A 59,477-nucleotide genomic window follows, 5' to 3' on the forward strand; every position below is an offset into this window, starting at 1 on the left:
AATTGCCAGTGTTCTGGGAATTTATAGTAAGAACAACAACAACAATGGTTGATGGTGGTTTTGTTGTTGCCGTACCACTGAATTTAACAAACATTCATTATTGTTGCTATCAATGATCGATTCTAATAATAATGACTGATTATTACGATAAGCTGACAATGCATGTCAGTAATGCTTCTCATGTTAGTGCCTTATCCTTTTCCATGTGAAAAAAGAAACCTATCTCTTGCCAAAGCACCATTTAGCCACTGAGACTGTCATCAGTTTGTTTTCCTCTTTCTGTCAGGTCAGCAAGACCAGTGCTATCAATACGCTGCTAAAAAGCATACCGAGTTCCAGGGAAATAAAGATGACTAAATGTGCTTCTTACACACGCAGAGAAATGCCACATTGTGCAAGACTAATGAGGTGTGGTGGGGCGGGGAGACCCAGACTGCCTCCTCCTGCAAGGGCCCCATGGCGCATATAAATCCCAGAACGTGCAGGGAGCGGGCAGATACAAAGAGAAGATCTGCAAAGATGAGAGGACAGACAAGAAGCTCTGCCAGTGCTGGGCTGCTTTTGCTGTTGGTCCTGATGGGTGAGTTCCTGGGCACGGCCTCTTGCATGCGCAGCCGAGAGTTGGGTGAGAACGGAATGATGCACACAGATGGGCACATAGGCAGGCTTGATGGCGTGGGCGGGATGGGGTGGAAGGATAAGTGCCTCCGAGGACGGGAGGGATAAAAGGGGCAGCAGGGCACCACAGGGAAGGATGCTCAGCCCGGGAACCCAAACCAGGATGCAAACCAGCTGGCTGAAAGTGGGCAGTAGTCCCAGAAATAGCTGCTCCCACAATAAACCCTTAAGCACTTTCAGTGTCACGAGACGTCCTGTTGTTTTTGCTGCAAGCCTGGCAAGAGAAGAGAAGAGCTGCCCTCCTGGAAATAGGCAGGCAGATGATGGGCAAGATATAGGCAGGATGGATGGATGGATGGGCGGGTAAGCGGATACAATACCTAAGGTGGCTGGCAAGAGACATTTGGCCCACGCTGGCTGGAGCTGACGAGAACTGGAGCACAATGCCTTGAGGGCTACAGATTTGCTAACCATACTTCAGATCAGGAGGGGAGAGACTTAGACGGGGGGGAATGCGGCCCTCCAGACCTCTCCATGTGGCCCTTGGGCCACCTCTTGGCTGGCTACACCTCTCCCCAGCCCTGCGGTGTGCCTTCCTTAAATGATTTTTGCTTGGGTAGAGGATGGACCCTACTGTACAAAAGTAATCGCCTGCCTGCGGCCCTTGGAAGGCTGCCAGCGAGGGAATGTGGCCCTTGGGCTGGAAATGATTCCCTCACCGCTGCTGTCGATCAATCTGCTGCTAATGGCACAAGGCGTGGAGAGGAGTTATTTTTACGGAAAAATAATAATAATTGGCAACTCTGCAGAGGTTTTGAGGAAGGAAAGACTTCCTCCATTCACTGTGTTGCAACATAAGTGGGGCAATGGTAGCGGTGATGGTGGTTGTGGTGGTTGTGGTGGTGAGGATCTTTCCCCTCCTCTGATACGTAGATGAACTTAAGGCAAAGGGCTCAGGAAGACAAAGATTGGGGGTTGGTGGAAGGTTGCATTGCATTTTCCCTTCCCCTTATTGTGACTGATCTCCTGCTCCTTGTCACAGCTGTGCAGCAGCTTTATATTGCTTGCCTTTCCGCCAAAGTGCTGGCATCTAAGCAACTGGTGGCAATATTTACAACAAGCCACTAGTCAGAGCTGCTTTGCCTGAAATGAAGCGATTTGGCCAATAAAGCTTTTTCTAGCATGGAGGCACAGTGATTGGGGGGGGGGACTGCAGTTTTCAATTTGGGCAGGGACTGCTGCCCTAGTTCCAGACATTAGGGGTGAGATGCCACTGAAAGTGACAGAAGTTTAAAGCAACTAAGCATATTTTTAAGGTAAAGGGACCCCTGACCATTAGGTCCAGTTGCGGACAACTCTGGGGTTGCGGCGCTCATCTCACTTTATTGGCCAAGAGAGCCAGCATACAGCTTCCAGGTCATGTGGCCAGCATGACTAAGCTGCTTCTGACGAACCAGAGCAGCGCACGGAAACGCCGTTTACCTTCCCACTGTAGCGGTACCTATTTATCTACTTGCACTTTGATGTGCTTTCGAACTACTAGGTTGGCAGGAGCTGGGACTGAACAATGGGAGCTCACCCCATCACGGGGATTCGAACCGCCGACCTTCTGATCGGCAAGCCCTAGGCTCTGTGGTTTAACCCACAGCGCCACCCACATCCCTAGCATCTTTTTAGTTATTGCTTATTGCTGTGAACCACCCTGAGATCTTTGGATGCAGGGCAGGATACCAATTAAATAAAAATAAAAGAATTGTAAGCTTTCATGAGCTAGGCCTGACTTCAACAGAGGCATGAACTGTAATCCTCAGCGAAAAACAAAATATGTCAGAGTCTGTTAGATAGCTGAGGACCATGAAAATTGATACACATAAGGGCGTAAAACATGGGGGTGCAGAAACAGGAGTTGAATGGCAATGGAGTGCAAAAAAGGACACAGCCTGTGAAATATGTCAGCTAGAGCTAAAATGTACATGAAATAAGCACAGCTATCCTTCTTAAGAGTTGTAACTGGTGACAACACTGCCATCTTTGCATTACTAAGCAATTTAACATCTGTAGTAGGACAGGGAACTATTGCCTCTACTGAGGCACAAATAGGATCGAACTTGTGGATAAATTGCAATTCAGCAGTTTCCTGCTGGAGTTTCCCCTTTGAAGCTCCTTTGGTCAAGGATGGCCATTCGGTTACTACTACTACTACTACTACTACCACTACTATTATATTTATACCCTGCCCATCTGGCTGGGTTTCCCCAGCCACTCTGGGCAACTTCCAACAAAAGATTAAAATCACGACCAACTTCTCACATTGATCTCAGTGGGATCTCAGTGTGACTAAGGACTAGTTGAAACAAAAATAAAAATAAAAATCCTTCCAGTAGCACCTTAAAGGGACCCCTGACCATTAGGTCCAGTTGTGACCGACTCTAGGGTTGCACACTCATCTCGCATTATTGGCCGAGGGAGCCGGCGTATAGCTTCCAGGTCATGTGGCCAGCATGACAAAGCCGCTTCCGACAAACCAGAGCAGCTCACACAAAAACGCCGTTTACCTTCCCGCTGTAGCGGTTCCTATTTATCTACTTGCATTTTGACGTGCTTTCGAACTGCTAGGTTGGCAGGAGCTGGGACCAAGCAACGGGAGCTCACCCCGTCACAGGGATTCGAACTGCTGACCTTCTGATCAGCAAGCCCTAGGCTCAGTGGTTTAACCCACAGCGCCACCTGGGTCCCAGTTTGTCATAGGTTGGTCTCTAAGGTGCTACTGGAAGGAATTTTTTATTTTTTTTATTTTTTATTTTTATTTTTTGTTTCGACTACGTCAGACCAACACGGCTACCTACCTGTAACTAAGGACTAGTTCATTAGTTGGATCGTTGGGTATATAGGAAGACAAGATAGAATCTCCCACCCCACCTCATTTTGGCCTGGCAATTGCAGACGATGAACCTGCATCCTTTCTAGCCGTTGTCGGAGGGCCACAGGTTTTTCATTCCTGGCTATTGATACTGTTGGGGTGGCCGCACTATGCCTTTAAAAGCTGCGTCATGGGCATGTTCAACATCTCCCTGCACAGAGAGATGCTGTGTTGGGGAAGTTCGTTCCCTCTTGAATGTTGCCCTGCCTTGGAGACATTAAAACCACAGAACCCATGCCGGGAAAAACAAGATCTCAAGCTCATCCAGGTCAGTTGATGCAAGGCTGGTCATCCAGGCTCCTCTTTCTCTGCATGAGGTTTTCCTTTACCCCGCAAAGCCCCCAGAAGCTATTTGTTGGAAAATGTCTGAAGATGAGAACAAACCCAAGTAGATAACATTTGTGCCAAAATAATGTGGTCAACCCAGTTTTTTTTAAAGAGAGTCCAGCCTTTCTCCCTGGGAAAGGTCAGGTAACCAAGAAGGATCTCAAACACACACAGAGAGAGAGACACACACAGTTTGCTAGCTGTATAACCTGTTTTTAAATTCCAGAGGTCAAACCTGCAGCTAAGAGTAAAAAGGACCATCCCTGAACACTTCCATATCATCATTCTCCACCCAAATCTGGTATCAGACTAAAAGGGCTTTCTGTATTTTAATATTTCAGCTCCAAAGTCAAAGGTTGCTTTGCACAGAGAGCAGGGACATTGTTGGGGATTAACCGCCCAGGAGGGCTGAGCCCCAGGTCTTTTGCCCTGGCCCCCAGATCCGCTGTGCACCATACATTTAAAGTGCATTACTTCCCCCCCCCCCAAAAAAAGAGTCCTGGGAACGGTATTTTGTTCAGGGTCCTGGGAGTTACAGCTCTATGGGGATAAACTACAATTCCCACGATTCTTTTGTGGGCATGCTTTAGATGTATGGTGTGTGTGCATAGAGAAATCGTTCCTTGATCCCCTTGATTTCTGTGGTGGATCAAAGTGTTCCTCTGAAGTCACTGGGCTCTTGTAGCAATCCCAGTTCCCAAGAACAGAATGACAACTGAGGCGGGGCTAAAGGCGCCAACAGTCTGGCCTCTTGTGCAAAAGCTAATTATGATAAGCTGGTACATTATAAATAGCTGTGTTCCAAATTGTTGTGATAAGGAACAGGGCGGCTTCCTTCCTTTCTTTCCTTGTCCCTTCCCTCCTTCATTCCAAGGAAATGCTTGGCACACAGCTGTACAAAACAATTCGGCAGAGGAGAAGCGTTGTTTACCTCACTCTTGGGCGGTCCCCCCTGGCCTGCTCAGATCCAGTTCAGTTCATCCCTTGCCAGCAAAATTTAAATAAAATTGAGAAACATTCGCACAAAATTGGCATTCATCGTTATTTGCTTGTGCATCTTCCCATTAATCAACCATTGATCCCACACTTGTCAGTGCATTTTCCCATCACTGTTGTGTGTGTTGTTGTTTTTAAGTGTGTCATAGAGATAGGTTAAGTCAGGCTTCCTCAACCCTCGGCCCTCCAGATGTTTTTGGCCTACGACTCCCATGATCCCTAGCTAGCAGGACCAGTGGTCAGGGATGCTGGGAATTGCAGTCTCAAAACATCTGGAGGGCCGAGGTTGAGGAAGCCTGGGCTAAGTCAAGGGAGACCTTTCACTTCTGGAATCGTCAAACCTAAAGCTCCAGGATGCACTTGATTCCCTCCTGCAAAATAGTGGCAGTCTGGAGGGAGCGAAAAAAGGTGCCACTTGAAGTTCTAGATAGGGGAAATAGTTAAAAAATAAATAAATAAATCCAAACGCCCTGCAAAGGGAAATCAAGCATAGCAGGGTGTGCGGTAGGCTAGATGGAACCTGCCTCCCTCAGCATAGCTGTCAAATTTTCCCTTTTCTTGCGAGGAAGCCTATTCAGCATAAGGGAAATTCTCTTTAAAAAGGGGGAGAACTTGACAGCTATGTCCCTCAGTCGCTAGATTTTAACCAGCATGGAGGGTTTTGCTTTAAAAACAAAGGCATATGGGAAAGTATTTTAAAATACGCCTGACCCCAGCTCCTCACAAGCAAAGATCAATCCACTGTACCATATCAGATCTCGTTTAACTACATGCGTCAACCAGCCTGGGTTAAAAAACCAGGAAGTGGTCCTAATCTTGGTGAAGGATGTTGACCTTGTGTTATGTGGCAAACTATACAAACAAACACTGCCCATTCAAATTTGGAGGGAGATTGCCGTTTCCTCTTTCCTGGGGGAAATTTTCAACCAGGCACAGTGTTGCTCCAGGAAACTGACCCTGGGCGATAGGCGCTGGCTGAGTCACTGCTTGCTAGAGAGCTTTGCTTTCTCTTATGAGAGTGCATCTGACTCATGAAGGGCCAGGAGACAGTGCACTGGGAATGAGATAAAGACTGTCATATAATCCCATCAACCACGGTCTCCTGGATCTTCAGCAGCTTTGGACTGCATGGACTGTCACTCATTTCTAGGACTGTTCCCACCATTGACGTAGCAAAGCGTTAAAAGGAAGCTGTGGTGGAAACCCTCATGCAGGTCCTACCAGGCCTGGAAGAATTTATAAGCAGGGATGGGGAGCCTGTGGCCCTCCAGGTGTGTGGCTGGACTCCCAGGTCCCATCAGCCACAGCCAGCATGGCCAATGGTCAGAGATGGAGGGAGCTGGAGTCCTGCAATACCCGAAGAGTCACAAGTTCCTTGAGAGCTTCAGCCTGGCTAGGTGGGCCCATGTGCAGAAAGAAGCTCAGTAGTGGCTGAGATGTTAAGGGAGCAGGGTGGCAAAACAATGGATGGAGACAAATGTTGCTAAGCATTTGTGGCTGTTAGAGGCCAGTTATGCTTTGTGCTAAAAGGGGGGGGGGAAACCAATTTGTATTGAATTTGCATGTGGTAATTTGTATGCACGTTTAGAAATAATTACTCGTTGCATCTTGGTGATAGATACGTCTTGTGTGCTTGCTCAGCCTGGTGACCAGGTGTTCTTAACTGTTGATGGGCAACTTCAAGGCTCCTGATCTCCCTTTTGATGGTTCCTTGTCTTTAAAGCAGACTTGGACTGGACAGCCCTCAATCAGAGGGCACCTTCCAAGAGGGGATAGTCCTCTGGTAGCCCTTCCAGACAGAAAACTGTACTTTGTAAAGAGGGGTGCATACCTCTTAATTAACATGCATGCCACTAAAGAGGGCAGCTGAAGGATCGGAAAGCCAAAGCGAAGAGTCAGTACCTCCATGGATGTTTCAGGAAAGGTCGGGAAGTCCCCTCTTGCGGAATCAGTCTTGTGAAATTGCAGCCCATCTGCTAACATTGCAAGATACTGGAAACGGACAGTTGCAAAAATGTGTAGCCCTTCTGACGGCTGGCTAACAGATGAGTGGACCTTGTGGCTTATCAGCATTCATGTTGCCTTGATGGCCGTTGGAATAAACTCACTCACTCAGCTGCCAGTAAGTGATCAAATGGGCATAGCTAAGTGGACTGAGGTTTGGTGTTTTTAGTCTGCTGTCCTATTCCCAAGGTGATCTGGTGCTTCTGCAGTCTGTGTCTCTCCACGCCAGCCTTCACTGACCTGGTACCCTCCCAGAGTTTTGGATTACAACTCCCATATTCCTCATCAGCTGTGCTAGCTGGTTCTGGTGGGAATTGCAAACTGAAACATCTGGAAATCACCAAATTTGCGAAGGCTGCTCTGCATTCTCGCTGGCTTTGCGTAATGGACACTGATGAACCGGAGGGGGGAAACATTAAAAAAAACTCAACCATTTTTCTATTTCCACCAGGTCTTCAGCAAGGATCATCTGCCCAAGGTATGTGCCCTGAACTTGGAGCTTTTCCTTATTCCGTTCTGTTCTTTTTTATTTTATTTCTTTTAAAATCCTCCTTAGTGAAACATCGTAGCCTGGATAATATTACTGTTGGTTGGCCCTGTTAAAAATGTGTTTTTTAGAGTCTCAGAAGAAAGGAAAGTCAACAGCTGGTTGCCCCAAGGAGCTTACAATCAGCAGCTCTGGAGAGATGAAACTTGTTGTTCTTATCTGGCAATTTGATTACATAATGGGCTGAAAATATCTTAAATGATTCACAAGAGATGAATCTAAGCAAAGGGAGTCACATTTATGTGTGACTTCATAACCAGTCAGGATGTTGACTAAGGGGGTTAGGACAGTCCTTGTTGGTTAGACCAATGGCTTTGTGAAAAAGATGGATAACTGATGCACAAAAGGGCAAATCTGGCATGCAAACTTGTACCACTTTCAGTTAGCAGATTCTCCAAAAGAACCCTAGGAACTGTTGTTTGGGAAGTGGGGGGAGGGCTGATTCTTCGTCATGGAATCTTCACATTAACATCATTCCTATGGCTATGAGATCCTCTTAAAACTGCTATTCTAAACGCTCTTACTAAGGAGCGAACTTCACTTAATGCAGTGGGACTTACCTCTGGCTAATTCATGCATAGGGTTGCATTGTGAGTCTGTAGCTATAGATCTGCTGTCACGACAGGTATTTCTATAGGGTGTGTGTGAGTCACTTTGCTCTCTGCTTTTCCCCCCAGCACTAAACTGTGGCATTCAAAGGCCCGTTATCCGGATAGCAGGTGGACTGAATGCCCAGCGTGGCGAGTGGCCGTGGCAAGTCAGCCTCCAGTACCGTGGAGAGCACTTTTGCGGCGGAAGCCTCATTAATGAGAGATGGGTCCTGACTGCTGCCCACTGCTTCTTTGAGTAAGTCAAGATGGAATGCCCCCTCTTGGTACCCTCAGGAATTGCATCCTAAAAGGCACCCAGCATCTTCTCTGAAGATGCATTTTCACTCTTCTGTCTCCCATTGGAGGAGTCTGTAATCACCTGCAATTTTTCCAAGTACAGTCGCACCTTGGTTGTCGCACGGAATCTGTTCCGGAAGTCTGTCTGACTTCCGAAAACTTTCGACAACCAAGGCATGGCTTCCAATTGGCTGCAGGAGCTTCTTGTGCTCCACTGGAAGCTACAGAAGCTGCGTCAGACTTTCAGGTTCCAAAGAACATTGGCAAACTGGAACACTCACTTCCGGGTTTGTGGCGTTTGGGAGCCAAAACGTTTGAGTCGCCAGGCGTACGGGATCCAAGGTTGTTAGAAAACAAACAAAACAAAAATGTTTTGATTGAATAAAAAAGTGCCTCTATTGAAACACCCTGCAGAATTCTTTTTTTAAAAAAAAACACCCACAGTTTTAGCCTATTAAACAAACTGATTGACAAAACACGGCAACCCTAATATTTATAGATCTGTCTTCATTATCAGTGCTTTCTGTGATTTTAAGCTACCGTATCCAAAGCGAGGTTTTTGCTACATACAAACACATTTAAGGCGATTGGAGGATGGGTGGTGGCTAACAGATTGAGGTTGAATCCTGACAAGACAGAAGTAATGTTTTTTGGGGACAGGGGGCGTGGGGGCGTGGGGGACTTCCTGGTCCTGAATGGGATAACTGTGCCCTTGAAGGACCAGGTGCGCAGCCTGGGAGTCATTTTGGACACATGGAGGCACAGGTTAATTCTGTGTCCAGGGCAGCTGTCTACCAGCTCCATCTGGTATGCAGGCTGAGACCCTACCTGCCCGCAGACTATCTCACCAGAGTGGTGCATGCTCTAGTTACCTCCCGCTTGGACTACTGCAATGTGCTCTACGTGGGGCTATCTTTGAAGGTGACCCGGAAACTGCAATTAATCCAGATGCGGCAGCTAGACTGGTGACTGGGGTAAAATACCAACAAAAAGGAGGCAACACGTCGACCAATTCCACGGGCGAAATATATCTGTTTTTTTCTTTGCAAAATATAACAACATGCGAGACAGTGATCCAAGGTAATCCTCCTGTTTCGGTTTGGTCTTCTTCAGTTTTTTAACTTAGCGTTTGTAAGCGATCTGCAGAACAGGGGTCATACACATATGTAACCCCTGCTTCCGCAGTTTTTAATCTGTGATACTTTAATGTATTTTGGTATTTGTTGGAAGCCGCCCAGAGTGGCGGGGAAAACCCAGCCAGGTGGGCGGGGTATGTATGTATGTATAAATAAAAAAATAAATAAATAAGAAAAATAAAGTTATATCCCCACAACAGGGATAGGAAGCTGAAACAGAGAGAGGGGGATTGCTGAGGCTACCTTATTAAGGAAAGTAAGAAGCAGGGCTTTTTTTCCAGCCGGAGCTCAGTTCCAGCACACCTCAGGTGGGCACCATTGCCATTATAAGAGAACTAAGGAGGTGTTTGTGGTGAGTTCCAGCACCTCTCCCAAAGGTTTCAGCCAGGGAATCTTTTCCAGACATTACCTGGAAATGGCGAGGATTAAACCTGAGCCCTTTTGCATGCAGCCCCTGTGTTCTGCCTCTGAGCCATGGCACTTCCCTTATTGACTTGCAGCTGAGGTGAGGTTTAAACCTCTGCTGGAGCTTCCAAGTTACAACACACGGCAGAAGTTGAGACGAAAAGAGACTGGCGGGTAGGAAGGGGGTCATCGCATCAGCTCGTGAACAAAGCAGGTGAGGGGCCCATGCACCCCTTCTGCAGATTCAAGAGTCTGCTGCAATAGATTCTCAAACACGGTCCTTTCTCTTCTCCTCCAGGCTGGGAATCAAAATCTGCGCATCCGACTGGAAAGTGGTGCTGGGCCGTGTGAGACTGGCAGGCAGGTCTCAAAGGGGGCTGGTGCGCAACGTTTCTGACATCATCCCTCACAAGGACTACGTCAATTTCGACCAAGGCGACGACATCGCGCTGGTGCGTCTCAGCGAGCCTGTGAGCTATGGCCGGGACATCGCTCCCATCTGCCTGCCTTATGCCAACCACCGCTTTGCCTTTGGGACGCAGTGCTGGCTGAGCGGCTGGGGAGAAATTGCCAGTAATGGTGAGTGAGGAACGGGGAGGTCAGAGGGGGAGGAACATGTGGGTCTTGCTTGAGCTATGGGTGCAGAAGGTTCCAGGTTCGGCCCCTGCCCCCTGCCAGCTCTGCTTAAAAGGATCAGGCAGCAGGTAGGCCTGGGAGAAAGAGTTCGATTCAGCTCACATGTGAGGCCCAGTCTATCAAATCCACACTTTCCGAAACAGTACGGGAACCGAAACTGCAGCCATCTTTTGAAACGTGTGCTTATCCAGACTTTGCAATGTGGTTGTGCAACCATGGAACCTTTACCGAAATGCGTGTGTTCGGGGGGAAAGTGTGCGATAAAACAGAGATATATTGGTGAAAAGAACATGCAAAAGTGCATGACGTTAGGAGAAATTGCTTGCAAAATATTAGACAAAACTGCATGCAAAAATGTGTGTGTTAAGATAAATTCACACTGAGATGCTGAAGAGTTTTCGGGAGAATTTTTAAAAGGGAAAAATCCACAAATTGCTGCAGAAAAGTAGCAAAGTGAATTTAAGTCTGTGGAAATAAGAAGCTGAGAGAAAGGAGAAATGACAGATTCTTCCATCCCTAGACTGCCTGGTGATGGAAATGGGCCCATGCTGAGAGCCACTACCAGTCAGAGGAGGCAATACTAGCCTAGGTGGACTAAGGGTTCTACATAGGGCAGGGAATTTTTTTACATTCATAATTCAGGTGCTGGCTTCACCTGGCCTTACGGGAAGGGCCATAGTTCAGCAGCAGAGTATCTGCTTCACATGCAAACGGTCCTAAGGTTCAATCTATGACATCTCCCAGTAGGGCTGGGAATGTCCCCTGGGAGAAACCCTGGACAGCTGCTGCCAGTCAGCGTGGACAATACTGAGACAGATGGACCCGTGGTCTGCCTCAGTATAAGATCATCAGATCTTTGGCAGTGTGTGTGTGATTAGGGGCCAACCAACATGATCAGGGCTTGCTCCAAGCATCTTCTGCCCAGCTGCCTGGGACCAGCTAATAATATTCTAACTGCGCCCCTTGCTCCCCTCCAGTCACCCTGCCAAAACCCATGAACCTCCAGGAGATGACCGTAGACCTGCTGACCAGTGACACCTGCAACTGCATCTACAGCAACCTACGCAACAGGAGGATCGTCAGCCCAGCTCGGCCTGGCATGGTCTGTGCCATGACTCCTGACCGCAAGAGGGGTCCTTGCAAGGTCAGCAAAAGATGAGTGAAACTGTCAAAGGAAGGATGTGGGTGGACCTGTGCTTCCCAACAAGATAGGCCCTGCCTTGCCAGATCAGGCCTAAATGCTTTGTGTTTAAAGCAAGTTCATAGCCCTTACAGACATGCCAATAGGAGCACATGTGAACAATGCCTGGCAAGACATCAGAAGCCACCTGGCAGCTCAGCAAGGCTTCCAATAGCGAAGGGGTGCGGCTGCTACAGGGCATGGTCTAAGTCTCCACCATCACATTGGCTAGCATAGATAAAACACAGAACCATCAAGAGAATGGGCGCAACAGCACATCCCCATGCATTTATATGCAGAAACAAGTATTATTTCAGGGGCGGGGAACCTGTGGCTCTCCATAAGGGTCACTGGGCTCCAACTCTGATAATCCTTGGCCCATTGGCCATGCTGGTTGTTGCTGATCCAACAATGTCTGGAGGGCAGCAGGTTGGCACATCTGATTTAGTGGGCCTTACGCCCAGGATGGCATGTTTAGGGTTTGCAGCCTACACTTGGTAAATGTACTGTATACTGTTTGAAAGATTTGGTTTTCTTGGCGTAGGAATAGATCTCCAGCCCATGGTTCTAACTCAGGTTAGATTCAAGTCAAGAATGCAAAGAATCTTCTTAAATCTAAAAAGTTTGGGCACTTTCTCCCTGACACGTACAATATCATTATGCATTCCCCATTTTCCCAAGTATGATTGTGCCAGAGTTAGAGCGACCAGTTTTAGATTGCAATCCTCCACCCCATATATCTGTGAGTAAATGTCATGGAATTGAGCAGGACTTATACCTGAGTGGGGCTGGAGGCAATGCTAGTCTTACTTAGAGTAGACCATTGAAATGAATGAACACAATGACCATGGGTCCATTTGCTTCAATGGGTCTACTCTGTTTAGCATTGGATACAACTCTATTTTTCCCTTTTGAAGGCAGAGCAGTGAAGACTGGTGATTGTCTTCGCCATGTCCAGCTAATTGACAAATTTTATTATTGATTGATTGATTGAATTTATATACCCGGAGGTCTCAGGGCGGTTCACAGAAAAGATCACACAAGAGAAGGCAAAAGAGATGCTTTTGAAAGGCGGCAGAGGTGGCACCTCACACCAGGTCCCAACTATCAGGAGCCCAACTCTATCCATTAGTTGCTACTGGCAAAAAATCAGCCAACCACCCTGGGCCATGGGCGTAGGCAGGGGGGCAGGAGGGGGCAATTGCCCCCCCCTAGAAGCAGGGCCACTGGCCAGCCTGCCCCACTGCCCGCCCGGTGCCGTCTCCCTTCTCCCTGGCTGGCTGTGGGGCGGGCGGCGGGAAAGCACCAGAGCCGCGCAAAGCGTTTGGCTGGCTTTCCCTCCCTCCGCCCCACAGCCAGCAAGGGAGAAGGGAGACGTCCCTTCTAGCCGGCTGGCTGTGGGGCGGGCGGAGGGAAAGCCAGGCAACCGCTTTGCGCGGCTCTGGGGCTTTCCCTCCACCTGCCCCAGCGATTGCAGAGGGGGAGGAGGGGATCGGAGCAGCCCGATTTCGGGCTGATCCTGGCTCCCCCTCTTCCCTTCCGATCGTGGAGGGGGAGGAGGGAGTCGGAGCAGCCCGATTTCGGGCTGATCCTGGCTCCCCCTCGTCCCTTCCTATCGCGGAGGGGGAGGAGGGAGTCGGAGCAGCCCGATTTCGGGCTGATCCTGGCTCCCCCTCGTCCCTTCCGATCGCGGAGGGGGAGGAGGGAGTCGGAGCAGCCCGATTTCGGGCTGATCCTGGCTCCCCCTCGTCCCTTCCGATCGTGGAGGGGGAGGAGGGAGTCGGAGCAGCCCGATTTCGGGCTGCTCCGATGTGGCCCCGCCCCGCCCCTTGGCCCCCCCCCTTGCTCCCCGCCCCTTGCCCCCCCCTGATTTTCATCCTGGCTACGCCCCTGCCCTGGGCCATTCAGTAGTGAAACCAGCAGCCAGCATAGCAACAAAACATTATGCACACCTATGTTACAAAGCTCCTCTTTCCACCCCAGGGCGATTCAGGTGGCCCTCTGGTCTGCATGGAGGATGGCTATTGGTTCCAGGCAGGGATCTTGAGTTTCTCTATGGGCTGCAAACAGTTCTTTGGCCCCACCATCCTGACCGACACCGCTTTCTACGCCGACTGGATCAAGCAGTATGTCGAAAACGCCACCTTCGCCAAGCAGCCCGAACCCCGGCCCAATACCACCGACAAGTACATGTGCACAGGTATGGGTCTTTGCCTAGGATTGCTGCAAAAATATGGCTTCACAGCATGGGTTGGGGAGTCTGTGGCCCTTCAGGTATCGCTGGGACTCCAATTCCCACCAGCCCAAGCCAGCGTGGCTCCTGGTCAGGGATGATGGGAGCTGTAGCCTAGCAACATCTGAAAGGGCTACAGCAGGGCTTCCCAAACTTGGGTCTCCAGCTGTTTTTGTACCACAACTCCCATCATGCCCAGCTAGCAGGACCGGTGGCCGGGGATGATGGGAATTGTTGCCCAAAAACAGCTAGAGACCCAAGTTTGGGAAACCCTTGTTTTCAACCCTAACCTACCCATATCAAGCTTTCAGCCCAAACCGTTTCTCCTGGGGTTCTGATTTAAGACAGGCATGGTTGAGGAAAGACCAGGCCTCTTGAAACCATCATTGCCACTCCAGTGCTCAGGAAGAGTAATTGCAAGCCTATTTTTGTGACAGGCCACACTCATCTTTAGCCATTCCACCACTAACAGCATCAACGGCCACAGCCTTGCTGCCTGTTCTCAGGGACTGAGCCCGGGGCACCCACTCCAACATGAGAGCTAAGTGGGGAAAGAAGCGAATGCGCAGGCTGAAGTGCAAAAGGAGAAAGATGAGGCAGAGGTCCAAGTAGATGTCTCAAAGTGCTACTGAAGCTGCAGAACCAGAGCATGGAAGGGTGGAGCTTGAAAAGCTGATTTCCAGATAACACCTTCTACTTGCTGCTGCTAGAAGACTCCTTGCCTATCTTCAAGAGATTCCATCTTAAAGCTTAGGAGCAGTGATCTTTCAAGGGGTGTGTGGGCCCCTAAGCGTTACTCTTCTGGACTGATCTTGTTCTTTGTGGCTTGATGTAGTGACTTGTATACAATAAAAATAGACAGACAGGTGGGCAGGAAAAAGAATCCCCACTTCCCTTGTGTAGCTTGATAGGTTTGGGCTCCCATCCAGATTATAACAGGGTTATATGGCTGGCGAGACCATATAACACCGGTCCTGAAAGACCTACATTGGGTCCCAGTACGTTTCCGAGCACAATTCAAAGTGTTGGTGCTGACCCTTAAAACCCTAAACGGCCTCAGCCCAGTATACCTGAAGGAGCATCTCCACCTCCATTGCTCAGCCCAGACACTGAGGTCCTCCGAAGGTCTTCTGCTGGTTCCCTCACTGTGAGAAGTGAGGTTGCAGGGATCCAGGCAGAGGGCCTTCTCGGTAGTGGCACCCTCCCCGTGGAACGCCCTCCCATCAGATGTCAAGGAAATAAACAACTATCTGACTTCTAGAAGACATCTGAAGGCAGCCCTGTTTAGGGAAGTTTTTAATGTTTGATTCTATTTTTAATATTCTGTTGGGAATCACCCAGAGTGGCTGGGGAAACCCAGCCAGATGGGTGGAGTATAAATAATAAATTATTATTATTATTATTATTATTATTATTATTATTATTATTATTATTAAGGAGCATTTGTGCATCTTGGTGGCTTTGTAGAAGGTGATGCAAGTTTCTTGGCAGTAGGCCTCTGAATACCAGTTGCTGTTGCACTCAGGTCATGCATATGAGCTTCCTTTGGGCATCTGGCTGACCACCGTGAGAATAAGAAGCTTGATACTGGGGTAGCTCAGTTGGCAGAGCATGATACACTTAATCTCAGGGTTGTGGGTTTGAGCCCCACGCTGAGCAAAAGATTCCCGTAGTGCAGGGATTGGTCTAGAGTTGGTCTTGCGGCCCTTTACAACTCTACAATTCTATGATAGAATAGGCCCACCGATCTGACAGGATTCTTCTTATGTTATTCTGACACCACATTTTCCTCTGCACCGGTTTCCAGGCTGCGGGGTGATGAAAGCGGACAGGCCTGGCGGAGGGGCAGAGGGTCTCTGGCCCTGGTACGTGAGCCTCCGGCGCAACGGTCAGCACAAATGTGGAGCCACCTTGGTCGCTGAGGACTGGGTCATCACCTCTGCGCAGTGCTTCATTGGGTGAGTGGAGATTGCATGGGCAAAGTTTTCCTGGTGGTCTCTGGGCATCTGACATCCTGTGTCATGCCAGCCTACCTTGGATTCTTGTTGATGGAATCTTCTTCTGCAGCAGCAGCTTCTATAACCTTCATGGCTTCCCCCATGGCTGGAGCTGCTTACGATGGAGTGAGCAGAGGGTGCTGGGTTTCTTGATATTCACTGCTGGTTTTGACTGCTCTCTGCAATATGTTCTTTAGCGTTCTTTTAGGTAAGACATTCTGAAACAATTATAACATAATAACTCAGGGAACCTGGCATCGTTGATTCAGGCTATGGAATAAACCACCCTGAGTGGACTTCACAATAAATTAATCCAGTTAAGGGTTTCTCTGCCTGAAAGCCAGGATGTTGATGGCCTTCCTTTTTTGGCTGGCATGCCTGCTGTATCTTTTGTTAACAGACAGAAAAATCTCAACCGGTGAAGCTTTCTCCAGTCAATTTCAGTTGTTGAATTTCTGCCCAATGCCCAGCTGTTAAAGGTACACAGCTGTCCTCCCAATGGGAAAAAGGTATGCCAAATTCTGGCTGCAGAGTGCAGGAAGTTAATCCCACTTAGTCATATAGACAGTATTTTGGTCTGTCTTGAGAGCTCAATGACTGAGGGCATGTAGATGCAGTGTAGCAGCTAAGAATTATGAATCAGGGCATCCCCAGGTGAAATCTCTCCTCTGCTGGGGAGGTGGCCTTAGGCAAGCTCCTGAATCTCATGTGTGGCATGCGGGTGAGGGGGGTTACCTCACAAGGCTGTTGTAAGCATTCACAAGATAACATTTGTGAAGTGCTTCGTGCATTCTAAATTGCTCTGCCATACTTAAGTAGTATTATTACGCTCAGGAGTCATGGCTCCCCTAATTCCTGACTGCGGCCTGCTGGACCTGTCTTGGCGTGTGCAAAACATATCAAGGCCAACCAAGGCCAACGCAAATTCTGCAACCCAAATGCATGCTTCAATTCCTCCCATCTCTTGTTTGCCAGGCACCAGGAACCCGAGGGCTGGGAGGTGCTGCTGGGTGAGCAGCGGGAAGAGGGCAAGCAGACATGGCAGGAGAAGAGGGCCATCCAGCGGATTGAACTCCACGGTGCCTATGTTGAGGCAAAGGAAGGTGACAACATTGCGATGGCCAAGCTGTCCCAGCCTGTGGTGTTCAATGACAGAATCCGGGCCATCTGTGCCCCGTATGCCAACCACCAGTTCCCCTTTGGCTCTACCTGCTGGACCCGCGGACGGAGAATCGGTATGTCGGGGAGGAGCATGATTATCCTAATAATAATATATTATTATTTATACCCCGCCCATCTGGCTGGGTTTCCCCAGCCACTCTGGGTGGCTCCCAACAGAATATAAATAACAACAAAAAAGCAATAAAACATCAAACATTAAAAGCTTCCCTAAACAGGGCTGCCCTAAGACGTCTTCTAAAAGTCAGATAGTTGTTTATTTCCTTGACATCTGATGGGAGGGCGTTCCACAGGGCGGGCGCCACTACCAAGAAGGCCCTCTGCATGGGTGGGGAATCCTTTCCTGCCAGAAAAGACCACCTTCTCTCTCTTCCAGAAGCCACGTGTGGGTGGTGGGCAGGGCCAGAAGCTAAAACAAGCAGAGGAACAAATGTTTATTTTGCCCCTGGGCGAAGGGTTGCTTCTGCACACGCTCACACATCGCACTGGACTCTTCATCCAGGCAGGCAAGAAGCACCCTCTGAGTTCCAGTGCACATTCTAGGCAGGCATGAATATGCAAAGCGGGGCTAGTGAGGAGGCATGGCCTGTGGGAGAGTCCCTTGCGGGGCAGACAGAGCAGACTGGAGGGCTGCATTCTGAGCCCTAGGCCTTAGATTCCACACACAAACACCCCGCCGGGGTTAAAAGGATGGGGGAAAGCGCCGCAGTCTTAGGGAGGTGGGATCCCTGGCACAGCTTACCAACCCACGATCTTTCCATCTTTATCTAGATGGCAATTCGAGTTTTCCAGGCAGCGTGGAGGTCAAACTCCTTGGCCCCAAGGAATGCAACTGCATCTATAACAAGACCAGCGACGTGGGGCAAGAGATCCCCATCACCTCTCAGATGATGTGTGCCACGCCCAGTAAAAGCAACATGCGCTGCCAGGTAAGGAGAGATCACCACCTCTTGTGCTTAAAGGATGCTTGAAACAGATAGGGGAGGAAATATGGTCAGTTATAGCCAAATCATCCCACATTTTGGGTACTAAATAGCACCTCCCTCTTCCACTGAGCTCATGGCACAGCCTGCCAGGATGGTCCCTGTTGTGTCTTCCTGCATGTGTCACCAGCAGCAGTGCTTTATGGCAGGGTGCTTTGTGGCAGAACTGCTTAGTTCGTGCAGTTTTGCAGCAGTTTTGCAGCACTCTGATTCAGCCCTATGTATACCCTGTTTCCAAGCAGTAATCACATGAGTTGCAACATCCTCCCTCTAAGGAGGTGGATTAAACTAGGGTCTCCAAAGCAGGTTGTTCGTTCTTTTTTTAATTGCAGGGTTCTAACTTCCAACAACACAACAGGTCTTTGATACACACTTCTGCTGTCTCCAGATGCGTGCACAGTTCATAAAAAGAAATCTGAATGCTTATAATTTAAAGCCATTTCATACCAGAACAAGAAATAATGTAGAATTTCAGATCAATTGTTTTTTTTTAAAAAAATTGTACTGTACTGTATAACTTAATGGAACAATGTCTGTCAAAATAATCCTCAGCGTAGAAGCCAAATGCCATCACAGTAGAAAAGCCTCTATTTTCAGGATAACAAGAAAACAACACTTTCACCAGCTATCAATCTTAAGAGGTGTTTCTGTTGCTCAGCTTACGAAATAGTTGGAAATTGCTGCTGAAATACAGTTGCATGGCTATACCGTAAACACACAGCCAAGTAAATCCGGTGTTTCTATATAACGCTAAGGCATTTCTTCAACAAATAGGGTTAGCAGAGGAGGCAATCCATTGCTTTGCTCTCACATCCCTTGCCCAAACATTGTTTCTTCCAGTAGGGCTCACACAGCAGAATTTCCCTGTAGAAACTCCACACAAAAATGAGGAAGCATTTAGCTGGCCAGTAAAGGATCTTTCAGCCCACAGAGCTGTCCATACTTGGTGTGGTGCTGAAATGCTTATTCTCTAGTTGTGCACAGCTGCAAATTTGGAAGCGCCAAATGGTTTTGGGGTTGTTGTTGTTTTTTGGATATTTGAGAAGTCCCACTGAGAAACATACTACTGCTTTCTGTCATTTCCCCCTCCTTTCACACAACGTATTTAAATACCACCTGGTAGACTCCTATTCAGTGAGCAGAAATTAGGAGCCCAGCTTGTTACCCATCTTTCATCCATGGCAGTGTTCCCTTTGAAGACTAGGAAATGTGATCCCATGTTTCTGCTTCTGATTCCTTCCTTTTACTGAGGGATAGGCAACATGATGCCATCCAGATGTTGCTGAACTCCAACTCCCATCATTTCTATTAGCCATGCTGGCTGGGGAAGATGGGAGTCCGCGTCCAACAACATTGGGAGCGCACCATGTTGACTACCCCAGTTCACTCACTCACTCATTCATTCTGTTTGTTATTAACTCCCCCCCCCCGAGTGACCCAAAGGGACTTACATTAAAACCAATTAAGAATACCCAGTAAAAATCTAAAAACACACACACCTGATTTGGATGGCATCATGCTCTGTATTTTGGCTCCTGTTGGACCACTATGTTAAGATTTTCATTCTTTGACCTCTAGGATAGCACCGGTGAGCCTCTGGTTTGCAAGGAGAATGGGACGTGGTTCTTGGCAGGCATCGCAAGCTTTGGAAAGGGCTGTGGGACTGTGGTCCGTCCAGGTGTTTACACATCAGTCAGTAGCTTTCAGGAGTGGGTCATGCAGCTGTCCTGGTCTGCTTACTTTGATGTGCAGAAGCCTCCTATTCCAGTGGCCAACGACTCAGAAACCTGCATGAAGGTGCCTCTTCCAAGTAAGGAGCAGCCCTCTTGAATATCCTTGTGGTGGGCGGGTGGCAGTTCACAGAATCAACAGGGACCTTTCAGTACAATTCAGAATCCCAGGGCAGGCATCCCTGTCTCAGAAGCAGTACTAATCTCTGGGTGTAACCTGCCACTCATGAATGCATTGATTCACCTTATCGTCAAGAGGACATCGGCACAAGACATTTAAAGTGTTGTTACACCACTTTAACCATCATGGTTTCCCTCAAAGGAGACTGGGAACTGTCGGTTGTTAAGGGTGCTGCTTAGAGTTTTTAGGAGACCCCGTATTCCGCTCAAATAGCCACCATTCTCAGAGTACCCCAGGAAGAGAAATTGGTCATTAAACAGATAGCCCAGTACAATGGCTAGCGCTGATTGACAGATGAGAAGGAAAGGCAAAGGCTGCTCATCTCTCAGTAGAGCAGAGCTCTGCTTCCCTTCTCTCTCTCTCTCTCTCTCTCTCTCTCCTGCAATAGTTAAAGCTGGAGGTGCGGAAAGCTTCCCCAGCCAAATTTCTGCCTGCCTGGTCACTTTTATAAGGATGGTAGCCCTGCTCAAGAGGGCTACATTTGCACCCCATCCTATCGCCTTAACTCAAAGCATCCCTTCAATATTGCTTTCTGTCCCCTAAAGAGCTCACAGTCTAAGCCACCCTGGCATTCTTTCCAGATCCCCCACACCTTGAGTATGAAAGGCACTGGATTGTTTCCAGCCAAGTCCTACTCAGAGTAGACCCACTGAAAGCAATGAACCCAGGTTAGTCACATCCATGGACTTCAGCGAGTAGGGCTGGACTAGGATACAATCCATTGCCTTACTCTTCATAAACCCCATCTCCTGAAGCCATAGGAGTAAATAAACTGAGGCTGCTTCTCTTTTTTTCCAGGACCCAGCCGTGTTTAATAAGACAAAGAAAAAAAGGACAAAACTGGACACGGAACAGACCAAGCCTGGCTGAATGAAAAACTTGGTGGCACCCCTTCTCGTCCGCCTCTGGTTCTGCCTCCCACTCAAGAAATGATCTGAGAGCGTTGCTGGCTCCCACCACACAGCAGAGTCCGGGGAGGTGGACTCATTCCAGCTACCAGACTGACAGTTCTTTGTTCCCATCTCAGAACAATCCAGGGGAACTGCATTTTGGTTTGTCGGAGAGGGGGGAACAACACCCATCACACCTGATGCCAACCCTGCAAAATAACACTAAGTGCCCTGCCATGCTGGGCAAAACGGAGGGGGGCAGAATATAGCAAGATGCAATTGCTTCTCGGGATATTTCCCCTCTCCTTTCCTAGACTGCATAATTGGAACCAAGAGGCCAGCCAGGTGCTCACACACTAAGACTGGCCTTGGACAAGCCCCCCCCCTCTTTCAACCTACCTCACAGGTGTGTTGCGAAGGGTAAAATGAGGCAGGTATATGAGGGTCCTCAGAAGCAAGGCCAGAGACCTGCCACTGCCATAACTGTCTGCTTCAGTGGGCGAAAGAAATCACAGGGCCAAACTCGAGACCTTGTCCGCTGGAGTGAATCTGAATTAGCATCATAATAGGCTGGGTCCTAAACTTTATTCATATGGTGAAATCCAGCTTGTAATCTGCAAACGCAGCTGCATTTTTCAGAAGGCAGAGGACCACGTGACTCAGAAGTATGAGGAGGCAACAGGCCAGCATTCCTTTGCACAGGTGGTTTTCCTTGTTCTGTGCGGAACTGCTGCCCACCTTTGCAAAGGGAATTCTAGCAGGGCGGCAGGGCAGGGGATATACAGCACCTCTTATCGGTTTTTCTAGTAATTGGGGTGTTTTATTCTATTTATTTAAATCATCCGTACATATGGTGTGACACTACTAAACCAAATCTCAGATTTCTAGCTCAGGTGGAAATAGTACTCTCAGCGGTCACTCACCTATAGCGTAATCAAGTGTACATACTTCTTTCGAGAGTCGGTGTTTTAGTATCTCAAAAACTCTTTAGCGTAGGCTGGCTAAGAGACTGAATTTGGTAATCATACAACTGACAGAGATGAATGTGAGTGGCTGTGTGTGTGTGTGTGCGTGCGCGTGCACGCACATTTATCTTAATATTTCATTGTACAAAATAAATTATTTGAAGGTGTGGAACATTTTCAAGAGATTCACTCTTCCATTTCTATGCCTAAGCAGAGAACACAGGCATTTCTGTTCAGAACAGAAAGTTTCAACTGGGAGGTACCAGGCCCAGCAACGTTTCACTGGCGACACCGCAGTTGTCGAATTCTCTCCTGGGGAAGATCTAACACTGTTTTTACACAGCTGCTGAAAATTATTTCTATTCCGGAAGGCATGCTACTTTATCTTACAATCGTTTTTGAACTTTTTAATACGGTTTTAATGCTGCTGTGTTTTTATTTATATATTTATACTTGATCAACCAGATGTTGTATGTTGTTATATTTTGGTGTCTTTTGGCAATGCTTCGAACAATTGTGTGGGAAAGGGGGAAATAAATATTTTTGAGAATCCAAGCGCTGTAGTTGTCTGTGCCAGAAAAGCAAAAATAAGAGCCCACCTCCACCTCAAGAATCCATAACATAGCTTTCATGGCTGTTATCATTAATGCATTACTATTAAACTTAAGAGCTAGTAGCTGTTGATAGTCTTATCCCCATTAATTTGTAGAATCCTCTTTCAAAGCCATCCAAACAGCTCACCATCGCTATACTGTATGTTGTAGGAGCTAAGAACGTTTTGTACACCTCTATTGCGTCACCCCTTCCAGTACTCAGGAATAAATTCCACTAAACTTGCCAGAACTGGTTTCTTAGTAGGACTGGGCTGTGCACTGATGGGTTGTGGAAAAATACCCACAGATTAAAATATGTTGCCTGAGGCAAGCGGCTTGTGTGTGCTAACTCTGGCAACCTTTGTCATCCTGGTGCCCTCCATGCGTTTTTGACTGGATAGCTCAGTTGGTTAGAGCGCGGTGCTGATAATGCCAAGGTTGCATGTTCAAACCCCGTTAGGGACAGCTGCATATTCCTGCGTTGCAGGGGGTTGGACTAGATGACCCTCAGAGTCCCTTCCAACTCTGCAAATCTATGATTCTGTAACTGGAACTCCCATCAGCCCCAGTCAGCATGTGTAGCACGGCTGTGTGCAGGACTTGGCTTTCCCCTGGGCCTAATGACAAATCCTGTGTGAAGCAGTGATCACCCACCAGCAGATTTGCTTGGATCCACCCTGTGCAGTCTGTCCGTCCCCCAGCCCTTTTACCTGATCTATTTTATGCCCGCCCACAGCTATGAGGAGACCTTGTGAATGCAGGTCTCTGCATGCTCAGGGTCAAACCTGTGGGCTTTCTCCTTGTTCTTTTAAAAGCATCTAGTCGGTTTGAGGAAGACAGCAAATCAGAGAGTGAGAGTGAGAGGAAACACTTCTTTTTAGAAACCAAGAACAATTTATTTGCAGTTTTAAGTGTTTCACAGATCAGGTATGGCCACCAGGTGGCGCCAAGTACCGTGTGAAAATTGATTCCTTCCTATTACAGTACTGTACTTGGGCAAGGTGTTTGGGGGCGGGGAGAGGTCCTACGAGGGATCTAGAGACCTGGGATGTTGCTCCATCTCTGGAAGGGCAGTGAGAACTAGTACATTAGAGCAGGTGAGGAAAGGAAAATGGCTTCTTATGTTTTAAACGTTTTGTCCCCGCCCGCCCTTAAAAAAAGAGAAAGAAATCCCAGCAGCGTTCACAGTGAAGTGCATGTTAAGTAACATACCGAATGGTGATATTTAGAGAACTGGATTAAGGAGAAAGAGAAGTGGGTGGGGAAAACATTTCAAAACATAAGAAATCAGAACAAAATCATTTTAATTCCATAAAGGTTTTGGCTGACCAAAAGCCAGAAATGTCAGTTGTTGAAAACAGCAGCATAAAACAGGACTGTTTAGTACATCTGAGTGTGTCATAAAAATAAAAACTGAGAGGGGGGGGATATAACAAAATAAACAAACACATATATATGTCCCTCCCTCCCCAATAAAAAATATTACCCAACTATGTTAGAAATTCTATAAAACGTTCATCACAATAGAGAATTCTCAGCTACTTAAAAATGACTACTCTTTCTCTGATCCGAACCCACTGAAGAACTTGGATGGCTTTCACTCGGACCCCCTGCACCGCACACAGGTTTATCTGTGGCAGGCCGAGAAATTCTGCCTGGATGCGAAAAGCGTGGAGGTTGGCCTCGGAACAGCAGTGAACCCTTTGCCCACGCCAGCCAACCCCCCACAACAGAAGAGGAAAGACGCAGCAGTCAAGTTTCTAGTCTGCTTGTTTCAAAAATAGCTTAAAAGGTTCTTCGGAAAGGATTCCCCATCCCCTGCCCCTAGCCTATCACTACAAACATGGCCACCCCTTTTACAAGTTTTAGATCGTGCGAGTAGGAATCCACCCAAGTATTACAGCCAGCTAGTGCCCCATTAGGAAGGTACCACTTTGGGCTGAGGAAGGGATGGAGGCATGCTTTGTTTTATTAAAACCATTGCTGTATTTGGGGAATTAGCACATTGAGGAGAAAGGTTTAGGGCGCTGTGCTAGTTTTCGAGAAGCCAGGAAGAGTTCAAATGCGGAAGGTTTCAAACCTCCAATTCTTTATTTGCAGCCCCGACCAGGTGTCTTGCCCTGCATGCCCGGTATCTGCTTAGAGCCTTGCGGAGAACCAAAATATCTTATTAATAAAATTTAAAAGATAGGTTTAAGAGATCAAGCCGGGAAAACGTTCCAGAAGTTCTCGAGAGAGAGAAGCCCCTGTTTCCCTCAAGGCACACACCCGAGCTTCATCAAAGCATAGAGCTGACTGCATGTATCATTTGCCATAGCGCCATAAAAGTCTTGCCAGGGCAGAAGAAAGGAGAGGAGGCCTCAGGAGGGGTGCAGGAGACAATCAACTGCCCAAGGCATTCTGAGTCTCCTCAAGCACCAAAACCAGATGCAATTATTAACGAGCCTTCATACTTAACATCTAGGGTTATTTAACCCTACCTTCCGGTGGGAAAAGAGACTGACAATTACTAAGATCCTAGCAGGCATGGAAGGAGACTTCTCACTCCACTGACGTAAATCAGTGGAGGCTGGTCCACTCATACAAGCAGGGCGCTGCCCCATCAACTCCAATGTGCCCTCGGCCAACCCACCTGCCCGCTTTCTGCCCGCTTTCTTCTTTCGGCTTGTTTTGCCATCAGGGAGACGGATGGGCTGGCTCTGCCTGTCATTGTCACCTGCTGTTGGGCCTCTCCAAAGACACCAGATGCCCCTGGAGAAGGGAGCTTCCCTTCTTCTGGGGAGGGAGAGGGCTAAATCGCCCCTCTGCACCTGCCGCCATCCTAATCGCTATCAGCTCCCTGCCCCACATAGCGGCACGCTGATGCGTTTACTGCGCTCAGTGTGACATGCCGTTTGATCCGGATTCACTTCCTCCATGCATCTCGGAACAAGGACTGAGTCAGAACCAAACCAAACGTGACGTTTAGTGGCGGCACTGCACGACTCCTTCTCTTTTAACTGCACAGGGGGGGCGTGTTCCTTCCCACTGCCATAAACATGGCAAAAGGACACGGGAGATCCTGCTGGAGTTCCCACGTAGAACAGAAGGTTAAATCCACTCTCTCTCTCTCCCCCCCCCCCAGTCTGATCTGGCTTGACCATGCCACCCGTCAGTACATCAGCAGGTTAAAGGCAAATGAACAGTGCCACGCCATACAACCTAATAAACGCCACCTTTAGTTTGGCCCTCAGAATCGCCCTTAAAGGAGAGCTGCGATGCTCGAAGAAGCGTTGGGCAATGAGCTGTTATCTTGGTACATCTGGGAGGTCTCCTCCTCTGGCCCCCACTTTCGTTCCTGCATTTGGGGTCTTCTCTTCCTTCCTCTGGCACAGAGGTGCCTTAGAACTACACATCTGTAGAGACCTCTACAGGTCAGGTGATCCCTGTACCACAGGGGCAGAGGTGGTTTTAGAGAAAATACACACAGAGAGGCGGGGGTACCTGCAAAACCTTTCTTTTTTTTCCTGAGGGTTAGGAGCAGAAGTAACCTGTCCAATTGATTGCGGACATTTGTTCTTTCATCATGCTCCCGCTGGTTCCACTAGGGCCTGTGTGAGGAGACCGTTCCAGGTCCAATTTTACAAAGATTAAGGTCAACATCCAGACTGTACACTGAGTACACTTTCAGTGCACATCGTTTCCTCAAAGAACCCTAGGAACTGTAGTTTGCTAAAGATGCTGGGAGCTGCAGCTCCGTGAGGGCAAACTACCGCTCCCGGGATTCTTTAGGGGAAGCCGTGTGAATTAAATGTGCTTTACATGTATATCCTGCGCATGTGACCTTAATTTCCTCACCTAAACTCAAAGCTTTAAGTCAATCACCTCTAGGAATCCATTCTAGTAATAAACACAATAATCTTTTAGTGACTTTTCTCCAGAACCCGCTTCGAAAAGACGTCAAAGCCTACAAATTTGGACAAGTTGTAAAAACTCTCTTTTGCACCAAGAAAACGTATACAATTTTCCAGTTAAGGAGGTAGTAGTAATCCAAAGTTACTCCACACCAAGGATGCTTGTTTGTACTCATTCAGCAACTAAAACTGAGCTCACCCCCCCAATTTGTTTTTGTTTGTTTGTTTAGGACAGTACGTTTTTGATTCTACTTTTGTTTTTATTTAAAAAACCCAGGACTTTAAATACCATATGCAGCTTAAACACAAACTTGCTAACTCATCTGACTTTCAAAATGGATTTTAGAAGTATAAAAAACAGTTTGAAAACTCAAATCAGTACGGGGTTTAAGCACATGCCTGAAAGGTTCCAAGGGGGGCTAAAATTCAGTTCTCAAAACAGGATCCAAGTTTACGAAGGTTGCCGGAAGGGAGCATTTCCAAGTGACACAAAAGAGGTATCGTTGGAGTGCTCAATACAACATTCCATCAAAAGTTTGCCCCACCCCTCAGTGTCTTTGGACCCTGGTGTTCTAGAGACAAATGGGTGTGTGTGTGTGTCGTGCACCCAATTTCCTCCACATTTCACCCGCTGGGTATCCCTGACCTTCTTCCTTCCCCCCCTCCCCAATGCATGGACAATTGATCCCAGGGGTACAGCTCCCCACCCAGCCTTTCAAATTTCCCTGCAGCTGGATGTCCTTGCCCTACCATCCTTGGCACATGTGGTCCCCACACGGGCTGCCCACCCTCAGCTCACGTCCCCCGGAGCACCGCCCCTAGCAGCAGGGTACCCGCCATCCTTGGCATGCGACAGCAGGTGTTGCCGGAAGCTGAGCTGGTGGGAGAATCCCTTGGAGCAGACGGCGCAGGAGAAACGGCCTTCCTCCTTGAGGCCGCTGTGAGCCTTGGCGTGGGCGGCTAAGCGGCGGGCGGTCCGGAAGGCTTTGCCGCAGTGGGGGCAGCGGTGGCGCCTCTTGTCCGTGTGGACGTGGAGGTGGTTCTTGAGGGCCAGGAGGTTGTGGAACTCCTTCTGGCAGGTGGGGCAGCGGTAGAGGCCGGTGGCGTGTGCCTTCTTGTGGTTGAGGAGACTACCAGCATGGCGGTATGTCCGCTCGCAACTGTTGCACTTGTAGGGCCGCTCGTCCGGCAGCTGGCCGGCTGCTGCTGCACAGGAGGAGGAGGAGGAGGGATCAGCCGCTTTCTCTTCAGCGACATCCACTGCCACCTCAGACTGGTGTCTCCTCAGGTGGCGCATGAGGCTCCGAGACGCTCGGAAAGTCTTGCCGCACTCCGAACACTGGAAGCGTTTCTTTGCGTGGACGCGGCTGTGGTTCCTCAGAGCGGCACGGTTGGGGAAGTGTTTGGGGCACGTCTGGCACTGGAAAGAGCCTGGAGGGGCCCCCCCTGGGCTGCTGCCCCCCTGCTCCCTTTGGGGAGCAGTCAGGCTCCCCTCTCGCTCTTGGCCTGGAGCACTCTGGCCGCACGGGTGAGGCCTGCGCTGATGCCGCAGAAGCTGCCGCTGCCACTTGAAGGCCTTGCCGCAATCTGGGCACCGGTGGCGTTTCACTTCGTAGTGGATGCGCTGGTGGTTCTTGAGGGACATGAGGTTGGGGTAGGCCTTGCTGCACAGCGAGCAAGCAAAGTGCCCCGTCTTGTGGCTCTTCTGGTGGTTCAGCAGGCTACCCGCGTGGCGGTACGTGCGCCCGCACTCTCCACACCGGTAAGGGCGCTCTTCGGGGTCCGGGCGGCGCTTGGTGGCGCTGCCGAGAGAGTGGGCCGAATTGACCCCCTTGCCCGCTCGCTTGGCATGAGCGGACCTCCGGGGAGGGTGGGAGGAGGAGAGGTCCCGCTTCCGGTCGCGGTGGACGTGCTGGTGGCTGGCCAGCTGCTTCTGGAGCCGGAAGGCCTTGGGGCACTCGGGGCAGTGGTAGCGTTTGGTTTCGAAGTGGGTGCGGTTGTGGTTCTTGAGGGCCATGAGGTTGAAGAACTGCTTCTGGCAGGTGCCACAATGGAACAGGCCGGTCTTGTGTGTCTGTTTGTGGTTGATCAGGCTGCCTGCATGCTTGTAGCTCCGCTCGCAAATGTCACACTGGAAGGGGCGCTCCAAAGGAGAGCCCTCCTCTTCAGCAGACGGACCACCGTTTTCTTCTCCCTCCTCTTTCCCAACCTCTTGGTCAAAATGCGGAGCCCGGTGGGCCTCCAAGCCAGCTAGTCCCTCACAGGCCTCCCTGCAGACACCATACGCTTGCATATCTCTCTTCTCAGACTGGCCAGCGGCCAATGCTTCCTGTCCCAATTTTTCCTCCACAACGGGAGATGGGAGAGGGGAGGAGGAAGTGTTTGGTAGATCTTCCCCCTTTTGCAGCGCCACACCCCTCCCTTCAAGGGACTCCTCCTTCGGCGCCTCACAAACAACAGGTGGGTCCCCTGCTCCTGCAGGGTCTGGTTGCCGGAGTTCCGGCACGCTGCCGTTCAGCTTACATCTTGGGTGGTTCCGGAGGTGGTTCCGGTAGGCAGACAGATTGGGGTACTGCCGGCAGCAGAAGCCACACTGGTAATCTCCAATCTGGTGGATCTTCTTGTGATTGACCAAGCTGCCACCGTGCCGGTAAGTTTTGCCGCACTGACCGCAGGCGTAAGGCCGGCTGTCCAGGGGTTCGACGGCAGCAGCCGGTACTTCTGCTGGGGGCAGAGGTTCCTGTTCCTCCTCCAGGCGTGGGGCTCGTCGGATCTGGATCGAAGTGTCAGCCAAGGCAGCGGCCTTCTCCTCCTGGTGCCCTTCGCTGTGTTCTTCCAAGCTGGCCATATCGTCAAACGTCTGGCCACAATAGCCACAGATGTGAGAGAGGAGCTGCTCCTCTTCCTGGTCACCTACCCTGTCCAGCCGTTCGTCCGCTTCCCTTTCGAGCACCGCCTCCTGCTCCTCCCCCTGGTTTTCGCCCTCTTCATGCAGGAGGCTGTGATGGTGCTCGAGGTCCTCCTCGCTGGGGAAGATCATGCCACAGAGGCTGCAGAGAAAGGGCTGCTCTTCGGCACTGCCATCCCCACCCGGGCTGCCCCAGCCAGACGCTGTGGCTTTGGTGTGACCGTGGAAGTGGTTTTTCAAAGCCAGAAGACTGGAATACTCCTTGGGGCAGAGGGAGCACTGGTAGATGCCAAGCTGGTGGGTCTCCTTATGACTCATCAAGCTGCTCACCTGGTTGAAGCCGAGCCCACACTGCTCACAGAGGTAGGGGAGCACCTCAACGTCACCAGGCAATGGCGAGGGGGCCTTTGATTGGGACGGCCAGCCGTTCACGGCAGCGCCTTCTTCTAGAATGCCGTAGGTATCCTGGAACTCGTCGCCTGAGAACAATGCCCCAGGCACAGTGGCTCCGTCTTCGGCATCCTCCTCCTCGTTCGTAGCCACGGCAACCTCCGATGGTCCCCTCCGAGGCCTCTGATGCCCGCGCAAGTGGCTCTTCAGGGAGGCGACATTCTGGAAGTGCTTCCCGCAAAGCGAGCAGCTGAAGTCGCCCGTCTGGTGAGTCTGCTTGTGGTTGATGAGGCTCCCTGAGTGCCGGTATGACTTGCCGCACTGATCGCACCCGTACAGCCGCTGGATGGGCGACTCGGGCCTCTCGGCTGTCCCTTCGGACCACTCCCCTTCGCTCCTGTGCTGGAGGGTGTGATTCTGTAGTCCGTCCATGCTGGCAAAGGTCATCCCGCATTGGGGGCAGGCATGCGCCACCTCAGAGGAAGGCAGGACGTCCTCGGCAACAGCTGCCCCGTTCTCCAGAGCTTCCACATCCTGCCTGATAGCCTGGAGGAGATCAGCTTCCTGCGGGTGAAAGACCCCCAGTCTGGGGACCGCCGCCACCTCTATGTCTTCCGTACACGGCAGGTGGCGCAGCTGATGGAGCTGGAACTCGGCCTCCTCCTCGAAGCACTCCCCACAGCTGCTGCATGTCAAGCCACCCCCTTGCTCCTGGCTGCGCAGGCGGGCTGCCCGCAGATGCACGCGGACGTGATTCCGGAGCGCCATGAGGTTGGAGTACTGCTTGGGGCAGATGGAGCACTGGAAGACCCCGGTCTGGTGGGTGTGGCGGTGGTTCACAAGGCTGCCGCGGTGCCGGTAACTCCTCCCACAGTCCGTGCACCGGTACGGCCGCTCTTCATCTCCGGTGCCTCTTTCCTCCTCTTCCTTTGGACAGGAGGCTCCTCTCCAGGCTTCCGGTGGCTGTGGATGGCAGTCCCCGGAGTCCCCAGGGCTGTCCTCCAGTTTTGGTGGGCCCGGGAGGCCAGCTGCATGCTGGGAAGCCTCTTCCGGAGCCGACAAACCAAGCTTGGACTTGAGGTGGACCCGCAAGTGGTTTTTCAAGGCAGCCAAGTTGTACAGCTGCTTCGAGCAGATGCTGCAGCTATACACCCCGGTTTGGTGGCTCTTCTTGTGATTGATGAGGCTCCCTGCGTGCCGGTAAGTCCTGCCACAATCTCCACAGCGAAAAGGCCGCTCTTCGAACGCGGCGGAGCCACCCTCTCCTTTCAAACTTGCTTCCCATGCTCCATTGGAGCCAGGCGCCAGTGGCAAGGGACTGCGGCCTTCCTCCTCCTCTTCTTCGTCAGCTTCCTCTGGATAGAGGCAGCTGTGCCCCTTTAGCTCCTCATCGTCGCCAAAAGCCCCGCCGCAGCGGACACAGAGCTCCCCGTCCGGGTTGCAGCGCTCGCCGCCCCCTGCTTTGGAAGCGTCTTTCAGGCTGCAGGGGGCGCTGTCTCCAAAGTGTGTTGTTCCTGCCGGCGGGGGCTGGTAGATGTCCAGTTTCGCCGAGGTCTCTATGGAGTCCTCCTCCCACAGACCCTGCTCTGAGCTTTCCCAGGCCGGCAGGCCCGCTGCCTGGCTTGGGTCCTCGTCATGGGCTTTCTGGTGGCTCAGCAGTTCGGAGGGGAGTCGGAAGGCCTTGTGGCAGAAGCGGCACTTGTAGGGCCGGTACTCCGAGTGGAGGCGAGTGTGGCTCTTGAGAGCCATGAGGTTGGAGAACTCCTTGTGGCACATGCCACACTGGTACACGCCCAGCGTGTGGCTCTGCTTGTGGTTGGTCAGGCTGCCAGCGTGCTTGTAGGCTTTGTCGCACTGGTTGCACTTGAAGCGGCGCTCGTCCGCAGCAGCAGCCTGGAGCCCCGCCTCTTCCTCCTCCTCCTCCTCCCCCATCGGGAGTGGCTCCTCTGTCTCCGCTTCCCCCCGGACAGGGAACTCCAGCTGAGAAAAGTCAGCCGGCACCACCGACTCGGCGATGTACTTCTCTAGGTTGCTCAGCAAGCTCCCGCTGCTGCCTTCCATCCCGGAAAAAGTATCGGCGTCCGACGAAGATGTGTCCTGGCTCCTATGGAAGGCGTAGCTCCCGCCATTGCAGCCCTCTTCCCCCTCCTGGTCCCGGGCAGCACGAGCCAGGCAGTGGTGGCCAGTAAGCTGGGAGAAGGCCCGGAAGCTGCACCCACAGTCCCGGCACTTGTAGCGCTTCTCCTCGGTGTGGGTGCGCAGGTGGCTCTTGAGAGCCATGGGGTTGGAGAAGTCCTTGTGGCACAGCAGGCAGCAGAAGAGGCCCACCTCATGGGTGCGCCGGTGGTTCACCAGGCTGCCGGCGTGGCGGTAGCTCCGTGGGCACTGCTTGCACTTGTACGGACGCTCCTCCTGCCCGCTGGCGGGCTGCTCGCAGGTCAGGGCGGCGTCCCCCTCAGCCATTGCTCACATAAGAAGGCGGCGCTCTGCCCACTTCTTTAAAGAGGAAGCCCTGGGTGCTCTGGGGTGCAGCACGGTCCCATAGTGTGGTCTCGGGGTCCCGTTTTTCTCCCCCAAGCGCTCCGAAGCCAAAACCTACGGACACAAGGCAAGGACAGAATAGATGAGAAAACCTGGTTGAGCAAGTTGAGGTTCATTGCAACTGGAAAAGTGGGGAAATAGCACATATCCTGCAGATCAGATATGCCTACATCAACCTAGATCAGTGGTTTTTAACCCATGTGCCGTGGCACCCTGGGGTGCCTTGAAGGATGGCCAGGGGTGCCACAAGCAGCACTGGCCTCTGTCCCTCTTCCCTCCCTTCCTCTCGTGTCTCTGCCTCTGAAAGGCTAGCCCTGGCGACAAGCTCTCCAGGCGAATGGTGCCTCTGGGGCTGGCCAGGGGGTGCTGGTTGCCAGGAGCTGAGGTAGCCTCAGGGTAAGCAAGCAAACAAATGGGTGAGAGAGCCTAGCCAGCCAGTCCGCCAGCTCTTGCTGTTGGGAATGGACGGACAAGTGGGAAGCCGACAGGCAGGCACCGCGCTGGCCTTTCTTATGCTTGCTGTGTGAAAGGCCTGCCTAGGAGCTGAGTGCCTGGTGCTGAAGCGAAGCCCTTCCATCATGCAGGCCTGGCAGCGCCTGCTGCCGCCACTGCTGCCTCCCAAGGTAAGGAGCTGGCCTCATGTTCACCTTTGGCCAGTCTCCATTGGGCCACTAAGGCTGCGGGCATCCTCTTCCCAGGTCCCTGTGGGCCAGTGTGAGGAGGCAGCTCTCTTTGGGGCAGGGGAGGCAGCTCAGAGACCAGAGGCGGCAGCTGCAGCTGCCCAGAGCACTCCCAAGGAGAGAGGAGTGGAGAGGAGGCTGAGGGAATAATCCAGAAGGGAAGGTCTTCCAAAAAGGGTGAGAGGCTGCCAGCTTTTCAGGCAAGGGGTGACATAACTGGGCTCCTTAGCCCAACTGGGGTGCCACAGAAAGGGTGTAGTTCGTCAAGGGAGCCGTGAACTCAAAAGGGTTGAAAACCTCTGGCCTAGATGATTCCTCCCAACCCTCTTTCATTCCCCTCGCCCAGGGAGTTAGGAGCGCAAGTCAATGCCTTATAGTATATGCTTCTGGGATTTGCCTGCGAAACACTCAGACGTCAAGCGTCTCCTCCCAGACTGGTGCTGGTGGCAGCTGTCATCCAAAACATCTGGAGGGGCACCAGGTTGGGGAAGGTTGGAATAGTCTACACTGGGAGCCTGTGGTCCTCTAGATGTCCTTGGACAAAACTCCCATTCTCCCTGCCCATTGGATGGAGTTGAGGGGAGATGGACTTCAAAACTTCTGGTTGGGTTCAAGCTACCCATGCCTGGTCTACACAGATGGCGAGGGGCACCTGTGTATCTGCAGAACTACTCTTTCAAAGCAGAAGGTCTCAGCTTCAATTCCCCAATGGCTCCAGTTTTGTGGATTTTTTTGTTTAAGGATCCAACAGTATAGGGAAAGATATCCCAAGATCCCAGAGAGTTGCTGCCAATCAGAGTAGACACCACTGGGGTAGACTGATCAACAGTCAGATACGGGCACAATCAGCCTCCCATGTGCCTAGGCAGGCAGGCCAATGGTCAGACTCAATGAGACAGCTTAAGGTTCCGGTTTCCGCCTGCAGGAATGGCGGACCTGTTTTCCATCTCTCTGACCTTTGTAAGGAATTTGGCGGTTGCTAGGGGAGTAAATGGCAACCCCCTACCCTCTCCGGGGGTTACGGAGAGGGGCCGCTGGCCCGCGATGCCCCCAGACCCACTCCGACTGTTTTTGGAGTGGGGGGAGCTTGGGCTGAGCACTTACAAGGGCCAGGACTCCCGGACGCTAATCTGCATGGCGGGGATTTCCATGGTTAAAGAAGATAATTAGGCTTAAATCTATGGACATACTTCAGAAGGAGGGAAAGAAGCGCTGTTTACTGCTGAGAAATTTATGCTGCCGAGTGAGAGGAGTCAAAGATTGTACTGCATCTGGAAGAAGGATTGATGGGGACGGAGCGATAAGGGGAGTGAGTTTTTATTTTATTTTTTTTCTTCATATTGTTGCCTCGTACCTTCCCGGACGCGATGTCCTGGCTTGTTTGGAGTGAAAGAGAAGCAAAAGACTGTGTGAGTTGAACCTTATAACTGTTGTTACTGAGCATATTTTTTTAAAGATGTGGAGTTGCCGATGAGAAAAGCCCCCCCCTAGTCGGACGGAAGGAGTTCTGAATGCGTTCGGAGGATTTATGAGCTGTGACGCACTTTAAATTGGAGCAGCGACCTGAAGCTAAGTTCAGCTATAGGGCAAGGAGATCCATTAATTTACCAAGAGTCTATGGTTTGATGTTTGGGTCTCCTGCCTGGAAAAGCTGTAAATTCTATAATGATCGTAAATCTTCATGGCTAAAAGCGAAAGTGATTTGAGCTTTTTAAGATGGCGCTACTTCGAATTGCTTCAACGCAACAGGAGCTCCATTAAGAAGATTTATGGGGAGGCTGGACTGATTAACTCACACAGGAGAAAGAACATCTGTGAGACTTTGTTTGATATTTATATCAGCAGCTGGGAAACAATCGTGAAAGTGGAAAACATCTATGTGACTGTAAGGGGAGGATCTGGATTATTATGAACTTGAAGGACGATTTGAACTTTAGAAAAAAGACGGCAGTGGACAGTTGCGAGGAATTCCCAATTTCTTGAAGCATGGGAACCCAAATAAAAAATTCTTTAGATGATTTGGCATAACATTCGGTCTGATTGATATATATATGTGTATAATTTGAAATATTGAATGTGATATAATTGGTTTTAATTGGAAAATTAATAAAAATATTTAAAAAAAAAAAAAAAAAAGAGACAGCTTAAGAAACACAAGTAATCCATGCTTCAGTGCAAGAGACTCACTTTGGCCAGGGCTGATATCAGCACCCAATGTCCTCAGGCTGCTCTGGGTCTCCCATTAAAAAAATTAGTATTAATCTTTGAGCCCCCACTTTAATTTCCCAGTATGTCCACTTATAACAGTACTCCAAGTATCCATTGGAAAACTTAAATTGCTTCCAGGGCAGCCTGCTAAAGGGTACTTTTCTCAGGGTCCCCTCAAACCCAGCATTGGTGTGGCTCAAAATTTCAGAAGAAATTTGCCTTCTGGTGCTATGAATATACAAATTCTCTTAGCCATATGGTTGGCCACTGTGAGAGAACAGGATGCTGGACTAGATATGGAATTCCCTCCCCGACAGAGGTGCACTTGTGCTATATAGCTGCAGGCAAAAGCTAAAGACACACCTCTTTACCCTGGCCTTTGACACCTGGTCTTCAGGAACCACCCTATTCCTGTGGCTGGAATTTGTTTTAACTGTTATTAATAACTGAATTTTAAATGGTTGTAACCTGCCAACGGGTGACAACATAACCTGCTGGTGAAGAGCAGGTAATAACAACAAGAATAATAATAATAGATGTTGGAATAGGTGGTCCAGCAAAGCTCTTCGAATGGGTCTAGGTCTGCAAATCTACCTTGTATTCAACATTTAATTTCATGCAGGTGAGGAAGGACGCTGCTAGAGGAAACAGAGGACACCCTCTCCCTTCCGCCATAGGGAAGTCTCTGCCTCCCATAAGCAGCACAGAAACATCACAGAGTGGCAAAGGGTGGGGGTGTTTACTAAAAGGCTTCTCTTTTTTTTTTAAAAAAACCAAACTTAGTAACAGGCTACTTTCCATGATAGCCATAAAGAAGAGGGTCTTCTGTGGCCACTGTGGAAATTCAGTTAGTTAGCTAATTAAATTTCTATACCACTCTTCACCTGAGGATAACAGGGCATTTTACAATACAGTGGTACCTTGGTTCTCGAACTTAATCTGTTCCGGGAATCCGTTCAACATCCGAAACCGTTCTAAAACCAAGGCGCGGCTTCCGGTTGGCTGCAGGAGCTTCCTGCACTCAAGCGGAAGCCGCGTCAAGACGTTCAGCTTTCGAAAAACGTTTGCAAGCTGGAACATTCACTTCCGGGTTTGCGGCATCCGAGAGCCGATTTGTTTGGCAACTAAAGCCATTCGAGAACTAAGGTACCACTGTATATAGTATACAGATATGCAGGCTAATTTTGTAAACTGGCAAATTTTGTGGCCTTCTTTATCGGGCTACTGTAACTTCACATTCCAGTTACAGAAAGTGATACAAAGAGCAGAATTCAGCATCCTGAAAGCTTTGGACTTTTATTAATTATTAAAATGAATGAAGCCTTTATATTTGAAGGCAGTACACCACTGATTACCAGTTGCTTGAGAAAAGTGTTCCCATGCAGGATTCCTGGAACTCTAGTAGCAGAATTCCTATTCTTTACACATTGGCTGCACTTGGATGTCATTGTAAAGCATGGTTTACTGTGACAGAACATAGGTCTCTTGAACTCCCTTGCCCCTCATTTGTCTAACACGGTCACAAGGAGGAGTTTGCAAACTCTCACTTTTATTTTTTATTCATCAGAGCTTGTTGCGCTGTCAAAGCCCTCTAAAAATGTGGGTGAATTTAACTATGATTTGTTTGAAAAAAGCCAGCTTCAAGCCATGGGTTTGTAAACATTAACCACAGTTTAGAATTCAGACAAAACACTATAGTTTTCTGAAAAACAGAAGTGAAAGGTGCTATGGGCATCTTATATGGAAAGGAAAGGCATAGGTGTACTCACTCAATCAATCAACTCATGTCCTGATTTCATCCTCACAACCAAACTGGTGTGGGTAGGGGTGTGCAACCATTGGTTATCGTGACAGGAGGTGGCTGAAAGGAGCATTTGTTTCACATGACGGAAACTCTTTAACTCGCCTCCCATCCAGTTAATAAAGGGTTGGGACAGTTGCAGGCAGGAATTGGCCAAGAGGATTTCTACCATGCTATCCAAAGGCAGCCATTGCCATCTGATGAAACCCTCTGCCGCAGTCAGCTCAGTTGCTTTAAGTGTGGTGCTGATAATGCCAAGGTTGTGGGTTTGATCCCCATATGGGCCAAGCTGCATATTCCTGCATAGCAGCGAGTTGTGGAGCCTTCAGCTACAGAGACAGACTACCTTGGAATTCCACAATACGGAGAAATCTCCTAATTAGTCTCATGGCCTCAGAGGCTGGCCTTCCAGACTGCTTTGGGCAAACCACATTCCAAGGTCTGGCATGACGTCAGGCAAGGGAAAGTTCAAGCTGCAGCTAAAGGGAAGAACAACTGAATTCAAGCCAAGGAATCAAAGGAACATTTTCCCTTTTCAAGCCATGTCCTGATTCAAGTTCGACAGCAAATCTTCCTTTGCACAAGCCAGGTTACTCCCAATTATTTCCTTTGAATTTGTCACCTAATGAGTGACCTGTTAGGGGCTCATGCGGGGCAGAGGAGGTTAGGATCTGGCCTTCCTGTCTTCACATAATAGAACTATAATGGATCCAAACAAACAGGACCTGGGAATCCAGGACTCTATCCCCATCTCTGTTAGGAAAGTAGTGAGGCTGAATAATGTGCTAGGTGTTTTCCATACCTATGAAAGCAGAATGGTGAAGATGGGAGATTTTACCCAGGGGTGCAGTAAAGCATGCAAGCCAAAAAACTGCCTTTTAAACATACCTTTCTGCAGACTGCACAAACAGATAAGCTCTGTTTTTGCAAAAACAAGGATAGGTCACACAAAGGTTAAAGTGTAGGACTCCAGACACATTTACAAAGAAGGTTGCTTTCTTACCTCTCAGATCACACTGAGCATCCCAGCTGAGCACCGCACTTCTCTAACATGAGAAGTAAACAGAAGGCAGGGAATAAAGTCCAGGAGACTGGCATGTTGAACTGTGCTTAAAATAAAAATAATACGAGAGTGGGAAGTGACTTTTCTAAATTGGGACAGGTAGTTTCACATGGTTTAAGCCACTAAATATATTGCTTGGATTTTCCATAAGGAAAGGGAAATGTACAGATCTTCAGGATGCAGGAGAGTCTGATTTTCAGTTCAAGACATATTAACGGAACAAGTACCTTGAGTGTACAGGGACTAGTATTCAGACCTCAAAATGCTATGTTCAAGTAGAGATTCCAGATTCACAATGGGTCTGAATACCAAACTTAAAAGTACAGATGGAAATCTCAGGCTCTTCACATCAGGTAGCTTCAAGTACTGCAGGTCCCCAGGTGGAGATATTGAAACATTGTTTCATAAGAGTTCAAACCACATGCTCCGTCGGAGAGGCAGCATTTTGTGGGGAGATTCGACACCTAGATCACCCAGGAGTCAGGGAGAGCAGCTAGCATCTGTCTGTATTTACTCCAGGACCTCTAAGGCATGAGGGATGAAAGCTCCCAGGGAGGCTGGACCTGCGAGGTCACAGGGAGAGGCAGTGGTCAGCAATTATACTTCAGGAAAGGGAGAAGGCAGCAAACCCTCGGGATTCTGGGTGCAGGCTGAGGATATGGGGTGCCAGGTCTTCTTCTTCCAGCTGTAGGGGACAAGCAGAAGAACTCCAGAGTCCACTCAGGATCCAGCCATGAGGTAGAAGAGACGCCCCACGTAGTTGCCTCAGTTTCCTGGAAGACAAACGCACACAGTTCTCTTCCTCGTCCTCCCAAGGGGCGATGGGCGAGTTTGCTCGAGGCAAGCGAGGAGAAGCGAAACGTGGGAGGGGAACTCCTGCTGCTGCCCAGCCCCTTTGGAGCCCCCAGGAGCAAAAGCTGGCCCTTCAGGCGCCCCCTACTTCTCCCCGAGGCGCCTCACTCGAAGGGGCCGGCACTCCAGAAAACCTCCTTCCTTAAGAGCTGAGGATTTGGATTCGAAGAAGTCACAGAGGCTGGGGCAACAACAAATACTTCCTTTTGTTGCTAGGAAACAGGAAATGTGCACCCGCCAAAGCTCTCCCCCGCCAATCAAGATGGGGCTCCACTTCCGGCGACTTTCTGCCGCCTGCGGTGGAGAGAAGAGGTGTAACGCCCAAAGTCTTCCCCCGCCAGAACTTGGCACCCACGCAGAGAGATACTCCCTCGAAAAAGAAATGATAATCGGGTAAGCAAAAAAAGGAGCTACGGCAAACTATTGGTCTTCTGTAGATGCTGAGTGGCGTTGCTGTAGATCTCGGCATCTCCAGGATGAAAACTATCTTCAAACTCTGACTCTGCGCTGGAAATTAGCTCTTCGTTAAGTTACCTTAAAACGGATGCAGCGTACGGCTCTGCGCTTTGGGCATCTCTATGAGAACTAACCGGAACTTCCTGTCCAAATTTCAACGGCGGTTCCGCTCTAGCAGTGCAAAGTATAGAGCGGTTTCGTTCGCCATAGAGATTCCGATAGAAGAGTGTCGCCGCCGCTGCTGGAGAAGAGAACGCGGACACAAAGGGAGGCTTCGATTTCACAGAAAGTTTCCCGCTCGTGCCTTTCTGGTTCCTCTCCCTACGGTCGCCTCATGTGGTGTGTTACAGAGATACAGGTCCCAACAACAACAGTTCCACTCGGAACGTATATTTAGTTCCGTGCTTCCGAAGCCATAGCGAAGGCCGCATTACAACCGCAGCAAATCTCATCCCCACCCCATTACACACCTTGCCAGTCCAGGATGCGCCTCCGGCCAACGCAACTGAAAAGCAGAACGACCCCAAATTTGGAACCAGGGTTTTTGTTTTTATAAAAGCAGAGGGGTCAAAAGGTATCGGGAAATGCCACACACCACTCGGTGTAACAGCCAAACTCTTCCCCGCCACACTTCTTGTCCGTCGCGAAGCTTCGCCCCGCTTTCCGATGCCACACTTCCGTCCCCCGTGCAATTCCGAACCCCTTCCCCGCTGCATCCTCGGCCATGCCACACTTCCTGTCCGCGCTGCTACCCCGCCCCGTCCCTTGCAATCCAACGAAGCTGGTTAAACGGCCTCCGCCTTGAATACAAAATGCAATTTTTTCATTTAACCTTAGGCTGAAGCAGAGATGGTAGCTGAATCCATGCTCCGCCTAGTGACTAGTCAACGGGACTTGGGCTAAGTAGCAATTCCTGCCCCCCCCCGCGGTCCTCCCCTTTCTGCCTCCGTTTCCTCCGGGGTCCTAGCGCTCCTCCTCTTTCCCCTCCTCCTCCCGATGGAGCCGCAGACGAAGGAGAAAGCCAATAGACAAAGGAGAGAGCAGGTAAGGAGAGAGCAAGAAATGCAGGTTGGGGCAGCCTTCCTGAGCCTTGACTTAATGCCTTCTCTCTGTTTATTAATGCATTTTTTTAAAAATGAGAAAATTAAAAATTGAAAAGCAGATCGGTCCTGGTGCAAAGCCTCGCGTTGGACCCTGCTCCCCCTCCTTGCGCCCAGGCGGCCACCTCCCCTGGTCCTAAAGACAGCCATTTTGCCGGGGAGTCTCCGGAGATGCGTCTTTGGCTCGGGTGCCAGGCGCTGCCGGGACCTGCCCGGGCATCGCGGAGCCTGAGAGGGGACCTGGAGGGGTGGGGTGGGGGGCTGAGAGCCTTTTGCTTTGTATGGGGGTTCGGAGGGGGGAAGCAAAGGAGATGCGGGTTTCTCCCCCTCCCTCCTCCTCTTTTTGTTTGTTGGTCCCTCGGTCCTAGAGACAGCCATTTTGCAGGGAGGCTCTTCGGCCGGAGCAAACCTTTTGTGCGTCTCTGGGTTGCTCTCCCGGCCCCCGGAGCATCCAGCGGCAAACATCTGCTAGCAATTGTTCTCCCGGCAGACGCGCAAACGTCCAGACGTCCCCTTTGTTGCTGGAATCTATTAAGCCAAGGAGGTGGGAATTCCTTTGCAAAGGCTGTCTCTTAGGAGAGCAGTTTCTGCAACAGATCTGTCCATCTGCGAGAACATTTTGCTAAAAAAAGAAAAAAGAAAAGGAGATGGATGGACAGCTCTAGCTGTCCGAAGGTTTTATTCTCTTAACTAGAACTGCTCCATCCCGCATTTTACAGATGAACACGGAGAGAGCCTTTTGCCCGACGATTTTCAATACGAGCATAAGAGAGCAGTTCACGTTAAAAGGAGGGACAAACCCTTTTGGGTGTTTCAAAATATCGTTTAATCTCACACTGCTTACATTAGTATATGGAAAAGCTGCAATCCCCAAGTACATTCCACGGCAACGACGACCTCCATAGGCGGTGATGGGGATGTAAGCAAAGTTGTGTACATGCAAATATAGCCATAGGCCCCCCCCCACCCAATTTGAAGCTTTATCTTCTAGAGACCCCAGTCTCCTCTTCTCCCCCTTCCCTTCCCGCAAACAGTTTTTAACCAGGGAAGAGGGACTCAGAAATAGGAATTATTTATGGTAAATAGAGAGGTTCTGGATTTGTGCAGCATCAGATTGTCTCCACTTCAAATTGGGTTCCAAATAGATCACTGCAACTTCAAAGTGTTTGTCTCTCCAGCCTCCCTCAAATCTGCAACCTAAGAAGCACCTAGATCTCTTCCCTAGATTCAGATCAATTTACATGATGCATTTCTTTCGCTTCCACATCAAACTTTTATTTTGGGGGTTCAGGCATTGAGTGGCAGTTTTTTTCTTCTTCCTGAAAAGAGAGGTGCCTTGACTCCTTGGATGAGAAGCCTGTACCTTCTGCCTAGGAAAGCTTCACTTCTGCTCCCAGATGTACGAAGGCTGGCTGTGGTCCTGTAGTGTGAAACGGGCATTCCAGATGTGCTCAGAGGCACTCCTCTCTTTCTACCAACCTTTGAAGTGGGTTCCTTAGCTCAGATTATGCCCTGGGGAGGGGAAAGACTTTCTCTTGCATGTTCTATTGTCCAGCCAGTCTCTCTCCTCTGCAAACTCCTCTCCATGGTTTGCAAACCTTTGCTGCCTTTCCCTCGCTGGGGTCTTAGAGACAGCCATTTTACATCCCAGGCCTTCAGCCCATACAAAGGGAATAGAATTCTTCCTGTGTATACATCTCTGATTGCCTTTGCAAATCCCAGAAACTCCACCGGAAAGAGAATTGTAGATGATGTTTATTATTATTATTTTTATTTACTCTGAGATTGTTCTTCCATCTTCCATAAAGATGCATTTTTAGCTGTTTTCTCGTCCCTTTATCCTCTCCCCGTCCCCACCCCCAGATCTTAATCCAGCCATTTTGCGAGGAGCACCATCCAGGCTCGGGGGAGGCAAGCAAAATACCTCCACAATCTGTCTTTGTTGAGCAGAGAAACGTATCATTTCCACCGCTTCCCCACCCCAAACATACTCTCCTGTCTGGATTTTGAACTTTGTTCCTACCAGCTGTCCTTTTCCTTCCCTCCTGGGGGCCAAATATGGGTCCCTGTACCCCAGATAGCCATTTTGCAAGTATTCTGCATAAGGCAGAGAGAATTTTGGTGGTGATGGTGTTTAGTTGCATGCGCCTTGCAAACTGCCTGCAGAGCAGAGTCTCTCTTGCGCTAAGGGAATTTCTGCATTCCAAAACTCTGTCCTTTCCTAGGTTCAAAGATAACCGTGGCTTCTCAGAGCCCAGGCAAGCCCCAGTGACACCAGAAGCTATAGGTCCCACTCGCAACACAAACAGCTTACATATATAGTAAACAGAATATATGTTATTATTAAAATATGCTGTACCATTTAGCCCCATGGAATAAATACCTTCCACCCACATGCTTATTATTGTCTGGTTTTTACTGGATGCCTTTAATTTATTTTTGTTTGATTAATGAGTTTTACCCTTCTAGCCTTAGACCACAAATCTTTAATTTACAGCAGCACTCGGGATTTCCCCCTGCCTCCACGCAGTCCCTCTTCTTTGGCAAATCTAACCCCATGAGGTTGGGCAATCAACTCCCCGGCCATACCAATGATTATTTAAGGGGTGAATGCTGATGAGCCCTGACTCAGTTTGCTTGCACTATATTTCTTCTCTACAACCCATAATTTGTGGCTCTGCTTGTCCCGCATCTGTCTTTCAAGCAGTTGCAGCCTTGTGACTAGAAGAGGGAAGGATGACTCTAGGCCAGGCACCCCCAAACTAGGCCCTCCAGCTGTTTTGGGACTACAACTCCCATCATCCCTAGCTAACAGGACCGGTGGTCAGGGATGATGGGGATTGTAGTCCCAAAAGAGCTGGAGGGCTGAATTTGGGGGTGCTTGCTCTAGGCCCACCACCCCATCACTTAGGGCCTGTGGGTGATGCTACGGAGGAGGAGTGATGGTGGGTGATGCTAATGGAGGAGCCAGCTCCAACAGGCTGCTAGACCTCATGAAGCTAGGTAAGAGATTTTCTTTCTGCAGGCAGCCGTGGGTTGCTTCTTGGGGAATGCAAGTGGGGAGAGTTCCTGTTGCTCTTAGGTCCCTGGTTGGCCACCGTGAAAACTAGGTAGGACTGGATTCAGCTGGGCTCTTCTTCATGGTTGTAGGTGCACAGTGTTGAAGAAGAGTCCTGCAGGATCAGGCCAATGGCCCATCTAGTCCAGCCAACCAGATACCTGGGGGAAACCTGGGACCAGAATGTGAGCACAAGAACACTCTCCGCTCCTGTGGTTTCCAGCCACTGGTATTCAGCTTGGGGGGTAATCCTGTATCCTTTGCTGTCATTTGAGGCTCAGTGGCCCGGTGTGCCTTCCCTCAGCTTCGGCAGGTGGCCTACCCGGACAGGGACAACCCAACTACTCTTGCCTATGCTCTGGTAACCTTGAGGTTCTTCAATGCATTATACATACAACTGCCTCTGAAGACTGCTTGGGAACTTCAGCTGGTGCAGAATTCAGCGGTCGTACATCAGGAGATGAGACTGCCTCTCCATATGAACCAGCCTTGATCCTGTGGTCATCCTCTTAGGCCCTTCTTCGTGTGCCTCCTCCTCGAGAGGTCCGGAGGGTGGCAATAAAAGAACGGGCCTTTTCTACAGTGGCTCCCCGTCTGGGGAATGCTCTCCCCAGGGAGGCTCGCCTGGCACCTTCATTATACGCCTTTAGGCGCCAGGCGAAAACATTCCTCTTCAAGCAGGCCTTTGGCAAATTGACACCCTGTACCCTTTTAAATGTGAGAGGGGATTGGGGGAGGGAGGTTTATTGACTTGTGGGGGTTTTTTGCTCTTGTTTTTACAACGTTTCTTGTGTTTTCATCTTGTATTCTTATGTTGCCAACCACCCTGAGATTTGTGGAGGAAGGGCGGTGTACAAATCAAACCAACCAACAAATATTCGGAAGCGTTTATGCCTCCAACTTTTAGCTTCCTTCTGCTTGTTTCTTTCAGGCAGAGGCCTCTCCAAAAATGGCGGAAGCTGTGGAGGAGGAGGAGTCAGGGGTGGAGGTGAAGCTGGAAGACGACGAGGAGGAAGAGCCCGGCTATATCCAATCCGGCCGGCGCTACAAGTGCCTAACGTGCAGCAAGACCTTTCCAAACGCGCCCCGCGTGCTGCGCCACCTGAAGTCCCACGCGGCCGGCGCCGGCTTGGACGGCAAGCTGTCCTGCCCCAGCTGCAGGAAGGAGTTCCCTGACCGCGGGCAGCTCCGCAAGCACCAGCTCAGCCACCAGACAGAGCGGCCCTTCCAGTGCCAGCTGTGTGCCAAGGCCTACAAGACGGCGCCCGAGCTGCGGAACCACGGGCGCAGCCACAGCGGCGAGAAGCCCTTTGTGTGCCACGAGTGCGGCAAGGCCTTCATGCAGCCGGTCTGCCTGCGGGTGCACATGGCCCGCCACACGGGGGACCTCCCCTTCCGCTGCCAGCAGTGCCACAAGGGCTACGGCACGCTCTCCAAGCTGAAGATCCACCAGCGATCCCACACGGGCGAGAAGCCCTACTCGTGCAGCGAGTGCGGCAAGCGCTTCGCCGACCCCTCGGTCTTCCGCAAGCACCGCCGGACCCACGCCGGGCTGCGCCCCTACCAGTGCCAGGCGTGCCACAAGACCTACGCCGAGCTCAAGGACCTGAAGAACCACGAGCGCTCGCACACGGGCGAGCGGCCCTTCCTGTGCCAGGACTGTGGCAAGGCCTTCTCGCGCTCGTCGTCGCTGGCCTGCCACCAGCGCATCCACGCGGCCCACAAGCCGTACCGCTGCAGCCTGTGTGGCAAGGGCTTCACGCAGCTCTCCTCCTTCCAGAGCCACCAGCGCACACACTCCGGGGAGAAGCCCTTCCTGTGCCCGCAGTGCGGGCGCATGTTCAGCGACCCCTCCAGCTTCCGGCGGCACCAGCGGGCGCACCAGGGCCTCAAGCCCTACGCCTGCGACAAGTGCGGCAAGGCCTTCCGCCAGCCGGCCGACCTGGCCATGCACCAGCGCATCCACACGGGCGAGAGGCCCCACAAGTGCCCCCAGTGCGACAAGAGCTTCGTGGCCTCGTGGGACCTCAAGCGCCACCTGCTGGTGCACTCGGGGCAGCGGCCCCACCAGTGCGGCGAGTGCGGCAAGAGGTTCGCCGAGCGCGCCAGCCTCACCAAGCACTACCGCGTCCACTCCGGGGAGAGGCCCTTCAAGTGCGGCCGCTGCGGGAAGGCCTTTGTGGTCTCGTCCAGCCTCAGGAAGCATGAGCGCACCCACGGCAACGAGGGCGGCGACAAGCCTGCCCCCCTCACCAACCAGGACCTCCTCGCCACAGACCAAGCAGCCATCGTGGTCGCCACGGTGATGCCCGCTTGCGGGGAGTGTGGCGAGGCCTTTGGCTCCACCCAGGAGCTGCGGCGCCACGAGCGGCTGCTCCACCCTTCCCTGCGCCCATTCCCCTGCCCCGAGTGTGGCAAGGGGTTCTCGGACCGGGCCGGGCTGCGCAAGCACGAGCGCATCCACTCCGGGGTCCGCCCCCACGCCTGTCCCCAGTGCCCCAAGGCCTTCCTGGGCGCCTCTGACCTGCGCAAGCACCTCAAGACGCATGCGGCCCCCGAAAACAAGAGCTCTGACGACACCGTGGTGACCGCCACCATCACGACCTACGAGCAGCTGCTCCCCGCCCACATCCACCCCCATCACGATGACGACGGGATGGAGACAGACAAGGATTCTCCCTCGGACTGTCTTCCGGAGGCTCTCACTGAACCTTCCTAAGCGCAGTCTCTTCTTTCCTGACGTGTGACTGGGCAGCTTGGCTTGTTGGTATCATGGCCTCCCCACACCATGGTGGCATGTTTTTATGAACCCCATAGTCCTTCCTTCCTTCCTTCCTTCCTTCCTTCCTTCCTTCCTTCCTTCCATGCCTCCCCTTTGGGGTACAGCTCTTGCTCCCCCAGCACTTCTCCTTGTAGAAGCAGGCTTGGCTATGGGCGCTTCGTAAGCCATGCCTCTTACAGGTGAAACTCGGAAAATTAGAATATCGTCGAAAAGTGCATTTATTTCAGTAACGCAACTTAAAAGGTGAAACCAATATATGAGATAGATGCATGACATGCAAAGCGAGATATGTCAAGCCTTTATTTGTTGTAATTGTAATTATCTGTCGTTAGGCGGGTCAATTATTAATGGAATGTAATTAATGAAATGTAATAGCGATGTTTATTTTTGTATTATTGTAACCATTTGTTTTATTACTGTGGAATTTCCAAAAGAAAGCATTTGTAAAAATTAAAAGAAAAATTAAAAAACCAATAAGTTGCATTACTGAAATAAATGCACTTTTCGACAATATTCTAATTTTCCGAGTTTCACCTGTAAGTAGGTGTGGCTTTAGTCTCCCTTGCTAGCCCTGCTCCTTCCTCCAGCATCAGACATTTGCCTACCTGGTGGGGGAATGAACTTTGGACACCCCCTCACACACACCAATAGGAGTCCGTATTTGTTGCATCTGTGCATGTGCTTCTGCCCCCTGCAGACCCATCCTGCTGTCGGGTTATGTGCGCATCTGTGGCAATCCATTGGTTTACTGACACCGTGTGGGGTTTTTTGGGGTGTGTGTGTGGAGTTAAATTATGAGAGTTTGGGGGGGGGGATGCAAGGAACTTCCCCCTGCCCTATCAACTCCCAGGACAATTAACTCTACTCAATCCGGGTCATGCTGTCTGAACAGATCAAATAAAAGCCTTGTGGTTTTTTTTTTAAAAAAATGGGGCGGAGAAAGTGCTCAATCCTATATGAGTTGCAAGTTGTGGTTATGGGGCAACAGGACCCCAAAGTCTTTTTACTCCCCTTCCCTGACCTACTGAATCTAGCTCTTCTTCCAGAGCTGAGGATGGAATTCGGACGTCCTGCTCCTTTCCGGCCGGCTGCTACAAACCTTCCCAGGGAGCACAGCAGTTTTAGGCCATCCATATTGCGTGGCCCTTGTTACTGCAAAGCCTCTGCTGCTGATTGGCTGGGCTGCTGTGACAGCTCAGAATGCTCAGCTGCTCATGGAACCAAGCAGTTTGCTGGGCGGCTTGCCTGGGAGAAGGGAAATTTGTCAGTTTGGTTGGGGTTTAAACATCACACAGAGAGAGGCGAGGAAGAGAGTGCGCGAGGGCAGGGGGGCCTTAAGCAAGGGAGCTGGAGGAGAAACACGGAAACAATTACACACACAGCTTGTACAAAATGTACACACACGGTGCATTGGAGGGAAGGAAGTGGGCAGGCAATGTGTGAGAGGCGGATGCTAGGCCCTGACTAGAGCAGGGTGTGGGGGGCAACCTTTTTCATGTATGTCAGGGGGGTGCTAACTTGTCTGAAGTTAGTGGCTCTGGCTGGTGGAACACGTCATGCAGCCTCTTGCTCACAGGCGATTGTGGCGTTAATAATAATTTTATTATTTATATGCCTCCCATCTGACTGGGTTCCCCCGGCCGCTCCGGGTAGCTTCCAACAGAATATTAAAACACAAAAGCGTATTAAGGCCTGACCCTGTAGTCAAAGACAGTTGTCTTCTGGGCTTCACCTCTCCCTGTGGGTGGCTGGTGGTCAAGGGTTCCTGCAGTCAAGTCATGAAATGGCTTGCGAACATCTTTTCTGCGGCGGGAGGTGTCAAAAGCAATTGTCTTCCCACGGCAGAGCCAGTGGTTGGGGCCTCTCACTCGTGATGTTTGGCCAACCCAGACCAGGATGGGATTAGGGTGCTTCGTTTCCACTAGAGGCCCTGTGCCTTTTCAGCTGCACGGCAGGCAGAAATTTAGCAGGCCAAGCTGCAGTGTCTTTGAGTCGGACCACAGGATCCTGCCTTAGACCAAGGCAGACCATTGGTACATCTAGATCAGTGCTGTCTACACTAACTGGCAGCAGATTTTGGGGATTTTGAATGAAGATGTTTCTCCTAGCGCATCCTGGAGCTGCCAGGGATTGAACCTGGGGCCTTCTGCACGCCAAGCACATGCTCTGCCAGTCTGACCAGTATCTGCTTTGACAGGCAGCAGCTCCCCACTGAATGTGCGACAGAACTCCATGCAAAATATGTGCCTTAAACCTCTCCGCTTCCCCCAGCAATACTTCTCTGCGGTAGGAGCAGCTCCGTCTGTTGAATGTTCACTTAGCAGATATTAAAGGTGTGCAGCCTTTGCCTGTAGAAAGGCAGATGAGATTTAGGAGTTCCAGGGCGCCGACCTCCGTTCCAAACCCTCAGCTCTTTGGGCCAGAGATAACCAATGTAGCCCCTTCCAGATGCTGTGGACTACAACTCCCATCACCCCAGGTCATTGGCCATGCTCATTGGGGCCAGTGGGACATTGGAGGACCCCGGCTGCTCCTGCTCTGCACTCAGGAGGATGGTGCAGGGTGCAGCCCTCCAGCTGCCATTGGATACCTTCAGTCCCCACCTGCGTGGTGCAGGGTGAAGGATGATGGGAGTTGTAGTCCAACAACATCAGAACATTTCTCTCTCCTGCAGAACGACCTGGCAAGGTTGTCTTTTGCTTCAGCAGAGCTCAGTCTTTGCAGATAGAAGCTCCAAGATTCAACCTTGGGCATCCTCAAAGACCTTCCATGTTGACAATACTGAGCTAAGTGGACCAGTAAGAGGCAGCTTCCCTGTCGAGCTTAATCCCCAGCAATTCCAGCTAAAAGGATAATATAAAAAGCTGGTGTTTGCTGCTGCAGTCAGATCAAATATAATGTTCTCCATTAGCTAGGAAACTTTTGCATCCCAAGGGCCACATTCCCTTCTGGGCAACCTCCTGAGGGCCATGTCGCATTGCTGGGTGGGGCCTGGGATAAAAGTGAGTAACAAACATACCCCTCCCACTTTCTGTCATAGGTTAGTTTATGTACACAGCCCCACAGGGCCAAGGTGGTGGTGGTCCAAAAAGAGATTTAGAGGCCAGAACAAGAGGCTTGGATGGCCCCAATTGAGATTTGGGTTCTCCCCCTCAGTGTGCCTCTTGAGCAAAACTACTACAACAACTACTACTACTATACCCCACATATCTGGCTGGGTTTCCTCAGCCACTCTGGGCTGCTTCCAATACATAAAGAAACATAATATAACATTAAACATTAAAAACTTGAACCTGGGAACATTTGCATGCAAAGCAGAAACTGTTAACTGTGGGCTACATCCCTTCTCTCCTTCCCTCCCTCTGTCCTATGGTCAGGGAAATACACCCAGAAATGTTCAATTCAGCCTTGAAAATAGCTGTTCACCTATGGTGACTAGAAAGAGCCTCAAGGTGAGCAGACAGTCATTTTTGAAAGTCATAGAATCATAGAGTTAGAGGAAACCACAAGGGCCATCCAGTCCAACCCCCTGCCAAGCAGGAAACACCATCAAAGCATTCCTGACAGATGGCTGTCAAGCCTCCGCTTAAAGACCTCCAGAGATGGAGACTCCGCCACACTCCTTGGCAGCAAATTCCACTGCCGAACAGCTCTTACTGTCAGGAAGTTCTTCCTAATGTTTAGGTGGAATCTTCTTTCTTGTAGTTTGAATCCATTGCTTTGTGTCCGCTTCTCTGAAGAAGCAGAAAACAACCTCTCTCCCTCTATATGACATTCTTTTATATATTCGAACATGGCTATCATATCACCCCTTAACCTTCTCTTCTCCAGGCTAAACATACCCAGCTCCCTAAGCTGTTCCTCATAAGGCATCATTTCCAGGCCTTTGACCATTTTGGTTGCCCTCCTCCGGACACGTTCCAGCTGTTCAGTATCCTCCTTGAACTGTGGTGCCCAGAACTGGACACAGTACTCCAGGTGAGGTCTGACCAGAGCAGAATACAGTGGTACTATTACTTCCCTTGAACTAGATGCTATACTCTTATACTCCTGCATTGGCTTTTTTAGCTGCTGCATCACACTGTTGACTCATGTCAAGTTTGTGGTCTACCAAGACTCCTAGATCCTTTTCACATGTACTGCTCTCAAGCTAGGTGTCACCCATCCTGTATTTGTGCCTTTCATCCCCCCCCCCCAAGTGTAGTACTTTACATTTCTCCCTGTTAAAATTCATCTTGTTTGCTTTGGCCCAGTTGTCTAATCTGTTAAGGTCATTTTGAAGTGTGATCCTGTCCTCTGGGGTATTAGCCACCCCTCCCAATTTGGTGTCATCTTCAAACTTGCTCAGGATGCCCTCAAGCCCATCATCCAAGTCATTGATAAAGATGTTGAAGAAGACTGGGCCCAAGACAGAACCATTTTGTTCTCTCTCTCAAACACCCTGCATTTTGGTAATTTTGTAGTTTTCTGTGGCTAGTGTTTATCAGAACAGGACTCGAGAGACCACAGTTTAAAATCCCCACTTGGGCATGAGGTGTCTTTGAACTATTCGTGTTCTCTCTCAGCCTAGCCTATTTCTTTCTTCTTCTTTTTTTAATAGATTTTATTTGCATTTCAAATCATTACAAATTATATCAACACCAACAGAGGAAGGAGAAAGAAAGAGTAAGAAACCTATTATAAATTATAAGCAGTTATAAATCAAGAAATCATATAAAATGGAAAATCATATACATTTAACATGTTATAAATAAATAAAAGTAAACTTCAACAAATTGATGACCAACAGAGCAAACTTCAGTTATGAAGAAACAGGTAAATGAAGAACATGGATAAAAAGAATAAGATAAAAAGGTAACTAAAAAGAGAAAAATAAAGAATTATATATAGAAAAGATATATATATATATATATATATATATATATATATATATATATATAGGGGAGGGCGAGATGATGCTTAAAGGGAAGATGAGACAAAAACAATGCAACAAATAAGAATAAATAAATTAGCAGCGCTGTAAATGTTGATGTCCTTCTCCCCTAACATGCAATGTTCCCTTTAGCAACCCACACACAACGGCTTGTGATGAGTGTGTCAACCTCAGAATCCCACCTGCTCTCCTTTTCTCAGCTGCCTGGTGATCGATGACTCTTGTCACATCTGAGGTTAAGTTTCTTTTTCCCCTTTCTGAACTGTGACATCCTGTCTCTGGGAGACAAATATATGCACACACAGACACCAGCCGTAGTCGAGCAACACGCGGACCCACCAGCCGACACGCTGGCTTTCCTTCTCCTTCTGAAGGTAGGTATTTGTGGGTGGATATTAGAAGAAAGGAAGTTGGATCAGTAGCCTACATTATTTGTTGACTTTCTTTGCGTGACCTGGGAGTGCAGACCCTCCCAAGTGTCCCTATTTTCCAGGGATGTCCCTGATTTAGAGAAACCGTTCCGGTTTCTGATTTGATCCTAGAATGTCCCGCTTTTCCTTAGGATGTCCCTATTTTCATTGGAGAAATGTTGGAGGGTATGGTGGGGTCTCCCTATTCTCATTGTAATGTTTTTGGAGGGTATGGAGTTATCTGGCCCCCGAGCCGTCTGGAGGCAATCCTGTATAGGGAAGTTTATTTAAATGTTTTATTATGTTTTTTACATATGTTGGAAGCTGCCCAGAGTGGTTGGGGCAACCCAGTAAGATGTGTGGGGTATAAATAGTAGAATTGTCATTATGGAATGGGACGTCCCTATTTTCATTGGAGAAACGGGGGGGGGGGGTATGGGAGTGTGACAAGGGGTGTGGGTTTTGCCCAAGAAAAACCTCTCACGTCCCCTTCATTGCTCCACTGCAACACAACAGCCCTACTTTCCAGTAGTTACTGCTACCCCCCCCCCCCGCCTTTACTCTTGCAATCCCAGATTGGAGGGAACCTGGGAGGCACTCAAGCAATGGCTTCTTCAACATGCACCTTTGTGGTTTACTCAGAGTGTAAAGGCAGCCCGCATTCTCTCCAAGCCTCTCCTAAATCTCGTATGAGTGTGATGCCCACTTACAGCTCCAATCCTAAACTCCAAGTAGCTTGTAGCATCTAGACCATGGGTAGGCAAACTAAGGCCCGGGGGCCGGATCCAGCCCAGTCGCTTTCTCAATCCGGCCCATGGACGGTCTGGGAATCAGCATGTTTTTACATGACCTTTTATTTCAAATACATCTCTGGGTTATTTGTGGGGCCCTGGGGTTTTTACATGAGTAGAATGTGTGCTTTTATTTAAAATGCATCTCTGTTTTATTTGTGGGGCATAGGAATTAGTTCTTTTTTTTTTTTTTCCAAAATATAGTCCGGCCCCCCGCAAGGTCTGAGGGACAGTGGACCGGCCCCCTGCTGAAAAAGTTTGCTGACCCCTGATCTAGACACAAGAAGATTCTCAGTCCTCGAGTCTGGCAAAGGTACACATTTCAGCAATCAAGTTAAGAAACTTTTCTTGCAAAAGTTGGAAGCCACCTCCAGTTTCTGCCGAGCTGTGGCAATATTCTGGGGAGGGGTGCTCCCCAGGGTCTGTGTTCCTTTGAGAATCAATATGTAGCAGAGGCTGTTGTAGTTTTAAGAAATATACCATAATTTATTCACCTATTTACACCTTCAGTCCTCATGGAGAGGGTCCAGATCTTACAGCATGGTCATCTCAAGAGGGTCTTGTTCCCCACAGCAGTGCAGTGCAAGAGTCCGAGGCATCTCCTGCCAAAATTGTTCTCGCCTTTGTTCCCAGCTATTCCATGCCTCCTGCCAAAGGGCCCAAAACCTTCTTGTGGCATCACACCGTTCCGTTCCTCTCAATCAGGCATCCCCAAACTTTGGCCCTCCAGATGTTTTGGACTACAATTCCCATCTTCCCTGACTGCTGGTCCCGTTAGCTAGGGATCATGGGAGTTGTAGGCCAAAACATCTGGAGGGCCAAGTTTGGGGGTGCCTGCTCTCAATGCCTGCTCTTCCTGCCTTATCTCAAGTTAATGACTGGGACAGCTCCTCTGACAGGGGTCTCCCATCACAGAAAAACTGGCCTGGCCTGGATTGTGGCACTTTTTGCCAAATCCAGCAAAGTCTGGGTCCTAAGCCTTTATTGCATTTAAGAACTTTAGGGACTCTGCCCATCCCCAGCCCCCAAAGAAAACCTAAAACACTTTAGCCAAGAGGTTTTGAAAGGAAGGTTAGAGGGCTGTGAAGTTGCTGAGCTGCACAAAAGGGGTATTGCCCCAATTACTCTACAGAGCTATGTAGGTAGGTAGGTAGGTAGGTAGGTAGGTAGGTAGGTAGGTAGGTAGGTAGGGGTGTGTGTGTGTACACACAGGGCTTTTTTCAACAGGAACCCACTGGAACTCAGTTCCAGCATCTCTCAGGTGGGTGCCATTGCCATTCTAAGAGAACAAGGAAGACGTTTATGGTGAGTTGCGGCACCTCTGTTTCCAGAAAAATAGCCAGGACTGATGGGATGTGGAGTCCAACAACACCTCAAGGGCCACAGGTTAATCACCTATTGTTTAGTTATTTTATTACAGAGGTGGCCAACTCCCAAGAGACTGCAATCTACTCACAGAGTTAAAAATTGGCAGTGATCTACCCCCTTTTGGCGGGTTCAGGTCAAGGTTGCTGAGCTTTTTTTAGGGAGGAAAGCCACATTTGGGGGGGGGTGAAAATGTTGGGCTTTTTTTAGGGGAGCCAAAGTTGTTGAGCTTCTTTGGGGGAGCCAGTGATCTACCACAGACGTCCAGTGATCTACCAGTAGATCACGATCTACCTGTTGGACGTGCCTGTTTTATTACATTTGTATGGTTCTCCCTCTCCCTAGGTTACAACCCTGTGAGGTAGACTAGGCAGAGAGATTAAGACCTCCCCAAGGTCAAGCTTTGTGGCTGAGTGGGGATTCAAACCTGGGTTTTTTGCTCTTTGTCCAGCACACCACACTGGCTCCAACTTCACACAAACCACTTCTCATATACATCATCATGAAACACAATAAGGACACATGCGAGAAAGTTTAATACAGATGCAGACGGAATGCAGAAACAGGATGAAAGTTTCTGCACTTGAAAGTTGGGAAATGAAGCTGTTTAATAGGCACTGACAAGACCATAGAGGCGGCCCCTGCCTGATAGGCAGTAGCGAGGAGTTCCAAAGGGCAAGGCTGCCACATGAAGTGTCTGATTCTGAGAGCACACAGAGCAGACCTCCTGATGAGACGGCACCTGCAGAGTGCAGTGACTGTGTTGGGTATATTATGGGTGAAATCAGGTATACTGGTGGTTCCCTGTTGTATAGGGTTTTTGTACACTAAATCCCTGAACTTAGCCTGGTAGTGAATTTGCAGCCGGTGCCTCAAAGTTCTTCCTCAGAATCACTCCTTCCCACATTGCAACGGACTAACTTCAAGCATGTACCGCATCCCAGGACGATCCGAGTTATCAGTTCCTTTCTCATTGCAGGCTGTCTTCCCGGAGGGCCGGCCATGCTGAAAGCGAGCCCTGCATCCTCCGTGCCTCTCCTCTTCCTCTTCCTCCTCTTCCTCGGCGTCTCCCCGCAATGCCACAAGGCCACGGAGGATGAATGCCAGGAACACAAGGACTTCGTCCCTGGGCACAGCTTGGCCGGCGAGGGCATCGACATCACCACTCTGGAGAAGAAAGGGGCAAAGGTCCTGGATATGAACCAGTGGCAGAGGCCGGACGGGAGCTGCACCCTGTGCCGGAACCCCCTGCTGGAGGGGAAGCCGCTTCAGAGGCTCCCGGTGGCTGCCATCGACTGGGAAGCCAAAGCCTCGTGCCAAAGGAGCGTGCATGCCTCCTTGCAGGAGTCTGGCATCTCTCTGGTCCAGGCAGAAGGATCTGACGTGAAGAATGACTGGAAGGCAGGGCTGGAGGTGGAGGTGAAGCCCCAAGCCCAGGCCCAGGTGGCCCTGGCAGGATCCCGCTCCAAGATGGCCGAATTCAGCCGGGAGAAGAGCTCTCAGGACAAGTACAGTTTTGCCAGCCATGAGGTCTCCTGCTCCTACTACAGGTGATGAAGGCAGGGAATGGGGAAAGGCAGCGTAGAGGAACGGCTTGGGGGGCAGGCAGGGAGAAAGGGCCCTGGCTGGCTTTTCGTGCTGATTTGTTAAGGGCGCCGGGAAATGTAGATCTGGGAGGCAGCGCCGGCCCGAGACGTTTCGGCACCCGAGGCAAACCACAAAACGGCTCCCCTTCATTTGGGGTGAGTGAAGATCTACATTGGGAACCAGGGAGGGAATCAAATCAACTTTACCCAATGGTGGAAGTGGACAGGGCTGTCTTTCTAGAAAAAGAGATGCCGGAGCTCACCATGAACTTCTCCATTGTTCTCTTGGAATGGAAATGGTGCAGGAGATGAGCTCCCGTGAGCTGAAAAAAAGGTCCTGGAAGTGGGAATCAAAGGTCTTTGCAGAGGGGAAAGGGGCAGCTGTTCTGAATCAAGCCAGCCGGGTGCAGAGCCATGGGCATAGCCAGGAATTTTGTTAGGGGGTGAACCTCAGTTTGCTATGTATTTTTATTGATTGGGGGGGCAGCTGCCCCTCCCCGCCCCCCACCCGGCTATGCCCATGTGCAGAGCTCAGGGAGATCTCAAAGGGCAGTGCCCACTATTTCCTCCCTGGGGTGGGAAGAGACCAGCAGCGCCTCCTGTTCACCGAGAGACCCCCGTAGAAGTAGCATTTGGAAGAGGCAGCAGATCCAGCCTCCAAGGAGCGCTTTGCAACCATGGCTGCCGCAACCATGAGTGATGCATTCCTTAGAAGCCGGATCTGCTGCCCCTGTGGATCCTGTCGCCTAAGGCGCTCTCCTCACCTTGCCTTATGGGTGGGAGGGGTCAGCTGCAGGCCCTGGAAGCAGGCCAATCAAATCAAGAAGCCACATTTAAGCAATTGCTACCCCACACTCCTATTTGCCCAATCTGTGAGCGGGGAGAGGGGGGAATGGTTTTGTTCCGCAAGAATTCCAGATCAACCTTACTATCCCCACCCAAATTTTGCTGGCCTGCAACCCATCAGTGCCGACTGCCTGGGAGCTCCCTGAATAACCTCCTCCTTTCCCCTGCAGCTTCCGTGTTGGCCATTACTTGCCGCAGAGCAGCCATTTCAAATACGCTGTGAAGACCCTTCCAAAAAAGTACCGGCCTGACTCCCGGCTGGAATATCGCCAGCTGATCCAAACCTACGGGACCCATTTCATACACCAGATTCACTTGGGGGGCCGTGTGAGGGACGTGACGGCTGTGCGGGTGTGCGAGGCAGCACTGGACGGGGCGACCACGGACGAGGTCAAGGATTGCCTCAGCCTGGAGGCCGCTGCCAGCCTCGGCAAAGTCAAGATGGACGCCACCTTCCAGAAGTGTGAGGAGCTGAGGAAGAAGGGGAATTTCAAGGGCTCTTTCCACCAGACGTACAGCGAGCGGCAGACGGAGATTGTGGGCGGGAACAGCCAGGCGGACGTGCTCTTCTGCGATGGGCAGAGCACGGAGCCCTTCAAGGACTGGTTGGAAAGCCTCAAATCCTTCCCCGGCCTGGTCTCCTACTCCCTGATGCCCATCCACACCTTGGTGACCAAGGGGGACCCCAAGAGAGAGGGTTTGCGGCAGGCGCTGAGTGAGTACGTGAGAGAGCGGGCGATGTGGAGGAACTGCTCCCAGGCCTGCCCACCGGGGTCGCGGCGCAGCACCCGGGACGCCTGCTCATGCGTGTGCGCCAGTGACAGCGCCACCAATGACATGTGCTGCTCGCGGGCGCGAGGCCTGGGCAAGCTGACGGTGACGATTGTGCGCGCCAGGAACTTGTGGGGAGATTACTGGACACGGACCGACGCCTTCGTCAAGGTGTTCTACAACGGCAGGGAGATGCGCACTCCCACCATATGGAACAACGACAACCCAGAATGGAAGGTCCACTTGGATGTGGGGGACATCCAAGTCTTGGGGGAGACCAGCAAGGTGCGGGTACAGGTCTGGGACGAAGACAACAGATGGGATGACGACCTGCTGGGGTCGTGCGACGAATCCCTGCAAGCTGGGAAGCTGCAAAAGAAAATCTGTTATCTTAATCATGGGAGCCTGGAGTTCCAATACCACTTGGAGTGTGGCCCCTTTCTGGGAGGTCCCTACTGCTTGGATTATGTCCCTCAGAAGCCGAACTATGTAGGTGACTTGTTGCAATGGAATGACTAAGTGGACACCGTCAAGCAAAGGCTCCTTGAGACGGTGGGCCCAGTGGATTTCTCCCTCAAGCATGGAGGACCCCAGTTTTTTAATGTTCAATGTTTTAGTATATGCTGGAAGCAACCCAGTCAGATGGACAGGGTACAAACAATAAATTTATTATTCTTAGTTGTTGTTGTTTCTGCATGTGCTACTTATCCCTAAAACACAATCCGTCTTTCTTCTCACTTGCTAACATTCAAATTACCAAATTCCAGCCTTAGAGTTGTAGCCGTGGCTAGTCCTGCTCAGAGAAGACCCACTCAAATGAACGAGCCCAAGATGAAGTCATGTTAACTTCAATGGGCCTACTCTTGAGTTAAGATAATTAACAAGAATACCTCACAAGGTCAGCCAAGCCGGAGCCAATTTTGTGAGAGGGTGTCACGTATACCCCTGAAATGTGAGATATTCATAATGATGGACGCTTCTGACCATTTGCTAGTCCCCAGCACCCCCTGCAAATAGATGGGACATATAGATATAGGACAGGAAATGCAAGGATTGAAAAGGTTGGTATGGGTTTCTTTGGGGTCGTTAGTGAATGGCACTGCATTAAAGCTCTTTGGAAAGAGGCCAGATCTTCAATTAGCACATTTCACACAACCCAAACGATCACTTTAAAACTAGAGAGTTATCACCAGTCAGACCTATTTAGAGTTAGAACCAGCAGTGATTGGCAAGCGCGGAATATGTTCTGCAAAATGATGGCAATTTGAACTGCTCCGGGACAAGGATAAGTCTCTGGGCTACGGTAGTTTATATCATAGAATCATAGAGTTGAAAGAGACCACAAGGGTCATCCAGTCCAACCCCCTGCCAAGCAGGAAACACCATCAAAGCATTCTTGACATATGCCTGTCAAGCCTCTGCTTAAAGACCTCCAAAGAAGGAGACTCCACCACACTCCTTGGTAGCAAATTCCACTGCCGAACAGCTCTTACTGTCAGGAAGTTCTTCCTAATGTTTAGGTGGAATCTTCTTTCTTGTAGTTTGAATCCATTTCTCCGTGTCCGCTTCTCTGGAGCAGCAGAAAACAACCTTTCTCCCTCCTCTATATGACATCCTTTTATATATTTGAACATGGCTATTATATCACCCCTTAACCTTCTCTTCTCCAGGTTAAACATACCCAGCTCCCTAAGCCTTTCCTCATAAGGCATTGTTTCCAGGCCTTTGGCCATTTAGCGAACCTCTCTCTGTCTCTCTCACACACAATATTTTTTTGTTATAAAAGTGATTAGACTGACGAGAAAGCACCTTACATCTCAACTGGAAAAGCATGTTGCATCTTCTTTGAAATCGCTGTACCAAATATTCAGCCACAAATGTCAAAAAGAGCACACAGTCCACATCACAGTTTAGCCCCCCGCCCCCACCACAGTCTTCAGTAAGAGGCTGAGGCAGGAAGTGGCAAGAGAGGCAAAAAGCAATATACGTCAGAGCTTACCACAAGTAGAAAGAAACCTTAAAATAATTGGGAGGGCAGTGGGGTGGAGGGTGGGGAGAGAAAGAAAGAAGCCGGCGGGAGACTTAAACTTCTCAGACCAGATTTTCTCTCTATGCTTCTGCTACAAAACCTTGGGCGCAAGGGACGCTACACAGACAATTTGTTCTGCTTATCGCCTTTTTTTTAATATAACTTGCAGAGTTGAAACTTGCAGGTCTGTGTGTGTGTAAATGCTGATGTTCTCAGGATGCTTAGGTCCAATGCTACACTTTGCAGAGAATGACCAAACTCAAAGTTCTTTTAGTGCACCAAATTAAAGACAATTTCTTTGTAAAACAAAACAAAAAAAACCCTTCCCTGATTTACCGGTAGTTAAGAAAAAGGACATGGTGCCCCCTATTGGCCAACATAAAGTCAAAGCTACTTCTATCAAGAGCTCTTCCCCTCAACCCATCCACATAAGCGCAGTCAGTTCTCAAAATTAAGTAGTTTATATTGGGAGGCACCAGTTTTTAATAGCTAAGAAGCAGTGCTCCCCCCCCCAAAATGTTTAGGGGTACTCTCATTTTCCTATTCATATTGAAATACTGCCCCTCAATGAGGCCAAACTTAGATTCACAAAATGTTTAGGGATATG

At 50.1% G+C, this 59,477-nt stretch overlaps 4 protein-coding genes across 5 annotated transcripts; 3 read left to right on the forward strand and 1 right to left on the reverse strand.

Moving 5' to 3' along the window:
- The first annotated feature begins 349 nt into the window (after nt 1-349).
- PRSS53 (serine protease 53) lies at nt 350-22,710 on the forward strand. The gene is given in 12 exon segments (XM_035135252.2): nt 350-362; nt 365-580; nt 7,317-7,343; nt 8,090-8,258; nt 10,139-10,419; nt 11,454-11,620; nt 13,640-13,856; nt 15,697-15,847; nt 16,862-17,121; nt 17,837-17,994; nt 19,627-19,858; nt 20,758-22,710. Coding segments are annotated over 12 exon segments (1,908 nt in total). The 3' UTR covers nt 20,775-22,710.
- A 983-nt stretch (nt 22,711-23,693) lies between these two features.
- Nucleotides 23,694-39,526, reverse strand: ZNF646 (zinc finger protein 646). The gene is made up of 2 exons (XM_035135227.2): nt 37,832-39,526; nt 23,694-32,193 (listed from the first exon to the last, which is right to left on the reverse strand). The coding sequence occupies exon 2, from the start codon at nt 32,059-32,061 to the stop codon at nt 27,091-27,093; it is 4,971 nt and encodes a 1,656-aa protein (XP_034991118.2). The 5' UTR covers nt 32,062-32,193; nt 37,832-39,526; the 3' UTR covers nt 23,694-27,090.
- Nucleotides 39,527-39,922: 396 nt separating this feature from the next.
- On the forward strand, nt 39,923-47,068 carry ZNF668 (zinc finger protein 668). The gene is made up of 2 exons (XM_035135253.2): nt 39,923-40,243; nt 44,289-47,068. Exons 1-2 carry the CDS (start codon nt 40,196-40,198, stop codon nt 46,074-46,076), a joined length of 1,836 nt encoding a protein of 611 aa, XP_034991144.2. The 5' UTR covers nt 39,923-40,195; the 3' UTR covers nt 46,077-47,068.
- Nucleotides 47,069-51,131: 4,063 nt separating this feature from the next.
- PRF1 (perforin 1) lies at nt 51,132-57,485 on the forward strand. 2 transcript variants are annotated; one of them, XM_035135255.2, is made up of 4 exons: nt 51,132-51,446; nt 52,478-52,586; nt 54,618-55,188; nt 56,241-57,485. In XM_035135255.2, the coding sequence occupies exons 3-4, from the start codon at nt 54,641-54,643 to the stop codon at nt 57,358-57,360; spliced, it is 1,668 nt and encodes a 555-aa protein (XP_034991146.1). In that variant the 5' UTR covers nt 51,132-51,446; nt 52,478-52,586; nt 54,618-54,640; the 3' UTR covers nt 57,361-57,485. The 2 variants fall into 2 exon arrangements, with proteins under 2 accessions (XP_034991146.1, XP_060137752.1); XM_060281769.1 differs by lacking the exon at nt 51,132-51,446 and having other exon boundaries at nt 52,256-52,586.
- The last annotated feature ends 1,992 nt before the right edge of the window (nt 57,486-59,477 follow it).

This window comes from Zootoca vivipara, chromosome 13 (genome assembly GCF_963506605.1).
Source record: "Zootoca vivipara chromosome 13, rZooViv1.1, whole genome shotgun sequence".
NCBI classification, from domain to species: Eukaryota; Metazoa; Chordata; class Lepidosauria; order Squamata; family Lacertidae; genus Zootoca; species Zootoca vivipara.

Excerpts from the sequence above, each read along its gene's own strand:
- ZNF646 (XM_035135227.2), bottom strand. The coding sequence starts at position 32,061 with ATGGCTGAGGGGGACGCCGCCCTGACCTGCGAGCAGCCCGCCAGCGGG.
- ZNF668 (XM_035135253.2), top strand. The coding sequence starts at position 40,196 with ATGGAGCCGCAGACGAAGGAGAAAGCCAATAGACAAAGGAGAGAGCAG. Across the intron at positions 40,244-44,288 it reads ATAGACAAAGGAGAGAGCAG|GCAGAGGCCTCTCCAAAAAT; the intron begins GTAAGGAGAGAG and ends TGTTTCTTTCAG.
- PRF1 (XM_035135255.2), top strand. The coding sequence starts at position 54,641 with ATGCTGAAAGCGAGCCCTGCATCCTCCGTGCCTCTCCTCTTCCTCTTC. Across the intron at positions 55,189-56,240 it reads GTCTCCTGCTCCTACTACAG|CTTCCGTGTTGGCCATTACT; the intron begins GTGATGAAGGCA and ends TTTCCCCTGCAG.